This window comes from Lissotriton helveticus, chromosome 10, assembly GCF_964261635.1.
Source record: "Lissotriton helveticus chromosome 10, aLisHel1.1, whole genome shotgun sequence".
NCBI lineage: Eukaryota > Metazoa > Chordata > Amphibia > Caudata > Salamandridae > Lissotriton > Lissotriton helveticus.
Window position 1 is genome coordinate 249958575 of NC_136071.1, and position 72089 is coordinate 250030663.

Genomic DNA, 72089 nt, shown 5'->3' on the forward strand with positions numbered 1-72089 from the left:
GGTCTGAAGCATTTGGGCTCAGATGCAAGCCTTTGCCAATGAAAAATGCCACCCACCACCTTTTAAAATAAATAAATCAGTTTCATAGACATGGAAGAGCTGGTTCAAAGTTCCGTGCAATGCAAATTCATATCATTTCAAAAGATTAAATACAAATAGTAAAGACCTGTTTTGACACATTCACAAAGCTGGGATTTCACATTTGTCAATTAATTAATTGGTGAAATATTTTAAAAAGGATTATTGCTCATAAAATGATTTCAAGAGAAATAGAAAATATATTCTGCTTATACAAACATCAAAAAGAAATACCCTCCAATACAAACTACAAAGAGTCACAGATCAGTCTTAATTGTCATAGAGGTGCTATAGTAAATTATTTGTATTTAAAAGATATTTATCACAACTGTGTTTATATTGTCATAATGATAAAAGAAGGATCTTCCATGGCATTAGATAAAACAGGGTAAAATTCCCCGATGCAAAAAACAAATAATGTGAACTAACCCTTGTGTGAAATGAACATGTAACAGATGTGAATGCCAAATGGAAGGGCAAGCTACAATTGGGGTAAAAATATGATGCAGAATTCCATCAGTAATGTAACCCAAGTGGGAACCCTCAGTATATATCTTTCACAGGAGAATATAGGTAATCAGTGTTCCACATAAAATGTCAATGTAGCCCACATTGCATATATAGTGAAGAGGACTTCTGACCAGATTTCCCCTTAATACCACTCATGGAGGTAAAATGAAGTCACTACTGTATTTGGGTAAGTGCATAGATGTACAAAAGCATTCGTTAGTGATTTCCTAATTGTGAGAAATTGCGAATCGCATTTAGGACATTGCTCATCGGAATGTACAATAGTAGTGGTGGGTAAAATAGCTAATCATTATTTTGTCGGTATGCTATTCAGGTAATTGTATTCTGTGATTTCCTAAATTGTGAATCCAGTTGAAATTAATGACTGTTGCATTTTGGCAGTGCCTAATGATATCATAACCAGGAAGTGGTGTTCAGTAGGAAAGAGTAGTGTGTGAATTCTGGAGATTGGGGACAGTATCCAAATAATATCTACTTGTATGTTTGCCATCCACCCAAAAACACATAAACATTTTACAAAAGGACCCAGAAACACAAAATGTAATTTTCTGAAAAAGAGCTGGAAATATTAACAGAGGAGTGTGTGGGTCACCAAGGCATAATCTTTTGAAAATCATGCCTCATAGTGCCAAAAGCCAGAAAACAGAACAGATCGGGGCCGATTACGATGCAGCCCGTAAAGGCTTCGACCGTTGGACGGAGCTTTCCAGGCGGCATCGTAATCGGCTTCTCGGTTTACTTTCCGACCGCCAAATTACCATGCTGGCGGTCAGAAACTAAACCGGCCGGTCATTTCGGCTGGCTTCTGACAGGCTCAAGGAGCTGTTGGTCAGTTGGAACAGGCCTTTTTGCCCTTGCGATTACAATGCATGGTTTCCGGCATAGTTTCCATGCTGGCCTGTCTGAAATGGAAACCATGTCTGAAAGCGTGTTTGGGGTTCCCAGCAAGGCCCCCTTGGGTGTGCGACCTCCAGTTGGGGGCCCAGAGGGCACCTATTGTGCCCCCTGTTGATCCCCACACCCCGTGGCAGGCACCTTGAAGTGCCTGCCACTGGGTGCAGGGATGAACAGTGCCTCCCATTTCTCAATGGGAGCATGTATCATGGCTGGTTTACGGCCGTAATGCATGCTCCCATAGGAAAATGTAGGAATGCGACCGAACTGTGTTCAGTCGCCTCCTAATTAGGAAAGGGACCACCGACCAGAGGTCGGTTGGTCCCAGGACCAATACAGTGTTGATTGGAATCAAGTCCGCCCGACATCGTAATTTTCCCCATGGAATGCAGTGCAAGAGAAAATCAACTCTGATGGATCCATCCATTGAAAAAATCTGAAAAAGTTGGTGCGATCTAACATCAAGAACAAAAGAGAAGGTTGCTACAAGCTGTCTAAGTGAGCCTGGAGCTACTGGAAGAGGCCCTAACCCCCATCAACTGCCATTGAGGAGAGGGTAGAACCTACTCTGGAACCAGAATCAGTAGTTGGATTCAGTACAATTGATACATACAGCATTCCTGGAACCTCTCAAGATAAGTGTAATATAGCATTGTTACTTTTATAAATGTATGTAGTTAGGCTTTGTGAAAACATGTATCAATTTTAAAAACATTAACACTTCTTGTGTATATATAAATATAGAAAGTAATCAGTATATTTGTGAAACTTAAGAATGCAGTGCATCATGGTAGATGTAGTGAAAACACATTAGCTTGAGGTTAAGGAAAAAAGAATTGTTGGTCCAAATATACTAACTTTGGTCCAAACATTAACTATTAATATCTTTTCTAAGAGATATCCATGCTCATAGACATAATGTGCCAGAAACCTAGGGACATGAGAAATCTCACATGCACCTTAATAAACCAAGTGATCTTAACATCCAGGACACAGCACCTCAAGCTGAATCTATAAGTCCCAGAGTCTCATAGCATACGCAGTCAGTAGAAGATGTTTGTGGAACGAAGCACCAAGCGTATTATCCAGGATGCTGTATTGAGGCCAAGACACCTGCGGGGAAGATGTGTAGCTCACACTCGCCCCGTTGCACACACACAATCCCCACAAAATGTGGGCAATGCTGATACTGATAAAAATGTTGAACTCTTTGGAGGCATCAATGCTTAACGTTCAGCTCCTCCAACAAAACTAAATCAAGATGGTCAGTTGAAAACTGACAAACATAGTGAAAAGCATTAGATTTGGGTTTTTAAAAACTTCCTAATTAATTTACTGAAAACCAGATCACCATGAATGAAAAACATCATAGTTATATAGGTGCAATGCAGAATCTATGCCTTGAGGTAAATCAGGATAATATGAGTCAAAAGCATAGGGAATGTCAACACTCTGTACGTATTGATGGCTTAAGTAGGTCAATTAATCGCCTTGCGCACGCCACACCCACATTGTCATGCCGTACTGTCAGCCTACAAGTTGAAATGGGCCACTACAGCGGCGATGTAGCTTGAAGCGTTAATCAAATTACAAATGCTTTAAAAACATTGCAAACCACACAAATTACATGTGGCACTCAACTAGTAGGTGCTGAAAATGAGGATCAGTCCAGTGTCAGCAGCATTTCTGCTACAGATAGTATGCCTCTTCTTGAAACTGGCATTGCAGTGCTGTTGGGGGGAATGCAGGAGCTTCAACATCGTCTCGTAGCAAGCGCGAAACATATAGAGAATGTTGTTGTCATTTGTTAGTTTTTATGCCTGTAGATTAAATCCACGTTTCTCCTTCTGTTTTACATATGTGACTTGCAGTAATGTTGCATTGTGTTGCTTACATTCATTACTATGCTTTATAATAAAGGTAGATTATGGTTTACCAACTACAAAGCATATTTATTATTATGCAAAAATGATTTTATAAAATTTCAACTTCCCCTCAGCCGTCTGCTGCTCTTGAGTCATCATGTTGTAGTGGTGGTAACTGCTTTTCTTCATCTTCATCAGGCACTGACTCAGACACCCTAAATTTCAATCCTTTCTGAGTTGCTATATTATGTAGAATTGCACGTTGTAACAATGTTACAACAGATTTCTGGAGCATAATGTAGGACACCAACACTCTTATGGAGACATCTAAATCTTGTTCCCCTCTGTGAAACATTGTAACACCACTCGCTCTGTGTAAAAGGGTTCAGATAAGGAGTCATTATCCATGGGTGCAGGGTGTAAGCACTATCACCTCAACATAAATGTAAATATTAGCACACCAAACACAAAGGTTATGAAGGAAAATATAAAAAGTTAATTAAACACAATTTACCCAATAAATAGCCATCTTCATAATCTCCTCTTTGCAGCCTTGTGTAAATACCCCTTTGTCTAAACATAAATGAATCATGGGTGTTCCCTGGATAGTGTGCTGCTATATTCGTAATGATATTTTTAGCCTCACACACCACTCGTATACTTAATGAATGGCTATTTTTCCGGTTAATGAATAAATACTCAATGGCAGATGGTGGGCAAATTGACACGTGTACCATCTATGTTCCAAATCACATGTGGAAAATTGGTAATACTATAAAAATGCAATACTTGTGCATTGTGAGGAAAGTAAATGTGAGCATTTAGTCGCATTAACACAGCATCTAGAAATGCTCAAAATCATTGAGATTGAAAGCTCTGTGACACCCCACCAGCTGCAGCTATAACACCCTGGTAACTACCTGAAGCTAAGAGGTACAAAGAATATAAAAACTACACATGGCTGGGGATAGAATTGCCATGCAGTGTATTACTTTCAAGCTGTGGTTTTAAATCAGCTATGAGCTCCATAATTTCAGTGCTACTTAGGTTGTACTTCATATAGATTTCTTTTGTGTAGGGGAAGTGTTGGACATCAGAGGGGTTACATTTACAACAGTCTGTGCTACAGTAAGGAAAGCACTGGACCGCAGAAGGGTACGATTTACTATTCACACTCCAGTCTGTGCAGCAGTATGGAAAGTGTTGGACTTCAGAGGGGTTACATTTACTATTCCCACTCCAGTCTGTGCAACATTAGGGAAAGCCTTAGACTTCGGACGGGTAACATTTATGTTTCCCACTCCAATCTGTGCAACAGTAGGGAACGTACTTCACTTCAAACACATTACATATTAGAATAACCCTACTACTTTAGACCCAATATAAAACTCCTAATATGGACATTATTAATTAACCCCCCAAAAATCTATATATGAAATATACAAATCAATTAAATAATTGAAAAGATTATTTAAACTGTATTAATTACTTATCAATTAAAATGTCTATTTATTTATTTATTGCTTAATTAACTTCCCACCCTACACCCCCACAAGTCTAGCAGCCCACACTTAAAATGTAAATAAAATAAATAAGTATAACACAATTTACATAATTGATAATCAACTAACTATTTAACGATTAATAATTATTTGTTAATTCATTATTAATTAAGTAACGTCCCACCCTACACCCCTACAAACCTAGCAATCCACACCAAAATATGACTAAAATAAACCAATACTACATAATGTACATTATTAATTGTCAGTTAAATATTTAATGATACATAATTGATAACTAATTATTACTTAACGTCTCACCTTATATATCCCTACAAACCCAACAGCCCACACCTAAAATATAACTGAAATATACATTTATTGCACAATTTACATAATAAATACTCAATTCAATAATGAGTAATACATTAATAATTAATTGTTAAATAATTGTTACTTAATTAACTTCCCACCCTATTCCCCTACAAACCCAGCAGTCTGCACCTAATATATAACTATAAATATAATTATTACACAACTTACATGATTAATAATCAGTTAAATAAGTAATAATACATTAATAATTAATTGTTAATTCATTATTACTTAATTAACTTCCCAACCTATACCCCTACACACTTAACAACCCCCTAGAACACTATAAATTACTATTAGCAGTTAAATAAAACATTATAAATCACTTAAAATGTCACACTATATTTAGAAATATGATTAACAGTTATACAATCAGTAACACATAAAATTAATATATGTACTAAAACACATAAAAGATAATTTAAAAAACGAAATTTTTACTACTATATTGTTGAAAACGATATTAACAACAACGATATTCTTAATAACATTACTTACCTGAAAAAAAATCGAAATTCTTGACAACAGTATTTCTGCATCATGATATTTTTGCATCAAGATATTGTTTTTTAGATATTTCTGTATCTTGATATTTCCAAATCGATATTTTGCATAAATACCGTGTAGTAGAGTGCAAATTTGAGTGTTGTCTATACTTATCCAGCTTCTCTCCAACTGTCAATTCTGGAGAACCTCAGGTTGATTGACACTGTGATTCTCTGGTGCCTGTTTTTTCTTTTGTCAGTAACCCCTCTTAGACTCCTTTGGGCTGTGTGAAGATTTCTTTGACGCCTGTCACCCTGTCCCTTTTGTTTTGCTGTGGGCGCTCAGAGACAGAAGGAGAGAAAAAACATGTGGGACCTTAGATCCACACCCTATGTTTAACATGCTGGGCTCCACAGCACTGAGATACTTACTGGTATCCGAGACCTATTGGCATCTCACAGGGCCTATTCGGGCCCTAGTATATGCAGTCCAAATGTTACTTTCAGAAATTGCTAGTAAAGGATTCTGCATAAAAAAAATGCAAAATACATTGCAACATTCACACTAAAAATTGGATGACCCAGGTAAAATCTGGTAGCATCTGGTAAAAGTAGCAGAGTGAGTGTTTCTTGTAATGTCACAATTTACGGAGAATTGTTTCTCTCCAATTGGTGCGCTATAAAACAGATGTAAACAGAGTTGGATTGGCCCATAGGGCAATCGGGCAATGGCTGCTGGGCTGGTTTGAAAGATCAGTGTGTGGGTCGGTTTCTCAGCAGTTTGTGGGATGGTTTTATGGCCAGGTGGGCCAGTTTTACTGCTGATTTCCCTAATATTATGATCACAAGCATGGTCTGCAGCAAACACAATAAACATGCAGTCTCCCATACATTCAAAAATACTCATAGAGCTTTTCTTTAATGGTCAAAACTGGGCTAATTTGCAAACATTGGTTGTTTTTTAGCTATCTGGTTCACTAATTTTGGTGCCCGCGCCTATCTTTTCTCCCAGTCCGACCCTGGATGTAAAGCCTGCTCATTATCTACTGCTCTTGGAAAATAATCTGTGGCAACCCGGTATTCCTGGAACCTGGGTATACACCAGTGGCGGCCCTCACGCATCGGGGGTGGGGTTGGGCGAGAGGTTTAAAAATGTTTTTACCTGATTGACGCGTCGCTCCTCATCCGTCATCTCTTCAGGCCAGATCAGGGAAACAGGAAGCACCCGGCTCCCAGTACCCCCATAGCCAATCACAATGCTGCAATGCAGCATTGTGATTGGTCTGAGCGTCGTAGTTCAGTGCTCAGCCAGGGACTGGGGGTCTCAGCATGTTCTCCACCCAGGCCTATAATACAGCCTGGGTGGAGAACATGCAAAGTGTGCATGAATGTTTGGCATCCCTAGACGGCCATCCAAGCATTCATTCGCACTTGGAGTGGGGAAACCACTCTTCCCCTGCCCTGCTCTAAAAGCAGAGCAGCTCAGCCATGCCCGCAGAGCTGCCACAGCAGGGAAACATAAAATGATAATAAAAATGAGTTATTAGCATTATATGTTTCCTTTATTTACACTGCTAAAAAGTAGAGGGCGACGCTCCTCTGCCTTAGCAGGGGAGCCGCCACTGGTCAAAAAAACACAGTTGAATCCTTGGGGGAAGCTTTAAAGCCTATGCTTCCTGGCTTCGTAAAAAGTGTATACATACACCTATTATTTTATTCATATTTTATATGACCACACAAGGGGGATGAAAGGGGAAGAAAAAGACAGAAACACCACAACAAAGGGCACAAGCATGAACTCGCAAGAGTGAGATAAAGGGGCAGGGAGAGTATCTGGTGGTGGATTAAAGAAGTATGAGGTGGAATCAAGACTACGCAGTCCAACATTCAATATTGCCAGTCTCGGGCTTTAGTGCAAAGCTTTGGGCATCACCACTTAATCCTTTAAAAAGTAAGCACTGGACCCACTCATACAGGGAACTGTAAAAACAAAAGAACTCCACAAAAGCCAATCACCTAAAGACCAGCCCTGCTCCTGTCAACTCCTCACACAATCTCTTCCATCCACCCATTCTCTTTCTTGCCTTCTCTCCATTCTCACTTCTCACTCTCTGATTGCTTTTTCACTACCTTTCCTGCTCACTCCCTATCTTTCTGTCCATCTTGGAGCCTCTCATGCCAGCTGCAATTAACCTCCGGAAGCTGAGGAAAGGGCCTCAAAGGGCTCCAGCCTACTAGGGGAACACCAATAGAATGAAAGGACTTCCAGCCCTTTCTATTAGTGGTGAATCCATGGGGCTAGAGTTAAGCATAGAGTCAACAGTGGCTCTCAAATTCAGAACCATTTATTACTGTGCAAGGTGGTAAAAGATAGCTGATCAGGTTTTTCAACTATTTAGGACACCAGTCAGCAAAAAATATGACAGTGACCATGTGTTAAATTCACATTTCCAGTGCTCACCTTAAGTGATCTGGATCAGCCTCTATCTCTCTTTTGCAGGTTATTTTTCATCCTGGCCTTCTCTACCATGCTCTTTATTTGCACCTTTCTCTATCTTACTTTGGGTCAAAACATGAATGTGAAAAGTTTGTCCTGAACCCCATTTTCTGCCAGTAGCGGCTGCTTTTATTGCGAAGTGGTGAGGCGGGGGGAGGAGGAACACTAACAAAAAAAGACAGAATTATGAATATATAAAATAGCACTTGCCTGTTCCGACGGCTGCTGCCTTACTCCCAATCTTCGCCTACCGTCCAGGAACTTCTACACACTGCACATGCTCCCAGGTGCCAATCCCAGCACTGCTCTCATGCTGACAATACTATTCCCAGCATGAGAGGAGAGCTGGGATTGGTCTGAGCGCCCTGGTTTGGCAATCAGATATGGACTGGGAGCCTGTGTTGCTTCTACACCTGGCTGTACAACACAGCTCTGGTTGGAGAAAGGCTAAGTGCGCATGACGGTTTGGCCAGCCCCAGACAGCCAGCCAAACAGGTATGTGCACTTAGCAGCGCCCACCACTCCCCCCTCCTCCGTGGAGCTGCTGCTTCACTATGGATGGCCCTGCACCTCCCTCGGCTCGGCTGGCGGCCTGCAGGACGAAAGATAAAATGATAACATTGTTTTATTATCATTTTATTTTTGTCCTTTGCCAGCTTTCAGCAGGGGGGGCAATGCTCCTCCGACATAACGGAGAGTCCACCCCTGCTATCTGCACGCAATGGCCACCAGTTGCACAAATTAAGCATTGCCTCATTCTTGTGCCTGTTTACACTTTTCCATCTTGATATTTACTCCATGATCAGGTAAAGAGCCTAGTAAAGGAAAAATAAACACATTTCATTTTAACATGTAGGAATATTATTAAGTGGAAACATATTCAATCTTTTCTGTATATGTTCAGCATATTAATCCATGAAAAAAGCCACAGTCTGTCGATTCCCTGAGTAGCATTGTGTCTCTTTTCCCCACTGTGGTGACCAAGATCATGTCCAGGTCTTGCCACTTTGGAGACAATCTCGGTGGAGGCAGATCGGCCAAGACATCTGGCTGATTGACCAACACACCGCTGAAGGAAAACAAGGAAGATGTTAGTCCACTTTCCAAGATGCCTGATTAGTCACCATCTTAGCCAAGAAGGTAATCCTTGGAATGTTTTGGTCCAAAAGAAAGATATTGGTTTGTGATTTGTACTCCTGGTTTGTGGCCATTTCCGACCATCATAGAGCCCAGAACGGTTCACTCCTGTTACATGCCTTAAGACGATGTGATGAGAGAAAGAAAAAGGGTGTCTGTACCACAGAGACCAGAAGTAGGCGCGAATTGTACAACAATTTAACTTGACATTCCATTTTTGATAGATTTATGGATATTGTAGGACATAAGCAGATTTGTATGTATGCATGTGGATGTACAAAGCGCAAACCTAGAGACAGAGGAATGGAGCACTATATAGAAACGATAGGATGATACTCATGTGTTGAGATAGGAAGAGAGAGGGCCGGTTTCTGGTGTAAGGGCGCAGTCACAATAAGAGAGGTTGGTGAGTGGCTAGAAGTATGATCGGGTGGGGCGGGTAGGAAAGTGGGTAGAAGTTACTAGGACAGTTGGGTAAATTAGGTAATCTGATGATTAGATGCAGCTTGAAGAACAGCATCCCTTTATATTTTCTGAAGAAGATGTAGGAATGGGGACTTAAGGACTGGTTTTCTTTGGCGGACACAGTACGATCCATCCCATCAAGGAGCTTGAGAACATTACCCCCGTCACCCTGATGGGGGCCACATCCTTTACAATGCAACTTTTACAACACACTACCATTACGACGCAACTTTTACAACGCAAGTTATTACAACGAATTGCGCTGGAGGGCGCTCTAGGATAGGGAATAGTTTAATTACTATCTGTAGGAAGGTAGAGCCCTGACTATGGTTGCCCCCAACTTTTTGCCTGGTGTTTTGCTGGTTTTCTGACTTAGTTGACCTGAGGCCCTGCCAACTTCTCACACTATCCAACACCCTCCCTACTATCCACGCGGACTGGAGCTGGAATAGTAAATTAAACTATTCACTATCCTGCGCCGCCCAACGCAAGTCGTTGTAACGACTTGCGTTGTAAAACCTGCGTCGTAATGGCATGCGTTGTAAAAGCATGCTTTGTAGTGACATACATCCCCCTGATGGACCACCAACCACCATATTTAGAGATGACCGCCAGTCCTGTGGGTATCTCTTTACGCTGAATGGAAATGCTACCCCTCTTCACTGAGGAGAAGGCCTCATGGACCTTTGCTAAGCTGAGGACGTCACACCCACAGGAGCTTTGACTTCCTCAGATCAGCTTGGGCAGCCAGGATCCTGCGCATTTTGCGCATGTCTGGCTCCTGGCTGCCTGAACTGAAAGTTAACAGAGTCTGTCCTGCTGACCTTTGTGCAGCCTGACAAACACTGTGAGAGGCAGAAGATGAAGGGGCGTGGCCCCTCAGCCCCAATGGACCAGCCGCCCCTGGAGATGGCGTTCCAAACCCTTAAGATATAGCAGGAAAGGGCTTGGCATTTGTTTTTTCTACTTCCTGCATTCTTGAACTATAGTCTGGAGATGCTTTTGGTGTGTGTGGTGTGGGTTGCACCGCATGTCTTGATGATGGCTGCTGGTAGTGTTATAGATGCCCTCCATAGGTTTATCCATGGTTTTCTATCAACTGGTCTGTTTAGCTGACACGTATCAAATGAGATGGAATCAAATGAGGTGGAATCAAATGGATGGTGGAGTCAAATGAGGTGGAATCAAATGGAAGGTGGAATCAAATGCGGTGCAATCAAATGAGGTGGAATCAAATGGAAGGTGGAATCAAATGTGGTGCAATCAAATGAGGTGGAATCAAATGGAAGGTGAAATCAAATGAGGTGGAATCAAATGAGGTGGAATCAAATGGAAGGTGGAATCAAATGCGGTGCAATCAAATGAGGTGGAATCAAATGGAAGGTGGAATCAAATGTGGTGCAATCAAATGAGGTGGAATCAAATGGAAGGTGAAATCAAATGAGGTGGAATCAAATGAGGTGGAATCAAATGGAAGGTGGAATCAAATGCGGTGCAATCAAATGAGGTGGAATCAAATGGAAGGTGGAATCAAATGAGGTGGAAGAAAATAAGGTGGAATCAAATGGAAGGTGGAATCAAATGAGGTGGAATCATGCATCCACATCATGTGACGGGATGCACAAAGGTTACTGTGTGTACATGATGGCTGGCCTCCGATCAAAGGTTTATGTTATTCAGCGTGTTTTGGGATAATCCTTTTTTTTTTTTTTTAAAGTAACCTTTTATGGTTTAGCCTTATGCTCTGTTTCTTATCTCTTGCATACTCCCGAATCTATTTGGATAGTAAACATTTGCGGAAAGAATTAGTAACTTTATATTACATCAAAATATTGACAACTGTGTCCAAGGAAATGTGCTCGTATTTATTAATTAGAGACATCTGTTCGGAGGTTTACAGAGTCGTTGTGCTCTGTTTATTACTGCCTGTTTGTAGTCCTAGCAACAGCTGGCCTTGCCAAGTGACTGCGAAGTGTCACTGGACTCCTATTTAATGACCAGTGTGTGATATGTCAACCAAAATTATATAAGAAGTTAATGAAAGGCCTTGCGGAGAGGACGGACACTAATGGGTGAATAAATTATAAAAGGCCCTTATTATCTGAAGAGTGTATTAAATGTTTAAATTAGAGCTCAACAAAAGTAAATTTACTATGAAATATCATTGATATGTTTGATGGACGAAAGAAGTGTTGTGATGCATTGCGTCAGTCTGTCGTGGTATGCAGGGGCGTTGCTTCAGGGGGTGGGCGTGTTTGGGGTATTACAGCCCCCTAGTAAATGTCCTTTCTGATAAATAGTCAGGGCACAAGTCCTAAAAAAAGAAGTGGGGGGACTCTGACGTCACGACAGGAAGTGACGTCACGAAAGGTGGCTTGCACCATCAGACTCATTGTCTCCCCTCGCGCACCCCTTAGATGCGATTGCATCAGAGAAGCCAGCGCGTGAGCAGCATTCTGAATGGGCTCCGATCTCGCCCCAGAGAGGCTAAAGAGAGAATGTGTAGCTCCATTTGCTCCAGTTATCGAGCTGCTGTTAAAATTAGCGGGGAGACGTCGTCCACCCGCGTGGTACCCCGACTCGAGCCCTGTATAGATGAGTACAGGTGTTTTCAGTTGTTATGCTGAGATGTCTTTCGGATTTCCCCCGGACGTTTGACATACACACAGACAAAAAAACACACACTCACTCCACCGGTGTATTGAAAATCCTCACAAACAGTGACGGCCGGCACGGATCAGAGGTAAGGGAGGCGGGAGAGGGGGAGGACGCAGGAGGGCGGGGACGCGGTGGAAGAGGCTATAAAAAAATAAAATGAAAATGTACTTTCTCGCCGCTTCCTTCCCGCGTCTCTCCTCAGTAGTCCTTCCTCGCTCGGCCACAGAAAGCACACCGGTCTCCCAGTCAGCCCAACACAATGCTGTCTTAGCAGCATTGTGATTGTCTGATCACCATGTTTCGGCGCTCAGACGCTGACTGGAGGCCTGGACATGTTCTCCATGTAGGCTGTAATGCAGCCTGCATGGAGAACAGGCAAAGTGCACAAGACTGTTTTGGGTGGCCCAGGAGTGCTGTTCAAGCAGTCATTGCGCACTTTAGGAGGGTGCTACTACTCCTCCCCTGCCCCCACCCCCTCACGGAAAGCTGTGGGTGGAAGTAGGATAAATTAAAATGATAATAACAAGAGCAGTAGGGCGATGCTCCTCCGCCTCAGCAGAGGAGCCACCACTGCATACAAATGTTGGTTAGTACAAAATATTGTGTTTTCTTTCTTAGTACTTCTGCCAATCTGTATTCTTCTCCCTTTCCACTGCCCCTGAGGCCCCTCTAATGAACGCTGCTTGGCATATAATACATTTTAAATGATATGCCAGCCTGAATTTGAAGCGCACATCCCCTAATCTTACTGACCAAGCCACACCCCTGGTGGTCTGCCTCTAAACAATAAACTCTGACATTAGAAAACGATATTGGGGTCCTCATTACAAAGCTGAGCATTAGTGATTATCAGGTGGTTGACATAGCTTCCTGAGGGAGGGAGCTACAAAGTGCATAAGCAGTGGCCCGAGGCTTACACTGAGGAAGGGCAGTCACAGTCACCGCTCGTGGACAGTTGAGTTGCTCTGGTATTATTTTAATAAGGGAGCGCCCACACAAAAGAGGTCATGCCCACGACTTCCAACGTTGGCTGCAATATGCAGAATCATTATTACACAGTTGGTTGTTAGAGCCCATACACCACCCAGGGTTATACAAGGCGCTTTCTTGGTGTAGTGCACACAAATTTTGGGACAGAGATGGGATCAGGGGACCCAATATATCCGAGGAGGGGTCACAGAGGCCATCTCCACACTGGAATGCCACATGGCATTTGGGTTGCAATGGAGCTTTGGGTCCTGGTGCCATTAAAGTAAATTGTGCACAAACCCTCTTCCACTAAAGTCGACCCCCCTCCCCCTGGCTCCATTGGCTGAGCCGTAAAATGTAACCAAAACCTGGGACCATAGGGCCCAAACACACCAGAACCCCGCTGCCCCTGCTGCTCTGTTGATAGCTACGCCCCTCACCTTTCTGCCGAAAAGAGACTTTTTTCTTTGCAGTCCAGTCTATGCAGAGCCAAAATGGCGAATAGGAAACTCATCAGCTTAACCAGTTTTCTCAGTAATAGGGACAGAGAGAGACTGCTGCATGTAAACCCTCCCCAGTACACCACAGATACTGTTACTGCTAGGATAATGTGTGCACGGAGCTGCTGGGGCATTTACTCTTCCTAGATGTAGAGAGCCACCCGGGCTCTTCTCTAAAATGTAACCACTTTTCACACATGCATACACCCCTCGGGGCGGGCTCGTCCCGAGTGGATAAATATACAGCGGAAGATCGCTCAGGGTCTTCCGGCCACGAAAGTTAAAGCACTGACGTTGTGTCTTCATTTCAGCGCAGCAGCGGCCTAGTTCCACATATACCCGCCACGCTACATTGGCGACGAGGCCGGTCGCACCCCACGCATGCTTTGCCACCTGCCCGGATGGCTGCTGGGAGCTCGCGGAGCCCACCCACGTCGTTCTGCTCCATCTGAAGCCTACAGCCGCTTAGTGACATGCAGCGAGCACGCGGAGCCCACCCGCACTGCTCTGCACCGGCCGATGTCTGGAGCTCCCTGGTGCCTGTTTGGGCCCTCGTGGCGTCTGTGGCCCACATCGCCTGCCCCGCTACAGGAGCCGCTGTGCCTGTGCCCGCCCACGCTTCTCCCTGTCCAACGGGAGGGCGTTCAGCTGGCGGTGCTCACTGCGCCTGCATCTACCGTTGTGAGTGCCCGCTGCGCAAGTGCTGTCCCGCTATGTGCCTCACGGTGGCTAGGGCACCCCCCCTTCCGCTCTCTGCGCTGAGCACGCCTGCAAGGAGTTTGGTGCTCACACCTTCTGCCTCCCTGGTGCCACGTTCCAGTGTCTGGGCCCGTCTGCCAGGCCCCGGGTCCCTCACTAGCCCGACCAGCTGCGAGGCCCCCTGACTGTGCTGCTCCGCCAACTGCCTACTCAGCACCTTAAAAAAAAGAGACATTTAGAAGGAATACAGAAAAGAGGTGAGAGGAGCAGGAATAAACCCCTGGCATCTGAAGGACAGTGGCGAGAATAGATGGCACACTGGGATAAGTAACAAAACTGTGCAAGACTGACAGAGGCCTGGTGCACACACTTTTCCCCTCCTGCCAGCCAGCGCCAAAGAGCAAAACACTACCTGCACGCCGTCACAGCCACAGAACAGTCCGGTGCACATGGCCATGCATTAATACGCACGCCCGACCACAGTTCTCCAGCACCCAAGCCACACCCTGGCACCTGCGCACAGACGCACGGCCACGATGAGCAACCCACCGATGGCTGGTGCGGCCAGCCAACAAGCCGGCGGAAGCATTCCAGATAGGGGTGCCAATGCACCACCCCCAGGGCACAACCACACGGTGGTTGCACCTCTACCTCCCTTTAGTGAAGCCTCAGACCCTGCTGCAGCTGCACCAAGACGAAAAGCGTGGGTTTGACGGCTCAATCACTACTTCAAAGGGACAAAAGAAATGGATGGCACCGTGAAACGGTCACTCCTCATCTACTACGGAGGCTCAGAAATCTCTGACCTCTTCGAGACGCTCCCCAACACGGGCAATGATGAAGACTACGAGGCAGCGGTCGCCGTGCTCAACAGGCACTTTGACCCCCAACTCAACCCTGACTTCGAGAAGTTCAAGTTCCGGAGGGCGTCGCAGATGGACTCGGAGTCTGTCGACATGTTTTACGGGAGGCTGCGCCGGCTGGCCAGTACGTCTACATTCACAGACCACTGGGAGGAGATACAGGACCAAATCATCTTGGGATTCCGCTCCAAACTCCTGCGGAAGCTGATCCTGCGTCAGCCTGGAATCTCGCTGGACGAGATCCTGGTCCTGGCCCGCTCCCACTAGCTGTCAGATGTCCGAGTGGAGGAGATGGAGGTTGCCTTATACACGCCAGTTGCTGTCTCACATGCGCCCAGGCACCCGCCGATCACGAAGAGAGGGTTGAAGCAATCCAAAGACGCCCCAACACAGCTCGTCAAGCACCAAGGCCACCACCGGGAGGGCCGTGTGGGTACTGTGGAGAAGACCACCCAGCGACAGATGTCTGCGGGGCAAAGGTGAAGACATGCTCTCGCTGCAGCAGGCTTAATCACTATGCCAAAGTGTGCCGCGGCGGACGGTTCAGACAGACTCCGTCAAAGCCAAGGGGCATGTTGCAGCGTGCTTGCCAGATCTCCCTCAATGATCCACCGTCGACATCGGAGGCTCAGCAGCAGGAATGGTATCCGGTATTTGAAGACGATAACGATGAGGTGTTTGTGGTGTCATACGTCAGCAGGACGGACCACCTCCAATGTGCTCCGTCTCCGTGGGAAGCATGGCAATACAGGCCCTTATCGACACCGGCGCCTCTGTTAACGTGATGGACTCCGAGCAATATGACTGCCTGTCACAACGGCCCCCACTTGCACCCTCTAGGGCCCGGATCTACATCTACGGAGGGACTGATCCACTTCCTCTCCGAGAAGTCATCCAGGCCAAAGTCGCCAGCGGAAAATACATCACAGACACCAAATTCCACATCTCCGAGGGAAGAAAAGGGACACTTCTCAGCTGCCACACAGCGGAAGACCTGGGACTCGTTTTTCTTGCCAACCAGGTCCATGATTCACACGCCGCAGCCATTCTGAAGGAGTTCGCGGCTCTATTCACAGAACTAGGGAAACTCAGGGGCAAGAAATTGATACTCCACATTGACCCCTCTGTGAGACCAATCGCCCTCAGGCACCGGAGAGTGCCGTTCAATCTTCACCCACAGGTGGAAGAAGAGCTGAGAAAACGTAAAGATCTCGACGTGATCGAGAAGGTCTCAGGCCCACCCCCTGGGTGTCGCCGCTGGTCGTGGCTCCCAAACCCAAGCAGCCCGGAGCCATCCGGCTCTGTGTGGACATGAAGCTACCGAACACCGCTGTTAAAAGAGAATGCCACATTACCCCCACGATGGATGATATAGTGGCTGACCTAAACGGGGCAAATGGTTCTACACACTTGATTTGAACGTCGGGTATCATCAGCTGGAACTTGAACCAGAGAGCAGGTATATCACCACCTTCTCGACGCATGTTGGCCTCCAAAGGTACAAGAGGCTCAACTTTGGGGTGTCGTCGGCAGCCGAAGTCTTCCAAAATGCCATCAGAGAGACGCTGTCAGGGCTGCAGGGCGTGATTAACCTCAGTGATGACATTTTGGTATTCTCAGACACGTTAGAGGACCATCACAATCATCTACGGGCCACCCTGAAGAGACTAGAAGACTTCGGATTGACCCTTCAAAAGTCCAAGTGCTTGCTTTACCAAGAATCAGTCGACTTCTTTAGATATACCTTCACCCGGGAGGGACTGCTAGTAGATCCCAAGAAGGCCGCGGCTATCCGAGCAGCCACCACACCGAAGCACCTCACAGAAGTAAGGAGTTTTCTCGGCATGGCCAACTACTGTGGGCCCTTCATTCCAAACCTTGCTGCCATGTCAGAGCCGCTCCGGGCCCACACATGCAATGATCACAAGTGGGAGTGGACTGGGGTCTCCCACAAGGCATTCAATGATATCAAGGCAGGATTGCTTGATAAGACAGTAATGGCCTACTTCCAATCTGGGGTGGCGCACTGAACTGATCGTCGACGCCAGCCCAGTGGGTCTGGGACCGGTCCTCCTTCAAGAACACAGCCCTGAGGTCTGGAGGCAAGTAGCCTATGCCAGCAAGGCCCTTACCGACATGGACACAAAGATACGCCCAAATTGAGAGGGAAGCCCTGGCCATCAAAAGGGCGTGTCAACACTTTCACCTCTACCTATGTGGCCAAGAATTCCTGGTTGTGACCGACCACAAGCCTCTACTCCCGCTCTTCGCAGGCTCATACAGACTGGCGCCCTCGAAAATCGAGCGATGGGCAGTACAGCTGCAGTCTTACAACTTCAAGATCATGTTCCGTCCCGAAGCCCACAACCCAGCTGACTACTTATCAACCCACCCAGAGTGCACGTCACCTCCAGACCCGTCAACGGACACATGCAATGCTGAAGCATTCATGAGGATGGTGTCGCACGGCGCATGCCCCACAGCCATGACACTCGAGGAGATCAGCTGTGCCACTAAAGAAGATGAGACACTGTCACGGGTGAAGGTAGCACTGGAAAACAACGGATGGGCACACTTTATGGATGGGACCCGCCCTCTCCGAACGGAGATCAGCCACACCTGACAACAGCTTTGGCAAGTACACCAAAAACTTAGTGTGGGGGATCAGGGAGTTATTGTGAAAGGACACCTGATTGTAAATCCAGAAAGGCTCTGGAAGCAGATTCTCACACTGGCACATGTCGGCCCCCATGGGATGGCCAAGACGAAAGCAAGGCTGCGAAACAAGGTCTGGTTGCCCGCAATGGACTCCATGGTGGAAGAGATGGTGAGACAGTGCCATGCCTGCACAATCACAGAAGGAGATCCAGCGCCAGTGATTACTGAAGAACCGATTGAGTCCCCCCTGGGCAAAAGTCAGCCTGGACTTCGGGAGCTTCCCCAATGGACGTCACATGCTAGTCATGGTTGACTCGTTTTCGAAATTCACTATTGTGGAGGTGGTGGCGTCCACCGTGTTCACTCACGTGAAGCGAGTTCTAGACAAGACATTTGCGATGATGGGGCTGCCCAAGGAGGTCAAGTCAAACAATGGCCCACAGTTCCAGGGCCAGGAATTCTAGGAGTACCTTGAGAGCAAAGCGATTCGTCATCGGAAGATCACAACGCTGTGGCCTCAAGCCAATGGGGAGGAAGAACGGCTGATGCGGACACTGAACCAAGTGCTGCGCATCTCTGTGGATCAAGGTGAGGATGTTGAGACAGCTCTGGACCAATTCCTTGGGGCCTATCGCCAGACGCCCCACAGCGCCACCAAATATGCCCCGTCTCATCTGCTGTTCAAGCGGCCCTGCGAGACAGCGTCCCGTCAGACCCGACGTGGGAGCCCTTAGAGCGAGACAACGAAGCGGTTCAGGCCAGAAGGGAGATGACAAAACGAAGGCCAGCGAAGCCCGTTGGGCACAAGAGCCCCAGCTAAAGGTGGGAGACCGAGTGGTGATCAAAGACCGACACCCCGGTTGGAAGTTCCGGATGCCCAACGAGCCGGAGGTGTGGACCGTTGTAGGCATTCAAGGGACCATGGTCACTGCTCGGAGAGGACAGCACTCCGTCACGGGAAATGTGTCTAGCTTCAAGAAGACGGGCCAGAAAGAGTCTGGCCAAGAAGAACTCGATCATCCAGAGACCACTCCAAGTCTCTCCCCACCTGCCTCGCCAGGTATATTGAGTCCGTCGCCGGGGGAGCCCAGAAGTGTGAGTGAAGTTAGCGTCCCCGTGGCTGGGTCGGCCTGTTCTGGCGAAGCGCTTGAGCCATGGTCACTGAATGTTTCGTCCAGCGCAGTGGTCAGTTCCAGCTCCGGGAGCCAGAGGTATGGTCTCCGGCCGAACCCTACGCCAAGTCAAAGACAGAAAGACTTTGTATATACGTCTCTATGAACTGGTGACCCTATGGTCTATTACTAAAAGAAAGGAGGGATGTAGAGAGCCACCCGGGCTCTCATCTAAAATGTAACAGCTTTTCACGCATGCACCCTCGGGCGGGCTGGTCCCGAGGGGATAAATATACGGCGGAAGATCGCTCAGGTTTTATGACCACGAAAGTAAAAGCACTGGTGTTGTGTCTTCATTTCAGCGCAGCAGCAGCCTAGTTCCACGTGGCCCCGCCGCGCTATGCCAGCATTTTATGAATTTTAATTATAAAAAAGGAGGTTTAATACAAAGCCTTTTAATTACCGTCGAAAGTCTTGAAAAGTACTGACCCAGCCCGAAAATCTTATATTTCAGATGCAAATCTGATAATACGTGCCAGACAGTAACCTTGGGAAGGCTAGCGTCTCTCCTTCGAATTCACAACTCCAAGAAAAATGTCGAAAGCCCTGAATCCAAACTGCCCGCCCTTGCGTGTGTTATTCCTTTAAAAAGCTCACCTTTCGACATTGTAAGGAGTTCATTAGTACTGTACTGACTTTATTTGAAATGCTTTGACTAGTTTTGCTTGAACACTTTCAATGGCTGTACCCTGGCTTTAAAATGTACATGCCACTGCACTACTCTCCTAAAACTAATAAACTTGGCAAGGCCAATAAGTCTGATTTTTTCAAAAAAATTGACGTGCCTCTTCATTGATTGGCAGGTGAGTGGATGAAATTGGGAAAGATTCAATGAATAGGTGAGTGAGTATATAGATGATTGAAAGGGTGATTGAGGGAGTAAATAGACTGGCAAATCACGTATGCACTTACTCAACCGTTCATCCATCACTGCAACAATCAATCCATGCACTGACCTCGTTCTTCCATTTAGCATCCATGTCCCTAATCACACGCTCATTGAACCATATACTCACTGATCTAGCCTTTCCTCCAGCTGTTGATCCTTTCTCATATTCACTCACTCATCCACACAGCCATGTATGCAATCTTCCCAAACCATAAAGAACAATTCGACATAGTAAAAAACAGACCTTGGGTATTGTTAATGCTTGTTTAATATTTTACTATTGGGTGTTTTGAAACATTGTTAGTACTTTTCAGTACAGCAAGTAAAATTACACTTATATCCAAGAAAAATAAGATTCGTATTTACTTGCTCATTTACTTATTCATTTGCTTGTTTTGAAAGTAGGAATTGCACTACTGTTTGATTTTAATCAGATTGTTTGTTTTTATAGGGGTTAAAATTGAAAGGGCCTCCAGGTTTGAAAATACAAATGAGATACTTGTATTAAAATTCAAAGAAATAGCGGAAGCGAAATGGCATAACATTCATTTATGGAGCACATTAATAACATATCACACTGTCACCTTACCAGTTAATGGGGTACTGATATTTTGACAGTGTTGAAGTGCATGATAGTACATCACCTCTGCACTGATGAGTCAAGTGCCTACCCCCCTGCATCTGATATCTGCTCTTGAGGCATTCTCCCATAGTACCTGCATCGGGCTCGGACGGGTGAAGCTGCTCATGATGTGTTCTCCAGCACCTGCTTAGTCTCTCTGGTCCCACACTTGCCCCAACATTTTCTACCACAACCTCATGCTCACATATGATCCCACATTGTTGCCTCTAAAACTGAGATGCGGGCTACTCCATAAGCATCGGCGCCTCATACTTGCTCCCACAGTTGCCTCCTCTTTCCTGGGGAGAAGTGTCAGCTCATGATGCTCCTCTCATGAGCACTGCTGCTGCCTCAGGTCTGCGGTAGCTCTGTGGCCATTGCCTCTGCACTAAGAAGGTGTAAGGAATATGAACATGGTCATGGAAGTCAAAGTTTCAGAGGCCAAGGTGATCAGGGAGTAGAGGTAAATGCGGACTGTGCTTGATCACCCAAGACTCTCAATCGCTGCGTGAGTCTAGTGCAGGCCAGATGGCACTCGGTCCTGAGGGGACCACAAATGCTGTATGGCCATAGACACTGGGGAGGCTTATTTACAAGTCTGGTGTGTCGCTCTTTCTATGGAAAAAAGTGACGCACTGGCGGTGCAAAGCGGCTTGTAAATAAGCCCCTGCGTTTCTACATTGATTGGAAGGGCTACATTCTAGATGAACAATTCTGGCAACATGCATCATGTGCTTTTGGTGGTAGGTCAGTAGCTCACCCTCTATAGACTAAATTCAACTCAGCTGAGGGTTAGCCCTTCCAGGGTATTTTCTGCACAATCCCCAGAATATTATTTGGCTAATGTGAGCTTGTTGCCATAGCAAAGCAAGTTGTGGTTATATCCATTGCTCAGGGGAGTAACGCAGGCCCCCGCGGTGCGGGGGGGCCCTCACCCTCCAGGGGGCCCCGTCAGCACCGCACTTCTGCTGGGGAGCTCTAGATTGAGTCTCAAAGGGGCCCCTTCACGTACCCTGCAGGGGGGCCCCCTCAAGGTTTGTTACGCCACTGCCATTGCTCATGACAGAAGCAATGGCATGCTCCAAAATTGTGTCATTGCCTACCTTGCCTTTACACAAGATGATGTGTCCAAACCTCATCATCGTATTTGTACGATTGTACCTCTGTTATCATGTATCTTGACTCTCAGCTCTTATTGGTGGTTTTTGCTTTTGAAAATTACATACCAAGGAATCCTACCAAGATAACAATTTTTCACCTATGCACTTACAGTAATTGATAATGAGGATTCTGAATGTTGTGATGGCTACAGATGACTGTATTGGATGCATCGGGAATAATTGAAGCAGATCCAAGGTAAAAATAATCCACAGTGAAGTTTTTTTTTGTTTTTAGGCTCAGTCGAAGAGCCAATCCTCCAAGATCCCCCTCCAACTCTGCTGTCCTGCAACTGACTGGCCAAACTGGCAACCATTAGTCAGCACACAGGAGAATATAACTTGGAACGGCGCCCAGTAGATGCACATATACAAATGGTGCAAGGCATAGAATACATGGTACCCCCATACAACAAAGCACGGCTGCAAGAGCGTACAACATCCTATTAGAACTTCCAAGCTACAACAATGGCCTTACAGCGACCGATGATTCTTTAAGTCTTGTGGAAAGTTCACTTTGTCATCCTTAAATGTGCTGACGCTTAAAGGTCTCTGTTGTAGTTGGAGGCCATGATCTTCACACAGGAGACTGTAGCCACTCAGAAGGGAGGGAAGGGCCTGATGTACAAAGATTACATTCACAATCAATGGTCAAAAGTTGTTTGTTTTTGCAAATTGACCTTTGTACAAATAGGTTTAGTTCACAAAATACCTATTCGCAGGGGATCACACAACAACCTTCCTAAAAAATATTAATTAGGCAGGTCACCATTTGCGACCTCCCCCAATGATTGTCTACACACACAGAAATGTTGCACTGCAAGGTACCACAGACCACCATCCCTGTTATTGCTCCCAAAAATAGAAAAAAATATTTTTTAAACTGCTGTGTTTCTTAATGTAATGTTTATTAATGTAACCCTTTGAGATGGTGGAGGAAATTGCCCCCGCCAGCCTGTGTGACCTCCATCCACCATATTTAGAGCTGTCCATCAGTTCTGTGGACAACTTTAAACATTGGTAGGAACCAACAGCAAGGCAGTTCCTATCAGTGTTGTAAAAGTTTGACGGATGTGTCAATCAAACAGGCTGACTGTCCAATAAACTTTGACAAAAATGTACTTGTTCCTAAAACAAACTCCCAAACCAAGAGTTTGCTTCTGGAAAAAGTTGAACTCATGACCCCCCACACCATGGGAGTTTTCCCCCATGGTGTCGGGTCATTCTTTTTTCTTACTGTCACGCTCTGCCAGGTTTTACCTGGCGATGATGGACAGCACGAAAATCCATCTCAACACACATCCTAAGTAGGGCGGGTAGTCGGATGGCAAACTTTTGACGTCCCTTACACCATCAGACTGTTGGAGGAGTATAGCGTCCATGGAGCTGGAGTAGGCTCCCCTGTTGACATACTTTCAGTCCACCTTCCTCTAAATGAGGAGTGTGGACCGCCAGCATGGTACAGAGGGTACTTTGTCACTATTGCAATGGAGTACCCTCTCTTCCAAACTTCAAATCAGCCCCATTGCTTCTCTAGGATCTTCCTTCTGTGTCTTTGGCTCTCTGATACCGAAGATTAAGGCCTGATGTTGGTGTCGTAGGTGTTTCTAAACATCAGTCATGACTTCCTTCAGCCCTTCCTCTGTTGCCCCAACTCTCTAAGAGAGTTACCTAAAGTCCATCAGCAAGAATAGTAGGTCCATGTTCATGGTGTCTGCCTTATTTTCCAGCGCAGTATTGTGAACCACTAACGTAACTTCTTTGAGGGTGGTATCATCTTCATTGTGCATGTGGATTGAGTTCCATTTGTTCTTTTAGTGATGTCTTGATTTGCCTTTGCACTAACTGGGTGAATGTGCACTTGTCCAAACAATTAATGGGTGCATTGTGACTCCCTCTCCTTCAAAGTCAAAACAGAGGAGCCACCCTATTGCTAAGAATAGCCACAGGGTAATTGAGACAGAAAATACAACCAAGTCCCTCAAAGGATATGTGGATCAAATGTTGTAAACTAGCTACATATATCCTCAATGTACATAATGTATGGGCCCTCTTAACAGAAACCTGCTAATGATTCTAAAACCCCATTCCAGTTGTTATTATACCATAAAACAATAATACAATAAAACAATAATACCACCATAGTATTATTATCTGGGTTGTCACAGTGATAATAAACAAAACAGTAATGTCAACACAATATTCTCAAAAGGCCGTAAACAGTTTTTATTATACAAAATTCAGTACATATTAAAAATCATATCATCAAAACATCATACAACAAATGTCATCAATTAGAAGGTTAAAATCAGAATATTACATAAAAAGCCGACGCAGCGTTTTGGTGAAATTCGGATTGGTCACCTACTTCGGGACATAGTTTTCTGCAAATTTTATATACAAAAGTGCATCAGATTAACTTTCTATTACTTCCGAACATAATTAGGAATAATACATTTCATAGATACAAATCATAATTAGATTATACATGTGTATCCATTACTACATTACTGAACCCCTGTTCTCGAAATCACTGCATGGCATTAGTCAAAAATGAATCTGTCTAAAAACACCTTTTGGTGGGTATAGAGAGCACAAACTCAAACTATGGCTTAGTAAAATTAGATAGAAACAACAAAGATCCAACATATTTGCATTGTGACCTTCCTATAAATAAAAAAAATTCTCAAAGGTAGTGGATCCCCTGTTTGATTCAGAAGGGAAAATACCTTTTCTATATAAAAGCCAAGGGCTGTTCTGGAATGAGACAAATTATATAAGAAAACCAACAATTATGTCGGTGAACGCTCTCTAAAAAACTGGTAATTGCTCCATCCTTATAGTGTAGCATACCTTTTGATATGGCCAAATCCTTTTGTTTCTTGCGTACGTAGGAGCCACCGATATATAATGTCTCTAATGGCAGCCGCCCTTTAACAATATGAATGAATACAGGGAAACCATAGGACCAATCTCCTAAGACTTTAGAAAAATGTCATATGGTTTTCAACTTGAAAGGATTTTACCTTTCTTATCCGAGTATGGTGAGCCGTAATTGGACTCCACCTACAGTATTAGTGCACTTTGTTTATTTCACCCCACTGGTGCTAAAACATAAATCAATATATTATATGTTATTGCTCTTATTCATTTATTATGCATTATCTATCAAGTTACACAGGTTTAATGCTTATTCAAATAAGTTACCTGATTATATTGCCAATCTTTATAATGGAACTTTAATAATTGGTGGTTTCTGTACTGATCAAAAATTAGAAATCCACAATTAGTGCATGATATGTGTACATTCTAAATATATTCTTAAACTTACAAAATGGTTGTATCAGAGCTATTGTTTCTATCTAACGATTTATTCCTGCCCTTATCAAACCTATTGAGAACTAGAAATACGAGGCATGACTCGCAGTAGCAGAGAACCCTGTGTGCTAAACTTAATTGTGTTAGGGCTGTTAAGTTTCTCTACCAAGTTTCTACAATCCTTACTAATTTCTAGGGACTAAAACTACATCTCTATGAAACTAGTCTCGCATTGTCTTAGTACCCCATGGTCCCATAATAAACATCTCTCTTCATCCCCAATGTTAGCCAATTGCCCCTGAACACAACTACTTCTTTTAGTATTACTTGTGTTGCAAAGAGAACTAGTTCTTTTTAGTTACGTTCCCATGCCCAGTTTGCTCCGCTAACCCAAAAAAACATTAATCAATCCCAGATGAAGCGAGAGTATTTAGTTCCTCATGGCTTACTTGTTAAAAAAAGTCCGGCCTCCCTGCTCCCACGTCGCTGTCTTCCGGGTCAGGATACGTAATACGTCTTTCACCCAATGCGGTTTAAATATCCTGTAGGAGGTCATGTGATTAAATTAACTCCCGGGCACCACAAGTGGATTACTTGAAAACGCAGCGGCCATCTTTTATTATTATAATTTTGCTGTGTGTGAGGCCTTTCTTTCAATCACTCAAAGGTTCCTTTATAACATTCGACTACTGGTAAACATCCCAGAGTTTAACAAGACAAGATTTAAAGAATAAATGAATACTATCAAAATTTACGTCCCAAATGTAACAATTTCTTGAAATCAATCTCTCTTCTTCAAGTGAGGGATATAGAAAATTGTGCATTCCCCATAATTATCACGCAACAGGGTAAACAAGGAATAATCATATACCGTGAGCTTGTATTACACCCGATTAGAGTGCTCACGAGAATTCATAAGCTGATCGGTGGCCATCTTGCGTTAGAGAGTTTGATTATCGTTTCTAAAATCCGACCCCATAACTAAAAAGACCTCCCTCGATAGCAGTCTTTTTGAGTCAAAGTAGTCTTTAAAGTAATATCAGATAAATATGGAAGAGAATTTCTTTTATAATTATTGCTAATAAGGAATGAAAATAGAATGTTTTTGATGACTGCAATCTTGTAGTGTGCAATCTAAGTGAAGGATTTACTAGAGACCTAAACTAACAAAATACTGTGGAAATAGCCACAACTGGATTCGTATTATCGCTAAAGTACACAGACATTGAACCCTCATACTGGATTGCACCAGGGACATGTCCTATCGCTAAAGTGTATCTACATGGAATCCTATTTAATGAGTTTCATTATAGTTGATCTGCTAATAAGGGAACTTGTACACAAAGGAGCTATAGGGGTAGTGGGCAGGTCATCCCCCTCTCAAAGTCTTGTACACAACAAACCGACCTGCTCACTCGGTGAGCTTCATCCACAGATCCGTACCACGTTTCTGAACTTCCCGTGGAACAGCGGTTGCAAACTGTACCGTTTGTATTTACCAGATCTGGGCCACCACTTTAAAAAGAAAAGTTTTGTATTTAGTTGCGTTGTTTCCAAAGTCTGTGTTATCCAAGTTCTCCCTCCCCACTTGTGATAATAAAGTATCAAGGAACTACATAAAGAGAAAGAGGAAAAATAGGAAAAATGTGTGGAAATGGAAGGAGGTGCCTCACGGACGTAACACCATGGGGGTAAGTAGGAAGGTACTCGCCTACTACCTCAGGTTCTCATCATCAGCAACCTCCAACCTAAATAAAAATGTGTGGTGCACAGTGACATAGCGTGAACTCTCTTACACACGGGTACAGGTATGCCCGCCATGGGCTCTATCCGGGATTCATAGAACAAGAATTGGAATGGTGCAGGGTGGAACAATAACCCACGCCCTAATGAAGTTGCCGTGAGTTTATCCCTGGTCAATGAAACATGTTGGCTTTTTAAGAGGGCAGACACACAGCCTTGAATAAAGTAGTGAAGCTAGTGTGTCGTAGCCCGGTTTTAATAGTGGGGTTACACTTGTAATTTTTTACACCCGAGCACCGCGTTCACCTTTACATTTCTTTCCTTTGTATTGGTTTTTGCGCACCACACATTTTTATTTAGGTGGTAGGTTGCTGATGATGAGAACCTGAGGTAGTAGGTGAGTAAATTCCTACTAACCCCCATGGTGCTACTTCCGTGAGGCACCTCCTTCGGTTTCCACACATTGTTCCTATTTTTCCTCTTTCTTTTTATGTAGTTCCTTGACACTTTATTATCACAAGTGGGGAGGGAAAACTTGGATAACACAGACTTTGGAAACAACGCAACTAAATACAAAACTTTTCTTTTTAAAGTGGTGACCCAGATCTGGTAAATACAGACGGTACAGTTTGCAACCGCTGTTCCACGGGAAGTTCAGAAACTTGGTACGGATCTGTGGATGAAGATCACAGAGTGAGCAGGTCGGTTTGTTGTGTACAAGACTGCTAATAAGGGACCTCATTGAATGAGTTTCTCCCAGTCTTCTTTGTTGTTCAGGCCTAATCTAAATGTCTGAAATTTAGACATATAAAAAATTGTTCATGTTTTTTACGTTTTATTGTTATATCTCCTCCTCGTGCATTCACTTGGATTATCTCTATCACGCACCACTTCAGGTGATCAATGTATGCCCCTTTTCTAGCCAGTGTTCTACTAAGGGGGCATTTCTTTTACTTGTTTGGATAGCAGACTTATGTTTGTTTATCCGGATCCGAATTTCACTGGAAGTTTCTCCTATGTAACCCAGGTTACATGGGCATTGGATCAAATAAATCAAATTCTTTGACGAGCAGTTTGCCATATTTCTGAATTTGTGGGTTACATTATTGTGTGCAACACTAGTTCCCTTAAGAATATTATTGCAGTTGTTGCAGGTGCCGCAAGGGAATGTGCCTAAAGATAGAGGAGCATTAGTTATGCTCAACTGTTTTTATTCGTATCATTCTAGTATGTATGCACTAAGCAGTTTCTGATTGTTCTATTTCTGCGGAATGAAAACATGGGTTTCCCCAGTTTCATTTTACCCTGTCTGTTAAGTAAATGCCAATTTCTGTTGATAATATTTTTCACCTTATTGCTGATGTTACTATAATTCGTGACAAAAATCAGCAAATGTTGATTTGCCTCTTTGTTTTCAAAGAAAGACTCTCGATTATAATATTTGGCTCGTTTGTATGCCTGTTTTATAATCCTCCTAGGGTATCCCCTATCTGCTAGTTTCCTAGACAGTCTATCAGCATGTAAGTTGTAGTCCTTGATGTTACTGCAATTGCGTCTAATTCTTAGGAATTGCCAGAAGGGTATATTATCTTTTTTAGCAGCTGGGGTGATTGCTTTTATAGTGCAAGATAGTATTTCTGTCTGTGGGCTTGGTATACAATTCCACTTGCAGTTGTTCTGTTGCGCTTTTGATTTTAATGTCTAAAAAGTCTCAACTGTGTTGATTTGTGGAGATTGTGAACCGAATGTTCTCATCTCGCTAGTTAAGCCAGTCAATGAATTCCATAAGTGTCTCTTTGGTTCCTGTCCAGATGAAAAAAATGTCATCGATATAGCGAGACGATGCTGATATGTTTTCATAAAACGGTTGTCCTGGGTTAAAAATGTGTTTGTCCTCGAATCTGCTAACATACAAACAGGCCAGGCTGGGAGCACAAGTCGCTCCCATACTGGTCCCTTTAGTTTGTTTAAAGAAATCTGTTTTGAATAGGAAGATATTGTTCTTCATAATGATCTCGACACACTCTATGATGAAAGTTACATGTGTGGTCAGTTCTGCCTCACTATCGCATAAGAGATCTTTTATCATTTGAATTGTGGTGTCTTGAGGGATATTTGAATACCGACCTTCCACGTCTGGGGTCACCAGTCAATGTGTCTCGGTGTTAAACAGAAGATTGTCAATTTTACTTATCATTACAGTTGTGTCCTTTATATATGCCTGTTGTTGAACCACTAATGGTTGCAGAAAAATATCCACATATTTGCTGAGTGGCTCAGTGAGGGAGTTGATACTTGACACAATGGGTCTCATTGGGGGATTGTTTATATTTTTGTGTATTTTTGGTAACTCATATATTGCGGGTATGACTGGATGTAAATTATGCAAATACCTAAATTCGTCTTCACACATAATATCATCCTCTTTAGCTAATGATAAAAGATTGAATATTTTATGGGTTAAGACATTCCACTCATTCCTGCTTGATCTCTGGTAATGTTGTGTGTCACTAAGAAGAGACATCATTCTTTCATTGTAATCTGTGGTCTCAAAGATAACAATACTGCTGCCCTAATCGGCAGGTTTTATAGTTATATTTTGGGACTGTTCAAGAGTTGACAGTGCTGTTCGTTGATGTAATGTTAGATTTTTGTCCATCCAAATCTGTTTATCCAGAAGACCCTATATGTTTTTTTCCACTATTCTCTCAAATATCTCAATGTCTTTGTGGACTAATTGCAATGAAGGTGTCCACATTGATTTTTTGGCTTAAGGCCAGATCTGTTTAAAGTAGGTATTTTATCTTTTCCTTCAAAAAAACAATTCAAAAGTATTTTTCTAAAGACGTTTTGAACACCTCTCTCCAGGATATACCTATCTACAGGGGAGGTGAGGGCGTATTCTAACCCTTTTTCCAAGACACACACCTCCTCCTCAGCTAGTTTCCTGTGTAAAAGATTGATAATGAGTGCCTTGTCCCTCAGTCCCAGTGTTTCTGGCTCCTTGTATGTGAGCGGGTATGTGTTGGATTGAGGGAGAAGAAAACCCTCCCCCTGCTTCTGCCCCTGTTCTGGCCTTGAGTGGACAGACGCTTGTCTAAAGAAGAGAAAGTATCCCTACTGCTTCTTTCAGCATATAGGGCATGTGTGGAGCTGTACTACTGTGCTACTGCATCCATTTCTCACAAATAATCGATGTAGAACTTACCCCTCTTTCGCAGTCTAGTCACTCTTCTTGTACCAGGTTCCCCTCACATCACTCGATGTCCCTTGTGAGAGTCATCTGGAGACTTTAAGTTCTCACTCTAAGGAAACCATTGCTCCACTCACAATTACCACAACCAATCATCGTAGTCTGGCCCTCTTTCCACTCCACGCTTACGTCAAGTTCCTTTTGCATCTGTTCACCATCCGCACCTGTCTTTCTCAGATTATCAAGTAGCCCAGGCAGTTCTCTCCATATTGACCATCACATTTTCTCAGGTGAAGAAAAAAACAGAAGTAGGGGACACCTATTTCTGCTCACTGGCACCAAACCTCCCCTTGTCTGAAACTTCATTTATGAACCTGATCCACCTCTATTGGTACCCTCCATTTTTATAAATTGAGTGCATATCCTCTTTAGACCTCTACAAATGTCAGATTGCGTTGAGAGAGTTCATCTGAACATGCACTAGCCCGGATGGCAATAGGACTGGAGTTCAAGATTAGTTTGAAGGAAAACCAGTACAGGGCTGAGCTGGTGACACTGATGAATTAAAAAGTGGATAATAGAACAGGGTGATCCACGGTGTTAAAGGTGACCCTGCCAGTAGTGGGGTTTCTAAAAAAGAAAGAAAGTAGCATCACACCAAATTTAAAGCATATGGGGTAGTTGCCAGATTTGAGTGAATGATTAAAAGAACACACACACAAATTGATATCCTCAATTTCAAAACCCTGTACTGATGACACTGTAGCTTGATTTGCTAAGGGTCTGATAGTGTTGGCCTCATATCCTGAAATGGCAAAGTCCAGAGCAATGGGAAGCACAGATCAGCAGCCAGAGTAAAAGGCCTTAACAGATGTTAGTACGGTCAAGGAGGTTAGAATTTAGGAGAAGGGCAGTGAGCCCTCCCTTAGTTAGTGAGTGGGGCAACAGCAAGGTCCATGATCTGAAGGTGGCACTAGTGGGTCAACATAGGGACTGGAACGGTGCAGAAAGTAAAGTGCATACTAAAGGTCGGACAATCACAGTGGTGCAAAGAACATAAGGGAACCAAGAGTCCATATGTAACATTCCTAGCAATTAGACCCCCTGATACAAATCTCCTGTGTGGCAAAAAACTTGAGACCCCTAGCCAATAATTAAAATACAACGCACCTTGAACATCCCTCCTCCCAACCAGAGTGTTTGCTGTTTATGATAAAACAACCACAACTGGTGGTAGAGGTTACTGTGCACCCCTCCAGTTAGTGGTACCGGCAGTGCGAGTGTAGGCCACTGACACTGGCAGTGGGTGACTTACAGCAACCTCCCACTGAAATATTGTGCCCTTATATTTTTACCAATTAAGCACTGGGATGTGCTAGTAGATCAGGTTAGTCCACAGAGAATGTAATGTAATAGACTAAGTGCTAGGGTAGCAGGCTTGGGTAGATCCTCCTATGTGAGGAGTGGAGGCAAAGGGTTGAGATTGGGTAGCAGAGGGTGAGTCTAATGGGGAAGGATGATGAGGGGTTGGGTACTGCAAAGGCTAGTGCAAAGGAGGGAGGGTAATAACTGCTTATGACAATTCGGATAGTCGACAAATCACGTTTAATGTTTCAGGGTATAGAAACATTAAGCACCGTCAAAAAGATGCCATTTAGAGTACAGCACATCCTGTGTCTGCATCTTAGTCGCCCACTTGCTGTCTGGGTGCTACTGACAGGCTTCTGCTTTGCTGAAACCACAGCATCACATTTACCCTTTCAATGTTTTTGAGATATGAATTTTAAATGTCCGGCATGATGGAGGCTCTAATGCCTGACACTGGTTCTGCGCTGTGCACTGTAAGCAGTCACCTGGAGGGGAACAGAGTTATAAAAGAGGGCTACCAGCTTGTACGGTGGTAGGCCAGGACCACTTCCCCAGGCCGAGACCTTCTTGCTCTCATTTATTTTAATGGGTGAAGGAAAGCTGATGCTGTACATGCAAGAAGCAATGTGGCCCAAACAAACACTACTCCCTGGTAGCTTATCCAACCAACTAGAATTACTTTAAATTGGTGATGGCCTTGTTCTGTGTATGCATGTCTGTGTCTAATATGTCTTCTAATGACCTTCCACAGTTATTTGACTCTTTGACTGTATTTAAGAGCTCATTTCCTTCCTCTTCTTCCGTTAGAGGGATCCATGGTAGACCACCATTGGACCCACCGCTGGCAGAGGCAGCACTGAATGAAATGCAGAATCCTGCCTGCTACCAGATTGTGGCTTTTGTATGCATTCAGGACCTTATTTATGAAGCTCTGCGTCACATTTACGCCACCGTTGTGTCACTCTTTGTTACGCTGTGGCAGCGTAAATAATGCACCACGTTGCACCATATTTACATAGTGACCCATCTAGGCAGATGCGTGACTCCATAAACCCCTGCACTACATTATACCTGCGTCAGGTATAATGTATGCAGGGCGGGCGTTCCCCCACATCAGAGCCTCGTAGAAGTGGCGCAGGGAAATCTATAAGATTTCAGTGCGCCACTTCTAAGACGCCATTGCGTCAAAACCTTACATCTGCCTCAAGGAAGGCGTAAGGGTGATGCAGGCCCTTTCACATGGGGCTTGCCCCTTGTAAAGGACACATTGCTGGAGTTGCATCTGTTTTCAGACACACCCCACCAATGCATCACTTTTGTGCCTACAGAAACGTCAGTAATACTGACGTATCTGTGACTCCTAGTGAACGATGCGCAGTACTTTAAATACGCTGCATCCATGGCGCACTGAGAAGCATTGCATCACTGTTTTGTCGCAAAAATGTGACACTTCTCATAAATAAGGCCCTCAAGGTCTGCCACATTTAGGCCAGTTCTTCAGGTGTTTGTTTTTACTGCTGTGTATCCGCTGTGACAGGTATGGGGACCTCAACAGAGAAAAAATTATTAAATTCCTTACAAAAGTCTGTATTTGAAGACCGTTGTGATTTTGTTTTTCAAAAACAACCCCCAACTTTTGGGGAATCTCTGTGGTAAACACTATCAGCTCTTGTAAAAATCACCAGTATGTTCTCTGCAATGAACTGAGTGCTGGGCACTTTGTTGGCTGAAAGGTGTGTAAATACACACGACTAAACTGTAAAAGTACTTTCAATCAAACAATCAGGGTTTTATATAGCACGCTACTGGAGACCTCTTCTGAAAACTTGGAAATATTTGTTACAGCGAAGAACATATATTCCTTTTAAAAGTTCAGTATGGATACCCCACATCCATAATGTGAGAAATCTTGAAAGTCATGCTTCTGGACATACCACAAACAGTGACATGAAATGTTACTAATAATTATACCTGTTAGCTGTAGTTGACCAAGATGGCCCACAAATTGCATCCGAGCTCCTGATGATCAAACCCAGATGCACCTTTTGGGTTTTGCGCGGGCTGAGCATTTATTTGACTGACTTGTTATTAACGAGAGCGACCTTGTCTTACTAGAGAGTAAAATCTTTCTGAGGGACATAATCCACATGGCATCTAGTCTGCGTTGCCTAAAAGAGTAGCTACGGGTGGGGTTGGACGTGGTCCTGGACATTATTATAGAAGATGTATTATTTAATTTAAAGCTGATGATTCCCTGCTCGTTTGCAGGGCTCAATAAAACATATCTTAAAGCGTCAGCTAGTGCACATTGCATCATGTGCAATTGTGGCCTCACATGCTGAAATCTCAGATGGGACATATTATCGATTTCACCACCTGTGATTTCTGGTGGAAGAATCCCCAAATTCCTCAGGAAATCCATAATTGCCTGCCACATGTCCCCTTTTCGCTCTTTATTTTGCCCTTGGAGTATATCTGGGATAGGACAAGGACAATCCAAGGACAATCCAGTGACCACTCACAAGCATGCAGTGTCAGACTGACCCACCTGGTGGAGTGACGTCCTTTGTTTTCCCAGCCATTCCTCGGTCCCTGAGTGACAAGGAAAGCAGGGTGCACCCCTAAAGTGAAGATAGTTAGGCGTAACAGCTCCCTGGTGGGTGGGGTCATCAATTTTATCTCATAACCAGACATGTCTCCTGCACATCATGCTAGAGGACTGGGTAACACTACAGTACTGATGGGTGTGCAGCACGCACAGCCACGAGTGTGGCTGCAGTGCAGATTTTTGCTAATACTCTGTAAAATAATGGAATATAACATGTGGGTACCCCTCAGAACATACAGAGCCTCATTTATGAGACTGTGCGTCACTTTTACCCCGCCAGTGCGTCACTTTCCGTGACGCACCAGTGGCGTAAAAAATGCGCCTTGTTGCGCCATATGTACAAAGTGACGCATCTAGATACATGCGTCACTTTGTAAACCCCTGCGCCACATTATACCTGCGGCAGGTATAATGTATGCAAGGGGGGCGTTTTGATGCAAGAAAGGGTCATGGAAGTGACGCAGTGAAATCTATAAGATTTCACTGCGCCATTTCTTGGCCACTAATGCGTCAAAATCTTACGCTGGCTTCATGGCAGGCGTAAGACTGACGCAGCCACAAACGAATGGGACTTGCCCATGTGAAAGTACACATTGCTGGAGTTGCGTCCCTTTTGTGACACACTCCAGCAATGCGTCACTTTTGTACCTACAGATACGTCAGAAATACTGACGTATCTGTAACTCCTTGCGACATGATGCATCATATTATAAATATGACGCATCAATCATGTCGCAAGGAGTGCGCACCGAGAAGTGACGCATCGCTGCGCGATGCGTCATTTCTCATAAATGAGGCCCACACACCTTAACACAGCACTCTGTTTCAGAAATATGGCCCTTTATGCTTTACGTTGTTTATTTGTAGTGATCTAAATAGTTTTGGGTTGCTACATATATATTGTTTTCTAAGCTATCTGAGGCCCCCAAATGCCTCTTTGACAAGTTTACTAATCCCATAGCGTGCGTCACTGTTGTGACACACTCCAGCAATGCTTAACTTTTGCGTCTACAGATACGTCAAAAATACTGACGTATCTGTAACTCCTTGCGACATGATGCATCATATTATAAATATGACGCATCAATCATGTCACAAGGAGTGCGCACCGAGAAGTGACGCATCGCGCAGCGATGCGTCATTTCTCATAAATGAGGACCACACACTTTAACGGAGCACTCTGTATCAGAAATATGGCCCTTTATGCTTTACGTTGTTTATTTGTAGTGATCTAAATAGTTTTGGGTTGCTACATATATATTGTTTCCTAAACTATCTGAGGCCCCAAATGCCTCTTTGACAAGTTTACTAATCCCATAGCGTGCGTCACTTTTGTGACACACTCCAGCAATGCGTCACTTTTGCGTCTACAGATACGTCAGAAATACTGACGTATCTGTAACTCCTTGCGACATGATGCATCATATTATAAATATGATGCATCAATCATGTCGCAAGGAGTGCGCACCAAGAAGTGACGCATCGCTGCGCGATGCGTCATTTCTCATAAATGAGGCCCACACACTTTAACGCAGCACTCTGTATCAGAAATATGGCCCTTTATGCTTTACGTTGTTTATTTGTAGTGATCTAAATAGTTTTGGGTTGCTACATATATATTGTTTCCTAAACTATCTGAGGCCCCAAATGCCTCTTTGACAAGTTTACCAATCCCATAGCGTGTGCCTCAGAGCGAGGCAAGAGCTAGCAGTGAAGCAAAGCCTCAAAGTGAAACAAAAGTGTTGTTTTCAATCAATAAAAATCTTCCGATCGTGTGCAGCTTACTTGTTCTATCCCGACTGACTCCTGGGATCTAAAAAGCACACGTCATCCTTGAAATAAACAGGTTAAATAAACTCTTTTCTTTTAACTTGATTGTCTGACTTCCCTTCACTTCATTATGCTGCTTTACTTAATTAACTGTGCTGTGTTGCTAACCTTCATATTGCAATAACTGAAGTTTATTCACTGATTCGGATTTAATGCTGTGGCTCGGATTTATATAAGCCATTTTTAGTTTCACGAAGTTTCTATTTCTTTAATATAGAGATGTCCCCTCTGACGTTGTTTGTTAAAAAACGGATGTCTTTTATGGTCAGCCGGGAGACAAAGCACAAGCAATGCACCAAAAATGTATGATTTTATTAAATACGAAAGCTTACCCTAGAGCAAAGTAAAATGGGCAGAAAACAAGCCTCGCACAGAAATGCTCCTCTGAAGGCGGCTGGAGTTCAATAACTATTGAAGTTTTATTGCTCTGAATGCCAGCATATGAGCTGCCAGCCTGGGAATAAGAAGCAAAGAATTCTGAGAAAGACATCATTAAAGTCCTGTGGAATCCCCCACTGCACTTGATGAATAGTCCACTGACAGGACACAGCACAGAGCCATATTAGTTAATTTGTTATGGTGCAGAATAAAAGGAAAATACATTAAAAAGTCATTATAATCTGTCTTCCCACCTCCAGAAGATGTTTTCTTGTGAATATTCATCCAGTTTGCAAAACTGTTTATAGCTTTGCTCTGAATGTCATTAGATAGACCTTAATTAAATGGAGGAGATTCTCTCCCAGATTATAATTGCTTATCTTTTGGCAAAAGCAAGTGAGGAATGTGATAGATGTGAACATCTTGTTCCAATCTTCCAATGCCAAAGTCAAAAGCACCGGTTGAAAAGTTCTCAGTCAATCCTTATTTATTGGCCCACTTTTCCCTCGGTAGAATATTCATAAATGTTTAATTAGTAGAGGGGACCAAAAAAGGGAGTCTTACTTTCAAAGTCCTGTTATGCAACTCCGTGGATGAAACCACTCCGCATATGCAAAGGAAACTTCAGTCATTATAATATCAAGAAAACCTTTGAAGAAGACCTCATTTGTGAGATTTTGGGAGCCCTAGTGGCTTTCGCTCAAAAGGGTAATTTTATTGTACAACACATATAAAGAGGAACCAAATACACTTGAAGATGAAAGGTGTTAAATAACAGGTTCTGAAGATCCCACCAAATCATGTTTCCTTGTTCAGGTCATTGTGCTGAGATTTGCACACATCACCAGGTTATTTGGGTTGGTGCAAATCCATTTTTGGAAGAATTTGATGATGCTCAAAACAATTCTTCTGCAGTGCATTGGAAATATTTCTTCACAACAGAGATGCAGTATCAACTAATGTTCTCATTGACTCAGAGCTATACATATACATTGGGGTGTACAAAGACACAATGTCTGCCTAGTTAACAAGCATTAGAAATGCAATCGGGCTCGGATTTATTTGAGTTTGAGCTAATGGCATTGTAAATGCCAATGTCTTTTTGCCATGTGTTATGGAGTGTGTGCATGTGGTGTGTAGTGGAAGTATCTTGGTTGAATTGTAATTTTACCAATGGTGGCATGCTGTGCTTTATATGAATATGTTTAAAAGTAAAGTGTACCATACTGCGATTGCTTGGTGGAAAAGTGCACTGCCGGCTGGAGGTGTGTGTGCCTGGTGGAAGGGTGCACTGACGGCTGGTGGGTGTGTGCTTGGTAAAAGCGTGCACAGATGGATGATGGTTGTTGGTGTTTGTGCATGGTGAAAGCATTCATTGACGGCTGGGGGTGTGTTGTTGTGTGTGTTGTTTTCTGTGTGCTGGTGAGTGTGTGGTGGTGAGTCTGTGGGGGTGAGCCTGGGGAGTGAGTGTGGTGGTGAGTGTGTTGTGTTGAGTGGTGACAAGTGTATGGTGTTGAGAGACTGAGGTGTGTGGTTTGTGTGTGCGTTATGTGTGTGTGGTGTATGTGTGTGTGGTGTTTTCTGCACACTCACACACTGCCCCTACACATTCACACACTGCTCACCCGCACACTCCCAATGTCACCCTGCATAGTCACACACTGTTTACCCTGCACACTCATTCTGCACACTCACACAATGTGCACCCTGACACACTGTCTCTGCAGTCACTCTGCACTCACTGTCACTCTGCACTCACTGTCACTCTGCACTCACTGCCACTCTGCACTCACTGTCACTATGCACTCTACAGTCACTCTGCACTCACTGTCACTCTGCACTCACTGTCACTCTGCACTCACTGCCACTCTGCACTCACTGTCACTCTGCACTCACTGTCACTCTGCACTCACTGTCACTCTGCACTCACTGTCACTCTGCACTCACTCTGCACTCACTGTCACTCTGCACTCACTCTGCACTCACTGTCACTCTGCACTCACTGTCACTCTGCACTCACTGCCACTCTGCACTCACTGTCACTATGCACTCTACAGTCACTCTGCACTCACTGTCACTCTGCACTCACTGTCACTCTGCACTCACTGCCACTCTGCACTCACTGTCACTCTGCACTCACTGTCACTCTGCACTCACTGTCACTCTGCACTCACTGTCACTCTGCACTCACTCTGCACTCACTGTCACTCTGCACTCACTCTGCACTCACTGTCACTCTGCACTCACTGTCACTCTGCACTCATGCTACAGTCACTCTGCACTCACTGTCACTCTGCACTCACTGTCACTCTGCACTCACTGTCACTCTGCACTCACTGTCACTCTGCACTCACTGTCACTCTGCACTCACTGTCACTCTGCACTCACTGTCACTCTTCACTCACTGTCACTCTGCACTCACTGTCACTCTGCACTCACTCTGCACTCACTCTGCACTCACTCTGCACTCACTGTCAGTCTGCACTCACTCTACAGTCACTCTGCACTCACTGTCAGTCTGCACTCACTGTCAGTCTGCACTCACTGTCACTCTGCACTCACTGTCACTCTGCACTCACTGTCACTCTGCACTCACTGCCACTCTGCACTCACTGCCACTCTGCACTCACTGCCACTCTGCACTCACTGTCACTCTGCACTCACTGTCACTCTGCACTCACTCTGCACTCACTTTGCACTCACTCTACAGTCACTCTGCACTCACTGTCAGTCTGCACTCACTCTGCACTCACTCTACAGTCACTCTGCACTCACTGTCAGTCTGCACTCACTGTCACTCTGCACTCACTGTCACTCTGCACTCACTGCCACTCTGCACTCACTGCCACTCTGCACTCACTGCCACTCTGCACTCACTGCCACTCTGCACTCACTGCCACTCTGCACTCACTCTGCACTCACTCTGCACTCACTCTGCACTCACTGTCACTCTGCACTCACTGTCACTCTGCACTCAGTCTGCACTCACTGTCACTCTGCACTCAGTCTGCACTCGCTGTCACTCTGCACTCAGTCTGCACTCACTGCCACTCTGCACTCTCAAACTGCACTCTAAAAATGCACTCTCAATCTGCACTCTCAATCTGCACTCTCAATCTGCACTCTGCACTCTCAAACTGCACTCTCAAACTGCAATCTGCACTCTGCACTCTGATTCTGCACTCTGATTCTGCACTCTCAAACTGCACTCTCAAACTGCACTCTCAATCTGCACTCTCATACTGCACTCTCATACTGCACTCTCAAACTGCACTCTCAAACTGCACTCTCAAACTGCACTCTCAAACTGCACTCTCAATCTGCACTCTCAATCTGCACTCTCAACTCTCAAACTGCACTCTCAACTCTCAAACTGCACTCTCACACTGCACTCTCACACTGCACTCCCACACTGCACTCCCACACTGCACTCTCAAACTGCACTCTCAAACTGCACTCTCAAACTGCACTCTCAGTCTGCACTCTCAAACTGCACTCTCAAACTGCACTCTCAAACTGCACTTTCAACTCTCAATCTCCACTCTGCACTCTCAAACTGCACTCTGCACTCTCAAACACCACTCTCAAACTGCACTCTCAAACTGCACTCTCAAACTGCACTCTCAAACTGCACTCTCAACTCTCAAACTGCACTCTGCACTCTCAAACTGCACTCTCAACTCTCAAACTGCACTCTCACACTGCACTCTCACACTGCACTCCCACACTGCACTCCCACACTGCACTCTCAATCTGCACTCTCAAACTGCACTCTCAAACTGCACTCTCAAACTGCACTCTCAACTCTCAATCTCCACTCTGCACTCTCAAACTGCACTCTGCACTCTCAAACACCACTCTCAAACTGCACTCTCAAACTGCACTCTCAAACTGCACTCTCAAACTGCACTCTCAAACTGCACTCTCAACTCTCAAACTGCACTCTGCACTCTCAAACTGCACTCTGCACTCTCAAACACCAATCTCAAACTGCACTCTCAAACTGCACTCTCAAACTGCACTCTCAAACTGCACTCTCAACTCTCAAACTGCACTCACAACTCTCATGCTGCACTCTGTAACTGCACTCTCAACTCTGAAACTGCACTCTCAACTCTGAAACTGCACTCTCAACTCTCAAACTGCACTCTCAACTCTCAAACTGCACTCTCAACTCTCAAACTGCACTCTCAACTCTTAAACTGCACTCTCAACTCTCAATGTGCACTCTCAACGTGCGCTCTCAACTCTCAATCTGCAATCTGCACTCTCAATCTGCACTCTCAAACTGCACTCTCAATCTGCACTCTGCACTCTCAAACTGCACTCAAACTGCACTCTCAAACTGCTCTCAAACTGCACTCTCAAACTGCACTCTCAAACTGCACTCTCAAACTGCACTCTGATTCTGCACTCTCAAACTGCACTCTGCACTCTCAATCTGCACTCTCAACTCTCAAACTGCAGTCTCAACTCTCAAACTGCATTTACAAGTTGTGAAATGAATTCTTTGGCAGACTGTTCTAAAAACGACATAATCAAAGTATGTGTTCCGAGTTGCTAGACTTGGGGAGTTCTACAAACTTTCCTACCAATGTTCTTTACTTTATAAAAAATAAAAACAATAAAACTTAGCACACTTCCTCTTTTGCCATCGCGCAAACGCTGCAACTAGCAGCATACCTAGATTCCATTCGGGGTTTCTCCCAGAGCTCGGAAGAATAGAATTTAAGTCAAGAACGGAAATCTACTTCTGCTGCTCCGCCTTTCAGCACGACGGTCAATATACAGTCCCCAATGTTGATAGGGCGCGAGCATCTGTATCAGCCCCACGCAGCCCTCGTGACACGCTTTGCCAGGTGCGTCTTACAAGCGCAGCTGTGGGCAGTCAATTTTCTCGCAAACACCAATCCCATTAGGAAAAACAATACCAATAAAAACCCCAAACGAAGGTCCGTAACTGCAAGCAAACAGTTACCTCACCTTTCGTTGTGTCAACAACTGACGGGCTCCTTGAATCATTCCTTTAAAACTCTGCTTGCTGTCTGAAGGAAGTAACAAGGCGCATTATTCAGAGAGAACAAAACTGTTGGAAATTCGTGTGTGGAAAAAAGTTGACGCAGGCGGTATGGGAAAATACAAACAATACAGCAGCCTGTCAGACTATGCTGAAGTTCAACACCACTGCAGGACTCTGCCCAGAAAGCAAACCGTTCTAAAAGGCGCTGCCTGCCAGCTTGCTATTCATTACCTCAGCTCCGAAAACAAAAGCTGCTGCAAAGAAACACATTATAAACTCGAGAGAACAATTCCATTCACACCGGCCACGGACCATTCCAGAAAAAAAATGAAACTGAGATTAAAAGAACAGCCCATGACAGAACGTCAGACTCTTGTTCTTGAACTAATGAAGCCCTTTCCCGGCCTGGCATGGAGCAGCTGCGCGCTGAGCGCTGCTGAATGGTGAACGCGCCCGGCCATCTGGATTCACTTACGGAGGCACCCTGACAGCTCCTAATTATAATTAATGTACTTCTTTGCGCGCACACGAACGAAAAATGCCCAACATGGCGGACGAAAACTACATTTAGCCTATCACTTCAAGGCTATTAAAACGACACCACAACGAAGACGAATCACTGGCCAGATGACATAACACACTAAGGAATGTGTGGAATTTGTCTCGCCAAAGCCCTAGGAGATACTTTTTTTTTTTCTTTAACATTAGGATCTCGAAACTCCTCCCACTTACGTGGGCGGAGGCCGAGCCCTAAAAAGGTAGCTCTGTAATATATCCCCGTCTGACAACTCTGATTAGGAGTCACCAAACTCATCAGAAAACCAAAATTGATAAACAGAAACAGCAAGGGGGTATATCTGGATGTGAATTGTGCCAGTTGCAAATCCAAGATCTAAATCATGTCCTATTTGTATGTTCAAAGCTGCAAAGTGCCAGGCGAGTGTTTTTAAAATCAGTATTTATCAGATTTAATATTCACTCTGCTCAGGACGCACGCTCTCTGGTCTTGTCCCCCCCCCCGAATGAAATGGTTTGTTTTAAGATATACCAATTTTTGAGAAATTTTTTGTCTATGTATTAGAATTTTGTCTAACAGTAGTACTCTGGTTTCGATGTAATCCCAATTGGTTGGCTATTTAATTGTTTCATGTATTTGTAGCATCATTTGCACATCTCTTAGTATGTTTGATATAAGAATTTTTATTGGTCGGTTATGCATTATTTGCACACTTCTCACTATGTTTGATATAATTTTATAGTAATGTATAAGGAAGGAATTTTGTATTGTATGCAATGTTTGTCTTTTTAAATTGTTGGTGTGTTTTTGTGGACCTCCGTAGGAGTTCCAAAACAAAATAAATAAATAAATTGGAAATAAATTGGATGAGTTCATGGGCCTGCCTCTGCTACACCTTGGGCCCCTGCAGGAGAGCCTCATCTAACATACCAATCTTTGGGAAAACCTACAATGCATATCTGTTCAAGAAAACCTCTGGACCCACATTTACTAATATTTAATTCAAGGCAATGCAGCAAGACAACGTGTCGCACTGTGTCAAATGGAGAGAGCAGGAATGGACCATATTTACTAAGATATGGCGCATTCCTGCTCTCTCCCTGATATCTAGTTCAATGTGGTGAAATAATGTTACTAGGTTGCATGCAGTGTGATTTATTAGCGTCTGTAGACTGCAATGCAGTCGGACAGTGAATTTAGGAAGCACTGACAGTTTGTGAATTAAAGCCCCAAGGATGTAATCCAATTTCATTTGTTAGTGTCTATATGATGTGGGAATGTCTGGATGGTTAGTTCCCTAGAAAGAAGAGTAGTATGGTGGGATAATACTCCTTGGGTGCGTTCACAGGAATTAACGGCCCTCTGGTGTAGAGGATTAAGTTCACCAGGACGTAGTGCAGAATAGTGGGAAAATGACCCCAGAAATTCAGTTTGTTAATTCAATGGACCTAGGATACAATCAATCTCACGAGGAGGGACAAGGGCTTGGGAGGTCAAGCACACAGGCACTAATCAATAGTACAAAACACAGGAGTATGCTGTTCCTAGGGGTGGGGGGATTGGAAAGAAGGGGGGGAGAGATGGGTGTGAAGTCCAGTCGCTAGATATAAAGTGCATAGTCGCACTGGGAGTGCTCCTTTAAGGAGCAAGGGCCCGCACACACCCCAAAGGGTGTCATGCTTCATCATAGGACAGCTCCTCATTGGGCCAGCGCTGCAATGCATAACAGGTTCCTCAGGGGTGCGCTTTGCCAGAGTTCTTTTCTGGTTGTCGTCGTGTAGCTAGGTGTTATGAGGGAACTCGTGTGTCGTGAGTAGAAGTGAAAGAAAGTGTTTTGTGATTTAAAAATAGCTAGAAGGAACTCCAAGGGTAATTTTATTCTCTGGGTACCTGGGCTATGGGCTAAAAATGACTAATGTGGCCTGAATGGGGGGAGATTGTACCCGCTTCGGTCTAGATAAGTGTGTGTGGTGTGTGAATGGTTGACATGTTTCTTGCCCTATAGTGTCCAAACGGATCTTGGCAATTCTTCAGGACCTAAGAGACATCTACTACTCAAGGGGAAGATTATTCATGGGTAGTGTACAAAAGCAACTTCCCCTGTAGTCTTAATTCAAAGGTAATCCCCAAAGTGTGAAAGTGTGAGAGGTTAAAATGAGTCTACCTTATTGTGGATATACACCTCATTTGAGAAATGTGACTGCCCCAAACTGTGGAAAGCCAGGGTAATCGCTAATTGAGCAAAAGAGGAAACATGACTCCAGATCCTCTCTGTGCGGGACCTACCCACACCTGGCTCGCACGGGACCTAGGATACAATGTCATTGTTTAGTTTCACAAGAATAAAGTGTAGATTTCTAGTTTAGCTCCACTGAAAGATATGCTGTCTGTAGGGTTAGATACTTTATTCAGGAAATGAATGGGATGGATTAAATTTCCTGAAGCTATACCCAGAGCAGTACATTAGTGTCCCTTGGAAGCAGTGCAACATTGGTTGCTCATAGGCCACAGAGCAGTGTTTTGGGTTTATGATGCCAGGATGCAATGCACTGTGGTAGGTTAGTGGGGCAAAGGTCCTGCTTAGACACAATGATCTGTGCTGGGTCAATGTCCCTAAAGTGCAGTATAATGTAGTTTTATATCACCCCTAAGGTGCAACGTGGTGTTCTGGTATTCCTACAAATCAGTGCGGGAGTATCCATACTATGCAATGTTAGTGTCTCTAGAGAGCAACACTGTGGTTTAGTGTCACTAGAATGTAGACCAGTGTGGTTGGGTACTGTCACTATAATGCTCTGCAGTGTGGTGGGTTAGATGCACTACTAGATATTGAAGTAAGTTGAGTTTGGACACCAATATACAGTGCAGTGTGATATGACAGTATCCATAGTTTGCAGTATGATGGGTTAGTGTACCTAGGATGTAAAGCAATAGATCAGTCAGTGTCCGTAGGTGCAGTGCAGCATGGTGGGATTGCATCTCCAATATAGTGAGATGTGTTAAGTCAGTTCCCCAAACTTTAAGTATTATGTATTTGTGCAGAGTACTTTGTTAGATCTGACCTAAAGACGGCTTTAGCTGTCTTACAACCTCATGTTTTCCAAAAATGATCATAAGATAAATACATACATATATAAGAGCTCCCAAGCAACACTATTTCATCACTGGTCTCATTGACATGCCACTCAAATTATGCTCCCTCCAGATGGTGTAGATCAACAGACCAGCGTACCTTGCACATGTACACATACACCTAGAAAATATTTCCCCAATTAAGGAATAATTGTTAGACACTTGCATTTCCTGATGACTGATAGTCCCTATGTATAGTGGGTTCCATGAACTATTTTGATAACTCTCAAGACATTTATTGTAAACTACAATGTTCATTCCTCACTATACACCAGCTTTGGTATATTTATTTATCCAGCTGAAAACGAGCACACGTCATTATAGTAACTAGATAACTAGGTACTAACTGTAGTAGCTATATATAGCTGCACCTAACTATATGCAGATAGTTAGGTTGAAGCCACAGCCCCGCCGCCCACAGGATTGTAATTGACATTTCAACCACTTGACTTGAGAGATCAGTCTAGTAACTACAGGTGAAACTGTATCTCTTGTGAATTTACACCCGCCAAAACATAAACAGACAAAAATGAGCTATCTAATTGTAGTTGTTCTTACCAGTGAATAAAAGTGCCTAAAAAAAGTAGGGTGTGATCACAAACAAAAACAAATCTAGGAATTTATTGAAATCTGCAATTTTGACTCATTATTATGAACCAGCTTTGGCAAATTGTTAATCATAAGGAAAACAGGCACACATGATATAAATAGAAAAAGTGTGTTTGTAAATGTATAGATTAAACCTACATCTCCTCAGCTTGGTCCTGGCTCTTTGAAGCATTTGCTTCTGACTTGAGCTGGACCTCAATTAACAACAAGTGGAACTGCAGCTTCGTGAAAATATTTCAGTGCTTTGGCAGTTGACTTGTGAGGGACACCATAGGCCAGTTTTAACAAAATGTCACACAATGTTGCTTTGCTGTGCTGCATGACAGGGAGAGAACAGGAATGCTCCATGTCTATTAAGATATGAAGTATTTCCTGCTCTCTCTCTCTGTGCTAGTGCACTGATGCTGCTTAACGCCAAGGATTGTTTTTGTGCAAGAAAGGACTCTTTCCTGCACTAAAACAATCCTTAGATGCATTTTCTTCTTTCTACATGTGCTATAGAATGCAGCACACGTAGAAAGAGGAAATTACGAGGAGAAATGAAGATATTTCTCCCCGGTTCGCCTCTCTTGGGGAGGCGTTCCATTTTTACACAACCCCAGGTGTACAACACTTAATAAATGCGGGATTGCCTCAAAATCCATGGGTGGGTGCATGGAAACACCCATGCCTCACCCATGAAATACCTTCCCAATAATAACGCAAGGCATCAATTAGCCCCTCCTTTTGTCACTCTGGATTTTCTGGGCCCTGCAATGTGGTCTTGCGTGGCTTGGTAAATCTCACTTAAGCAATTGTATTGCCTTGCGTGACACAAGGGCAACACAAGAGCTTAGTAAATCTGGCCCGAAGTAAGGACTAGTGGAACTGCAGCATCATATAAGAATTTCAATGCTTTTGCATCATACTCAATATGGACACCTCAAAATGATTAGTGGAACTGTGGCTTCATGTACGAATTTCAAAGGTTACACATGTGACTAGAAAGAGACACTCGGTGACGACTTGTAGAATTGCAGCTGCATAAAATAATTTTAACACTTTTGCATTTGACTTTTGAGGGACACCTAGTGATGACTATTGGAACTGAAGCTTCATGCTTGACTTTAATTATTTTCCATTTGATTTGGGAGGGACACCTAGTAACGGCTTGGGGAACTGCATCCTAAGGAAGAATATTAAGGCATTTGCATTTGACTTGAGGAACACCTAGAAACGACTAGTGGAACTGTAACTTTGTGTAAGAATTTCAATGCTTTTGCATTTGACTTGTGAGGGACACTTGGGTGCAGATTTACCAAGGATTTGCATAGTCCTTGCTGACTCAAGTCGTCACAGGACAACACAAGTCCTTAACTGGAATTTACAAAGCCAAAAAAAGGATGAATTGTGCAGCAGTGCGTGTCTTTGTAAAATAAAAGTTATCCAACGCAATGCATGGTGGTGGTTTGTATTACTTTGCACCAGGAAGGCGCTCAGTCGGTGGAGTATGAGCGTTTTCACAACTCCACTCATGGAGTTTGGCACATTTCGCGATTTACAAACACTTGTTAACCTGGGAATGTGTTAAAATGGTGTGCTTCCAAGACCCAGGCATAACGAGGAGAATATATTTATTTCACCTTGTTCCTTTCTTTTCTGATGTGTGATGCATTCCGCATCACACATAGAAAAAGGAAAATGCCTCTCAGGATTGTTTTTAGGCAGGAAGGTGCCACCTCCTGCACAAAAGCAATCCTGCTGGTAAAGTAGGTACACTTGCAGCATGACGTACAGATGCCTATGCTGGTGCAAGGCTACACACAATGCACCAGCGCAAGGAGGAAGCAGAAATGCACCATATCTTAGTAGATATGTTGAATTTGTGCGCTCTCCTTTTTATGCAACAAAGCACAGCAAGTTCTCCTACTCTGTCGCTTTGCTTTGCCTGAAAGATTAGTAAATCTGAGCCCTAGTAACTACTAGTCAAACTGGAGTGTCATGTAAGAATGTTAAAGCTTTTGCATCTGACTCAATAGTGTCACCTAGTAATGACTAGTGGAATTGCAGCTTCATGTAATATTTCAATTATTTTGCATTTGTCTTGTGAGTGACACCCAGGAACAACTTGTGGAACAGCACCTTGACAAAAGAATATAAATGCTTTTGCATTTGACTTGTGAGGGACACTTAGTAAGGACTAGTAGAACTGGAGTTTCATGTAAAAACTTCAATGCTTTTCATTTGACTTGAGAGGGACACCTAGTAACAACTAGTGAAACTGCAGCTTTTTGTCAGAATATCAATGCTTTTGCATCTGACTCAATAGGAAATCCTAGTAATGACTAGTGGAACTGCAGCTTCATGTAAGAATATTTCAATATTTTGCATTTGACTTGTGAAGAACACCTAGTAATGACTTGTGGGATTGCACCTTCTCAAACTGTCTATGTAATCCAAGATGTTTGTCATCTTCTTTGGTATTGCTCTTCATCTACTGTTAGACCTGTGAGCCTTAGGCTGGTCTTCCCCCAAATGTTTTGTCTTTCTCCTCCCTATTTTTTAGATGTCATTTTTGTTGGCCTTAAAACTTTGCACTTTACCACTGCTAACCAGTGCTAAGGTGTGTGTGCTCACTCCTTAAAACATGGTAACATTAGTTAATCCCCAATTGGCATATGTAATTTATGTGTAAGTCCCTAGTAAGTGGTACTTCATGGACCCAGGGCCTGTAAATTAAATACTACTAGTGTGCCTGCAGTACTTGTTGTGCCACCTGCTTAAGTAGCCTTGTAAACCTGTCTCAGGCCTGTCATTGCAGCATGTGTGTGTAATTTTGCACTGCCATTTCAACCTGTCAAGATCAACCTTTTTCCTGGCCTAAACCTTCCTTTTTAATACATATAAGTCACCTCTAGGGTAGGCACTAAACAGCCCACAGGTCAGGGTGTAATGCATTTAAAAAGTAGGTCATACACTTTTCGGTTTTATATGTCCTGATAGTGAAAAAATCTTAAATCCGTTTTTCACTATTACAAGGCCCACCTCTCCCATAGGATAACATTGGGGTTACCTTATTATATTTAATAAGAATAGCCTTCAAATAGAAACAGGTAAACAGTTACTTTTTATGTCTTTGGAATTGTAATGGAAACTTCTCTTTATTGTAAAGTTGAATTTCAAATTAAAGTGTTGAAAATGCCACTTTTAGACTGTTGGTATTTTCCTGCCTTTGCCATTTACTGGTAGTTGATCTTTGTGTATTCATCCCAGACAGCCGCACACAATAGAGAGCTTAAGGGTGCCTGGGTGCGCCATCACTGGCAGGATGTAGGGGTGGATTTGGGCACAGCTCCACTTACACTTGAATAGGATTTGTCCTGCCTTCACACAAAGGAGTGCATACCCCCTGCATTTAGTCTGGAGCCAGGGCAGGGGAGACAGGAAACCTGAGCAGTTCACAGGGAATTCACTAGAAGTTTCTCCCACTTCAAAAAAGGCAGCAGGTACAAATACTGCTCCACAGACACCAACTCTTCAGTACACTTCTGGACCTGTGGAAGACTTTTCCAGGAAGACATACTGTTGTGCTGCTTACAGGACTGCCACTGTGCTGGACTGCTGCCCCGTTGCCCTGTTGTCTCCTTGTCTGGGTGAGAAAGCCTGGAGCTGCAACCTGTACCCAGAACTACCAGCGTGACCCCAAGGGCTAGTCTCTTGTAACCAGCATCTGGACTCTGCAACAGTGAGTCCTACACTGCCAAGTGTGGTACACCAGTCCCGGAGCCTTCGAAGTGAGCCAGCCCATCTGTGAACGAAGCAGAACCGACGCATTTCCTATACTGTGCAGTGTAACCCCGAGCAGAACTGACGTATCACCTCTGCTGCGTGGGCTTCCCAACACAAAGACTTTGCATCACCTTTATAGCCCTCAGCCTCATAGGAACTGTCACTGTGTGATGCATCCCCGACGCAGCCCCTTGTATTGCAAGCCCCTCGTCGATGGCATCCTTGATGATGACGCAGGACTACCCATCTTAAGTACGGTAGCTTTTTCAGTACCAGCTGGTGTGTAATGCAACCTTGGGGCAGTACTTCGCATCGCAAGCCCCCTTGTCGACGGTGTCCTTGCCTACGTTGCAGGATCTTGCTTTGCAGCTCCCCAGAACCTATGCTGCAAACACATCTCCAACCAGGACGCATCCTCGGACAGCGCAATTCTCCGAAACCAGGATTTAAAATACTCGTGTTTAGCGGGCCTGTGTCCCAGTAGCTTTCCCTCGTTCCATCACAGTTGACCTAAACTTGTGACCTTGTCCCGGTGCAGCACGACAAAATAGCCACAGTTGTCGCTTTGGTTTTGTTTGTTGCTATATTTTACTGAAATCGTTAACATTGCATATCTTAGGTTCTTCTGATTGGATTTGAGTCATTATGTTCTTGTTTTATTTAATAAAACTTGCTCTATCCTTCAAATTTGCTGTGGGATTATTCTTTTGTTGTATTTTCACTTTATTACTGTTTGAGTGCAGCATAAATGCTTGACACATTGACTTTAAGTTATACCTGACTGCTCTGTGCCAAGCTACCAGCTGGTTGAGCACAGGTTAATTTAGGGTTTGCTTGTGACTTCAGCCTGATAGGGATTGAGGTTGCTGCTTGAGTAGGGCTACACCCTCTCAAACAGTAACCCAATTTCTTGACAATGAAGAATTATTCCCCTTTAGAATTAGGGGCACCATACTCTTCCGCAAAAACAATAAGAGAGTAAACTCTGTAAATCTTTCCTAGCCAAAGCCTTGCTTGCACTATCGCTAGAAGACTCTGGCTCTCTCTCTTATTCTTTCTAATTCCACCAGGGCCGAACTGGTCATAGCAGGAACCAGGCGGAGGGGTGGAGGCCGGATTTGTACCTGTGGGGGGTGATTTTGTTACAGGGGGGCGGTTTTGCAGAAGTGCTGCAATATCGGAATCCTGTAAGAAAAGCGGGAGCATGCTTCTCACTAGCACCCCATTACCCCCCCCCCCCCGCCCCTTAGCTGCAGTTATTAACAAGAAAATCAAGGGGTTCATTTAGACATTGACAGGCTGAAGGCACTAAGGGTCAGATGTATCAACGGGTTTTGTCCATTCTGTGTCTATGGGGAAATGTGTTGATACATATGGCCCTAAAGCTTTACTGTGCGGGTGCTGTGTTCAATGTCCCTGCGTGGCAAAGTTTTTCATTTCTTAAAAATAAACTCCCAAGGGAGGAGTACAGTTTGAGAAAAACAAAAAATTAAATGTAGGCAGAGGACTCTTATATCTCTTTATTGATGGTCCAATGTCTGTCAGGTCGTAGGTCTAATTTTGTCTATGACCTAGTCAAGAGAGACTCTGGCAGTGAAAGGATGAATTCCCTCCAGCTCAAAATAGAATTGGGGAACTGCAAGTGTGGTGGAAAGGGTACTCAGTCACATCAGTGCAGAGTACCCTTTTCACCAAACTCTAAATAAGGCTCCAACGTCCTTCAGTATTAGGACAGTCATTATGCACCCGCTCTTCAAGTAACACAAGTAGGCATCAAAGGTTGAAAGCATTTCCTAGTATATAGTACTAATAAGGAATTTATTTTTCCATGAGAATGAAAAAGAAATGTGGGATTTTGAAAAGGATCTTTAAGTATGCAGATATCATACAGGAAGTTTTGGGTCAGGAGATACTCAGACAAGATATCGCCTGTGCTAATTTCCTTGTAGGAGAGCTTGACTCGCCCTTCTCCCCTTCCTCATTTAAACTCCACACCTAGGCACTGATGTAGGTAATTTCATTTTACCACTTCTTAAATACCGAATTTTACCAATTCAGTATTTAAGAAGTGGTAAAATGGAGGGGGTGATGTAGATAACACAGAATCGGTAAATACCGAATTGTTAAGATTCGGTATTTACCGATTCTGTAAATACCGATTCGGTAATGCCCATTGATTCCTTTGGGCATTGAAGCCCATAGGAATCAATGGGCATTACCGAATCGGTATTTACCGATTCGGTAAATACCGATTTCAGCAAGGGTGCAGGGGGTGTCACTTTGACACCCTTTAGCACCCCCCAAAAAACAGGCATGTGCGCCATGTGGCACACAGACATGCCCTAAGGGCATGTCTGTCTGTCACATGGCATAGGTGTGCATGCACAGATGTGCATGCACACCTGAATTCGGTATTTTACCACACAATAGGATTGTGTGGTAAAATACCGAATTCTGAAGGCCTGTAGCACTGTAAACAGTGCTACCTACATCTTGGTTTTACCGAATCGGTAAAATTACCGATTCGGTATTTTACAGATTCAGTAAATTTACAGATTCGGTAAATTTACCGAATCTGTAAAAAGATGCCCCTACATCCCAAAAACCCATTTACCGGCCGGTAAATGGCCTCCTACATCTGGCCCCTAGTGGCTTGTGCATATAAAAACAATCCAATAAAACTGTTTTCATGGTCATGCCCTTTACTCCCCCTTTCACTATAAGCATCCTGAAGCATAGAATTTTCTTTCTGTAAATTATATACAAGGGATGCTATTAAAAAATGGATACTAACAAAGAAAAATGAAGACTCCTTTTGTAGTAGGCCAGTTTTATTAATCATAGTTGTCCTAAAAAATGAAGGCACTAAAAGCTGAAAGCATTTTCTAGTAGTTAATACTGTTAAGGACACATTTTATCTCATCTACCTTCATAAAGCATGCAAAATAAATGCTTAGGATCCTGCAGAGGATTCTGGGAATGCAGATATTGCAGATAGAAAAGAGCCTGCAGACGCTCTTTGGTATGAAAGCAATTTTGATGCAATGTATTCTCCCACAAAAACAAAGCTGAAAGCTTTGCCTAGTAGATAATAGTATTAAGGAATGCACTTTTCCCATGAACCTAAAAAAACACGGTTTGCTAGTGGGCAAAGCATTGTGGGTATTGTACAAAGGATTACAGATCCACATAAATGCTACCAAAATTGAGACTGTTTCAGTATTAAGGGAGTATGAACACAGTTTCTAGTACTTAATACTATCATGAAATGTGTGCTTCCTGTGGGAATAAAAAAGAAGTGTTCGGAAGTTTGGCAATAGAATCTTAAAATGCAAATACTGGGGCAGATTTACAAGCCCCTTGATATTTGCTAATGTGATATAAAACAAAAAAGAATATTTAAATAAAAGCGATTAATAAGCTTAAAATGGTTTGATGGTATGTCTACACATTTTTTAGAGGATTAAGTTTCAAACAGAAAGCAGTATTGGCATTTCTCTTTGGTTGTTTATGTAATTGTGCTCAGCCTTACTGCTCAGAGCCACACCCTTTATTGTTATTTTTATTTTTATTTTTTTAAATATGTTTTATTGTAAAACAAAGAAAATTTTCTGGCACACACATAACACATGGTACAGATACCTTAATGCTTGTAATAAAACATATAATAAATCAAAATTACTAACAAGAAGAACCATATATTAATACAGAAAAAAAGTCAATAAAGATGGAATTAATACATCAGTCTACGTTCGCAATTGATCTTTCTTTCCAGTGATGTATCGGTTCCCAAATTTTCCTCCCCCACCTTTTTTTCCTTTTACCTTTTTTCTCGAATATACCCTTTTCAAGGTTAAACGTCCCCAGTAATAAGGCAATCCACTGTTGCAAGCACGGGGGGAGGGGATCGAGCCAAACTCTAGCAATCAGCAACCTGTAGACCGCCATCGCTACAAATAAAAATTCGCTATGAGCGCCTTCACAATCCCTAACTCCTAACATAATTACAGTTGGTGTTAGGGTTACGTTTAAAGCAAGTGTACGGGCCATAAAATCCTCAATATCCTTTAATAAGGATCTTAATTTGGGACAAAGCGCAAATATGTGGATGCTATCTGCAGCCATAGCGTTACATCGCCAACAGCTGATTCCTGAAGTTGCCCCCCACTGTGCTATACGGTCAGGCGTGTGATATAATTGGTATAGTGTTTTAAAATGTTGTGATTGTAGTGGGGCAGAATAGAATGTTGAGCAGCCTAACTCCAAGGACGTCTGAAAGACCTCCCCTGATATCCCTAATTTCCCAGCCCATTTAATACCAAATCTATCGATGTCATCCTTCTTTGAACCAGCCAGCTGGGCATAGAAATATCGAATGGAGCACACCCCGCTTTGCTCAATTGTCTCCATAATATTGCTTATGCCAAAACCACCTGGCCCTCCTTTTTTCTTAAGAAAAAAACTCCTAATCTGCAGGTACTTGAAAAAACTATACCTTGCTATATTAAATTTATCTAGCAAATCTGAAAATAAAAGAATATTTCCATCGGGATCTAACAAATTTCCAAATTTCTTAATACCTTTTCTATCCCAGTCCGCCATAATAGCATCCGAAAAAACTTCAGGGGGTAAGGACTTATTTCTGTACAATCTGATATATCTATTATATCTCCCTAGACCACAATTTTTTGCAACAGCAGACCATACATTATGAGCAGCGGCGATTGTCTTGAAGCGAGTTCGTTTGAAATAAGATGAATCAATACATTTTAAGAAAACATTTGCTGTATCTTCGCCCAATACAATTGCATAAATCATAGTTGAAACAGCTTTTACTTTCGGGTTCCCTTCATTTGCGCCAATTAAGCCTTGAATGTATTGCAGAACTGATGCCCAATAATAAAACCTGAAATCAGGAACCCCCAGCCTCCCCTCTCCCTTGGTAAAGTCATAAACTTATATGCCCGTCTCGTCTTCCCATAGGACCAAATGAATTTATTTAAAATCGACTCCAGTTTATTAAACCAAGTTGACTCAAACAATAACGGTATTGTACGAAAAAGATAAAGAAATTTAGGGAGTATAATCATTTTGATGATGTTAGTACGGCCCACTAACGACAATCTGAGGTTATTTATCCTTAGCAAGTCCGAGTTAACTTTTGTCAATAAAGGCGAAATATTACGCTCAACTACTGTCCCTAAATCAGGTGAAATTTCAACACCTAGATATACTGCTGAGGAAGTCACTCGAGGATCGTTACATTGAGATGCTGGGTTTTTGATAATCTGTGTTTTAGCTCTATTAAGCTTATAACCAGAAATGTTACCAAAGTCTTGGGCCTCCTGTTCTATTACTCCTATTGCCATTCCAGGATCAGAGGTAATTATCGCCACATCGTCTGCGTAGGCCAACACTTTCACTACTAACTCGTTTACACACAATGGGGAGATGCTGGGGTTGAGTTCGAGTCTACGTAAATATGGATCCATATATAATGCAAATAAAAGAGGGGAGCTAGGACAGCCTTGCCTAGTTCCTCTTTTAATCTGCACCGCCGCTGATAACTCCCGATTAATTTTAATTCTAGCAGTAGGATCTCTATAGAGAACCTGGATTGCTTTTATAAAATTATCCCCAAACCCAAAAGTTCTCATTAGCTCCCATAGATATTCCCAAGCTACCCTGTCGAAAGCTTTTTCGGCATCTAGGAATAGAGCCGCGACAGGGCCGCCTGTAACCTCCATAGCATCAAAACAGGTAATCACAGTCCTGATATGTTCAGTAGTCCCTTTCCCCGGGATAAAACCATGTTGGACTGGGGTAACTAACTTTTCTATTACAACGGACATCCTTGTGGCCAAGATTTTCGAGTATAGCTTTACATCGGCGTTCATTAAGGCAATAGGTCTATATGACCCAGGAATTGTAGCGGGCTTCCCTTTTTTCAAAATAACAATAACCTCCGTCTCACCCCAAGAATTAGGGATTGAGATACCTCTCTGGGCTTGAATAAGTATATCCAGAAGTTCTACACTAAAGTCTGATATAAAAGTCTTATAAAATTCAATTGGTATCAAATCTGGTCCTGCAGCCTTCGATGAAGGGAGATCTGCTAAAGCTAACGTCATTTCTTCTAGAGTTATGTTGGCATCAAGTATAGTTTTTTCCTCTGACTCTAATTTTTTAAGTTGAATATTTTCTAGAAAATTCCTGATATTCTCAACTTCTGGCTCTGTCTCCCTATCGTATAATTCCGAATAAAACTTCCAAAATTCTTTTCTTATTCCCTCAGGGTTGGAGATTAACTTGCCTGAACTGTCAACTATATTTTTAATGTCCCCTGCGTTAGCTTTCTGCCTAGCTCTGACAGCGAGAATATGACCAATCCGTTCACTAAACTCGCACGCCTGTTCCTTCTTCGTTAAGTAACTAGCTACTGTCTTCTTAGTAATACTGTCCGCTATTTCTGCCTTTAAAATCATAATCTCCAACAATTGATGATCTAAAGGGAGCCCCCCCAAAATTAACCTACTTAGTTCCGACTCGGCATTCAGAAGGGAATTAACTTGTTGATCGAACGACTCTCTTTCCTTTTTTCGTTTATAAGTTGAGAAGCTTATTGTCTCTCCTCTAACACCTGCGTTAAATGCATCCCAAATAAAACCGCTGCTAGTGCTACCCCTGTTGTTCAACCAAAACTCCCTAATCCATTTTCCCATGTGCTTACGATAACACTCGTCTTGTAACAGAGCTCGCTCGAAAGTCCATTTATATATTTTCCTACCTACCCCAGATAAGCTCAGTGACAATAAAAATGGACTATGATCAGAAACTAACCGAGGGAGGTTTTTAATCTGTGTATTACCTAGCAAAACATTAGATATTAAAAAGTAGTCGAGTCTTACTGTTATATTATGGGGGGCAGAAAAATATGTATCCCCATCCAACTGCGGGTGCAGGTTAGCCCAGACGTCTGAGAGAGCATTATTCGAGGCCATATTCGCGATCGCTCTGTGCACCCTTTTCTTCCTCCCTGTATAAGAATGACCTGATTGTAACTCAATGTTCGCCGGTCGGCTGATGTTAAAATCACCACAACAAACAATCGGTTCTGCCCACGTTGGGAGTTCATCGTCTAGAAATTGAAAAATATCAGGGTCATCGCATGTTGAGCCATACACTGAAACCAAAGTGAACCTAACCCCTCTGAAGCTCATTTCTATAATCACCCATCTACCCCAAGTATCTTCTTTACTCCTATGTACAATACAGTCTGCGCCTTTTCCAAGAATCGCCACCCCTCGAGTTTTGGAGGCTTGTTTCGTATAAGCTAAAACTTTAAATCCAGTTTGTTCCAGCAGAAAACCCTTACCACCCTCCACATGAGTTTCCTGTAGACAGATCAAATCAGGAGACGTTGATTTACAGAATGCTGAGACTCGCAGCCTCTTTTGGAGATCGTTAAGACCACAAACATTAAATGACAAGATTCGACAAGACATCAAAAAACATCAAAGGTTAGCGCCAGCTTCGAATTCCATCTCTTAATCAAGCCCATGGCTTCCTTTGTCCTCCATTTAAACAAAACCTGAATCTGCTGTAAACTGTATTTCACGGTGTGTAGTGTGTGCCTTTTTCTCCCACCCCTCACCCCTCCCACCTCCCCGAGCCCTCCCCGAGTGCCCCTCCCCCCCTACAGGCAAATAGGTCACGCATGACCTATATGTGAACTCCGGGGACGCAGCAGCCGCCACACCTCCCCACTGCCAGCCGATATTGCAAACATATCAAACTGAATCCATTACATTTTCTCCTTATATCCCAGAGCTTCTATCATGTACGCTTTTGCCTTAATCTCAGAAAAGAAAATTTTAAACTGGCCCTTGGTCACAATTTTCAGTTGTGCAGGGTAAAGCAAATAGGCTTCGGATCCCAAAGCCTGGATATGCGGAATCAATTGCCTCAGCCTCCATCTACGTTCCACTGTGGCGTGGCAAAAGTCTGGTCTTGCAAAGAACGTAACGTTGTTGTAAGTACGTCTTGACTCTGGCTTCGCTTTGTCCAGTATCAGCTGTCTAAGGAGGAAATTCCCTACGAATATTAGCAGAGCCCTAGGATGCCCCTTCTGGCCCCCAACCTGAGCCTGACCCCTTTTAAGAAAAAAAGGGAAACGGTGGGCTCTTTGAATTTCTATTTCCCACTGCCAACTAGGTAACTCCGGGAAAGCCCCCTTTAACAAATTCACAACAAACAACCTGGGGTCCTCCCCTTCCAGTCCTTCCTCCACACCTAGCAACCTGATGTTATTTCGACGCTGCCTGTTCTCGAACTCTTCTAGCTTCCAGTTAACATCCTCTGCCACCTTTTGATGCTCTTCCTTGTATGATTTCAGGCCTCTCAGATCATCCTCCACTTTACTAGTCCTTTCCTCCACTTGTACCACTCTCTCAACCATCTCGTCTTGTCTTTGGCTTATACTTCTGAGTTTATTTTGAATCTTCCTAGATTCCTGTCTTGCCCTCCTACTCTCTCCTCTAGCCTCAGTCTGCATTAACTTCAGGGTGTTAAACAGAAGATCAAGCGTAACAGGAGGCTGGGAGGATTGAGCAGAGCCGTAATCCCCAGTCAAAGTTGCTGGACTGTCCTGCTCCATAAAAGAAAAGGTGGTGGTTGAATAGTCCCATGCTAATTTTTTAGTAGGATCGGTGGTACTGCTTGCAGTGGAAGGTTTCCTTTTGGACAGGCGTTTTTTTTGTGAGGTTTTCCTTGCCGGGGAGCTACTAAGTGAATCAATACCAGTGGACTCATCGGTACAAACATCTTCAGAGGGCAGAGATTGTGACTGTGTGTCTTCTTCCACAGAGTAAAATCTCTCTGCCGAGGCGGAACCATTGGCAATAACAATTTCTGCTGAGGTGGAGGAATCGCCACCTGATTTAAATCCCCCACTCTCTGCGTTTAGATCCATAGTTTATACCCATGTTAGGGGTTTATTGTACAGTAGGCTAGCTGCATCAATGCCAACCGTAGCAGCAATCTCCTCCCTCTCAGTTACATTTGACTCATGTAGCTGGGCCCCCCGCTCTGCATGCTCTAATACCAGCGCAGAAGAATTTACATCCGAAATATCCCCTGGAAGCTGGGTGTGCAAAGCACGGCAGTCACTCATCGCCGACAGATTTACCCCTTTGTCTAAGCTTATGCTTGTTTTTGACCGACTCCATTCCTGCGCCTCTAACCCGTGGTTCAGCCCGGCCACGGCACCGCCACTTGTCTTGCCCCCGATGATCATCACTCCCACAGCGCTGCTCTCTCCCAAGGCGGACGCAGGCACTGCAGTGGCCGGCTTACCTGCTGCTGCCAGACTTCCAGGTTGCCTAGCAACCCCGGGATTAAGCATGGAGCCTGCATCCGCGTCGAGAACGCCAGCGCCAGCTCCACCGGCTCCACCGGCTCCCTCAGCGCTGATTCCGGTGATCTTTGAAGCCGTGTCTGCTCCATCTCTTCTGCCCGCGCTGGAGTCCGCGGTAATACCAGGTTTGGCTGCGGGGGGTCCGCTGCTTACAGGAGTGTTTACGGGAGTGTTGGCGAAACTTTCCGTGACGGTAGGTTGACGCAATGCAGTCTCTCTAGTCTTTGACTTGACATCTTGGCCTGCATCTTTTACAGTCGCCGCGCCTTCTGCTCCGTCTCTTTTCGCCATTACTTTCTTAAGACTTGACGCATTTTTCTGAGCCGTGGCAGTAACCGGAGCTGGGCCAGTAATTTTCTGCTCTATCTTTGTTTTCTCTTTTTCCTTTACTGTAGTTTTCTGTCCTTTAGCTTTGTCTGCATCTGAAGTTTTCCCTCCTTTTCCATCTTTGAGCTCGAGTCCACGCTGTGGACGAGGCGGCATCCTGTGACAGAGTTCTACTACCAGAATGAGAACCTCTGAAATAGCTTTTTTAAGGTGAATAACTGTGCGTAGAATGATGTTCCCTCGTTGTAACCAGGAAGGGAATATCACCGAGTTACCAGACAGAGGAATACGGAAACCCTGTAATTCTTTATCTATTCAGCCATAGATAGTTGTCCGGCAGTGGAGAGGAGGAAAGTGCGACTCACTCACTGCACCCCACGGCGGCCATCTTGCCTCCGTCGCCCCTTTATTGTTATTTAAGAGTGATATTTACAAGCACACATAAAGCCACCCTGCTTGACTTTACCTGTGCTTGTAACTATTGCCCCTTTTCATGCAACACTTTTGTTTTAGGGGTGTGACATGCGTGTTGCTGTGGGTGTTTCCACCCAACACCAATAGGAGCCCTTTCCAGCACAAATATAAATCTCCCCACGGCGCAGACATCCTTGCTCCATGGTGCAAGGGTGCCTGCACCAGCATATAGCAGCAGTTTTTGCGCCAGCACAGGGGAAGCACAGAGATGCAACATATTGTTGAAAAAATGTTGCATCCCTGTGCTTTGAAACTAACGCAGTGGCACACTGTTTAGAGGATTGTTGGGCTGCAATTCTTTTCAAGGCTTTTCCCGCTTTTTCACTCAGATTTAGCAGTATTGCCGAGCTTAGGGGTTGATTTAGAGTTTGTTGGATGTATATGGCCCACCAAAAAGCATCTTTTTACCCATCCACAGCCATAACTCCGCCTGGCGTATTTAGAGTTAGCTCAACGTAATCATTACCGTTAAACCTCCACACATGAGGTGGTGGAAAAAATGTATAAATAGCCAAACCCTGGCCAAAATGACCCTATGAGCAAGATGCCCATGCTCCTAGAAGGCGTATCTGGCACTGCTAGATGAAAAGCAGCAGAATCCCAGACAAAATAAATGATAAATTGCAACATTTTTAGTTTTAAAAAAGCAGATCGTTTAAGCTCAATGCTAAGAAATGTAAGATTAGAAAAATAAAGTTAACAAATTCTAATGGTTTCTTGGCCACATGTTTCATTTTACGCACCCATATCAATCACTTACTGTTGTTATTTTCACAACTCTTCCAAGTTTAGTTTTTCCAAAGAGGTATCAGAAACATAAGTCAATAGCAAATATAATGGGACCCCCTCAAAATTAAGTACGGCCAGGGAACAGAGGGGAATGAAAAGGACACAACAACGAGAGCAATATTCCCTCAATGGCCACAATCTTACAATACCGGTATATATCCCATTCCTGATATAATGCAGGTGACAGATACACAATAGTCTTATTTATTTTCTTCAAAAAATATAACCATTTTTTATTTTTTTATTATTTTCAGTTTATCATTGCTTATTTATTTTTATCTATTTTCGTCATTACTTAGTTCATAAAAGACATTTTAACAAATATAAATTTCATAAACAGTTTCATGGTTCATACAAGAAAGAAAACATACAATAAAGTAAATACGACAATAACTGTATACACAAAAGCAATTCACCCAAATACTCATGCCCCTGGTAACTAACAGTCTATCACAGCAGTCACACACAATCATACCCTCACTACATTCATAGCCACAGCATCTGAAAAAAGAAAACTGAGTCTAGATTGGCAGAAACATCCTGCCATTTTGCAGGTCTCAGGACCCAATATGAGACCCCGCACTTGGTCGACGCGCGTTTCGGTGGCACAAGGCCACCTTCTTCAGGACCTCTTCCAGACAACCAAACCCAAATATCCAGGGGACCTAAAATATATATAATAAATACTGTCACCATATGCAATCCTGAAAAGGAAGAAGAAACAACAATGTATCTATCAATTAGTATCATTGTTAAGAATTCACACAACAACCCACCCAGTGACCAACCATCAATTGAGTCCTCAATTGGTATACATCCACCCCAACTTTATGAAGAAATACATCAGTATTGAAACAGATCCCAGAACCACAGTAATGGTGGCTGATGTTCCATATTATTAATAAACGCCAAACGATTTTTGCATAAGTGGAGGTACATCCCATATCTTTCTAAAGACCATATTTACTGCCAAGAGTCTCTCAAAAAGGACATATTCCAAATTCATGGTAAACATCCGTTTACTTACGATTACAACCAGTTTACTAATCCTAGCCCATTCAGAAATAATTCAAAAAAGTGATGAACCATGTATAATTGTAGATCAAGACGATTCAACTTTGGCTCCCTAGAAGATAAAAGGCCAAGCTATAAATACCCTGGTCTCCATACAATTTATACAGGTCAAAGTTGTGCTCCTAATTATAGGGCTTGTCTTACCCCAACATGAAGAGAAAATTTATTTTGTTTGCGCTGGGTTGATTTTTACTGAAGGAACGTTTCGAGGGTGTTCGCCGATTCAGTACGTAGTGTGTCCCTCAACTGGAAAGAGATATATCCGTATTACTGGGATAAAACGTATCCATATCTCTAGGAGTCTCTCTCGTCTGTGGCTTGACACTAAACAAAACCCACCTTTTTATTCAGTGAGACAGACGTGTCGTGTTCTTCCGTTCAATACTCCTTACTCTGTTTCTTTTCTGATTATTTTCAAGGTAATGCATTCCCATGAATTCAAATTACCTATGGTGTGACAAATCGGTATCTTAACATCTAAGATTTAAAGAAAATTGCACGTACGAATAGAGGCCTTACTACTTCATATACAAACAATACTGGCTAAGGATTATGTCTTCATATATACACAAACCGAGGGAGAGTACCCCACTCAGTCTAGATTCCTAAGGTACACGCCTTTCTGTATACATGTACGAACTATGTTTGCTAAAAGTAGCAGAATTGTTGATAACGTTGAAACCATCTGAAAAAACATATATGCGCATGTATCTCTACCCTGCAGGTCTCCCTAATCAATGACCCTCAGATAACGTTCCTCAAGATACTATGCATAAATGCGGAATATTAGTAAGTTCATAACACACATATCTATCTAGCAACGCATAGTGTATATCTGTTCATACTTGCTTCGATGTTACACGGATCGCGGGCCAATGTCCCCTCCAGCTATGTGGTATGATTTCAAGCGGCAAACGCCAAAAGTGGCCATGTTTTTAAATCCTAAGAGGACGCCGCTGCTCTCGCGATATCTAATTAATGCCGGAAGTGAGTCTCATTGAGGCAGAAAAAGAACTAAAAATAAAAGACGGACTACAGTCCCTACGGCTGCAATTAGAGAAGTAACAGTAACGGCAGAATTCAACGCCAAAAAACAGTACAAATATCACAATTTAGCTTATCCTTTGTAGAAGAGGACAGCCAAAAGATCTCACAAGTCATTGAAGAGTATTTACACTCTCAGATATTCATGTATTAAAATCTCCGTATAATACAAAATAAATTCTAAGATTATGTATGAGAGACAACGAAATTTAGACGGTACATGTCACATCTAGAAGAGGTATCAATGTCCACATTAACATCCAAATGATGGAAAGAAGCCTCTGCCACAAGGTACCTACGCTAACAAAAGGAACAGGTCCCATTATGTAGTTAGTCTATACCGGATAAAGGTTATGGCAGTATTAGACAATGCAACCACAACAATTACATAACCCAAAAGCTGGAACAACAGAATACAGCTATGTATAAGTAAGTAGCATCTATTTCGTGACATGCCAAGCTATTTCCTCATTTAGGCCACGTTTGAGGCAGTCAAGATGATAAAACCAAAAGGTTTCACGTTTTTTACGTGTGATCTCTATTGGTTGACCTAATTTGGATTGAACTTTCTCTAAGATTGACCATTTAAGTTCTTGCTCATTGTGATTCATATTCAAACAATGTTGAACCAAAGGTGCCATCAATTTTTTGGTTCTGATAGCGGACTTGTGTTCGCTGAATCTTATGCGAAATTCACGGCCTGTTTCTCCTATATAAGCCAGCCCACAAACACAGAATAAGATATATATGACATTACTACTGCGACAGTTAGTTAAGTGGCGTAGTCTAACTTCTTTGTCATTATATCTGATTACCTCAGATGTTATCGCTGCGTCACAGGCATGGCAAGAGACACATCTGTGATTACCCAAGATGACCGGTAAACCTGTAATGGAAAGCTGGCCATCTAGGAAAGATCTTCTAACCTGAAGAGTATGAACCAGCATATCTTTAAGATTCTTGTTTCTTCTGTAGGCTAGCAAGGGTAATGGCATGGGAGGGACACTATCGTCTGAATACAAGATTCTCCAGTTTTTATTTATGATGTTCCTGATTTTAAAGTTCAAGGTCGAGTGATTTATCACACATGTAATCCGATTCTAATTCGAACGCTTCAACCCTTGTAATAGCGCTTCTCTGTCGTAGTATTTCGCTCTTTTGTAAGAGTGCCGAACAAGTCGATGGGGATAGCCCCTCTTAAGGAGCCTGTCTTTTAACGCATTTCCATGTACATGAAAGGCAGCCATGTCCGTGCAGTTACGGCGAATACGTAAAAACTCCCCAAAGGGAATAGATTCCCTTTGGCAGTTAGGATGATACCTGTCAAATTGTAAAATTGTGTTCTTCGCCGTAGCTTTCCTGAAAAGACTCACTTTTAATTGTCCACTAGCACCCTCAATGCTGATGTCCAGAAAATCGACTTGAGAGTGGCTATAATTTACTGTGAACTTAAGATTTGTATCACTGGCATTGAGCCAAAGAACAAACGCCTGTAGCATGTCAACTGATCCACTCCAAATAAAGAAAATATCATCTATAAAGCGTTTCCAGATAGATATATTTTCAAAAAACGGGGCCATTTCATTATAGATGTTGTGCAGTTCCCATTCTCCCATAAACGCATTAGCCACACTGGGGGCACAAGATGCCCCCATTGATGTACCCTTAATTTGCTTGTACAAAGAGCCATTATATTCAAAGAAGTTGTTCATAAGAACGACCTCAAGACATTGTAGAATAAAGACATCTGGTCGATTGTCTGGAAATCTTTGTAGGAGGGCTGACACCGCCTGTAACGCTCGACACTGAGGAATGTTAGTGTATAACGCATCAATGTCGAGCGTCACAAGGATGTCTGTCTCTGGATTGAATGTAAGCCCCTCAATCTTATTAATGATATCACCAGTGTCACAAATATAAGAGGCATATCTGTGCGTGAGGGGACACAGAAAGATATCAACGTACTTAGATAAGGGTTCAGTGCAGGACCCAATAGTTGATATTATGGGCCGCATGGGGGGATTGGTTTCCGACTTATGGGTCTTGGGTAGACCATACAGAGCAGAGGTTATTGGACAGGATTTATTCAGGAAAATATATTCATCCTCACAGATGTAACCATCTGTGAATGCAGTTTGAGTCATTTCCTGAATATGAGTATTCAATCTTTCCAATTCTCTTCGTTGTGCTGGTCTATAATGATCTGTCACTGCTAACATCTCAGACATCTTTTGATCATAGGTGTTTTTATCGAATATGGCAATCCCGCCACCTTTATCACAAGGTTTGATAATTAGAGCAGGATCTGTCTTCATCCTATTGAGAGATGCGTTCTCCAATTTGGAGAGGTTAAATTGTGGTTTATGAGGGTTTACGATGATCCGTGCAATGTCCCGAAGGACACTTTGTTAAAAAATGCGGACATCGGCACCCACCATATCCAAAGTCGGAGTAAATGTAGATGGAGGTTTACATCTCGACAAGTTATTATCTTCATCATTCATAGGTCGATCTAAAAAGAATCTGTTCAGTCTGACCTTCCTAAAAAAGGCGAACAAATCCTCATGTAATTTAAATTTGTTCAGACAAACACTAGAGACAAATGATAAGCCCTTACTCAGCATCTGTATGTCTTCGGGTTTAAGTGTGACAGATGAAAGATTATAGATTGGTAAATTCTCCTCAGCAGTGACGACAGGCATCATCGATGTGCCATCTACCACCAGTACTGTTGGTTGCGGGTCCTGACATACTGTTGAGGAGGTTGAGGGCTCATTTGTGGTTGAGCTCCATGGTCCTGCCACCGGACATTCCTTCCCCGGTATTGGCCTCAGGTAAAAAACCCCGTCCATGAAATGGTCGTTGGGTGGATCTGCCTCTAAAAGGTCTAGAGTTATATTGGCCATTGCCTACATCTTGGTAATTGTCACCATCAGAACCAGATGAACCTGAGTCTGAGAAATTGGTATATCTCCTCCGTGGGTAACTATTAAAGTTTGGGTTATAATTACCTTGAGCTCCCTCTTGGTAGTAATTGGGATTAAGATAGGGATAAATCTTCTCTTTAGTGAACCATCTCACATCTTCACGTAATTTCTCAAAAATTTTTATTTGTAAGGTAGGTGTCGAAGTCTTTCATTTCCGATTGAATTTTCTCAAGACTGTTTTTAGCTTCATCCACAGCCGTGGATGCATTAAGTTTTGCTTCTAAATCATTAATTTCCTGCAGGAGGGCAGATGCTATTTCCTTAGCTGTTTCAATTATAAGCATCATCCAGTCCCTGGAGCAGCGGTTGGAAATGAGTGACCACCGCTCCAGGAACCTTCTGATCTCTACAAATAATGCAGGTGCATTGCGGACTCTCAATCCTGAGGGGATTACACCTACCTTAAGGTACTCAAACATGTAAAATGCATGAGACTCAATGCGTTTGAGTTTTTTCCGCATATTGAGTAGATTTAGCCATTCACTATTATCCATTTGGTGAGTGGGAAGAGATCCCATATCTCCCGTAACTCTACCCATCGAGGAATTGAAGTCATCATCGGAAAACCCGAAAGTTTGAAAACTGTCCATGTCTGAGTTATGTTAGGGCCAACTATATGTGCACTGTACAATTAATACTCACGAATCTGGAATATGTCCATACAAAAAATCTAGAAAAGCAAGAATAAGAAAAGAGAAAAAATTATTAAAAACCTCCTAGATAGACAACCCAAGAAAGAAACACAATGTGATGGTCACGTGGAAGCAGTATGTGTCAAATCCAACAAAGTACTCAATCCAAAAGAAAAACCCAAAAGTGACTAAAATTTACAAAAGAAATCCCACGGTTGAAAAACCGCGAAAGCCAATAGCAAATATAATGGGACCCCCTCAAAACTAGGTACGGCCAGGGAACAGAGGGGAATGAAAAGGACACAACAACGAGAGCAATATTCCCTCAATGGCCACAATCTTACAATAACGGTATATATCCCATTCCTGATATAATGCAGGTGACAGATACACAATAGTCTTATTTATTTTCTTTAAAAAATATAAAAAAATTAATTTTTTTATTATTTTCAGTTTACCATTGCTTATTTATTTTTATCTTTTTTCGTCATTACTTAGTTCATAAAAGACATTTTAACAAATATAAATTTCATAAACAGTTTCATGGTTCATACAAGAAAGAAAACATACAATAAAGTAAATACGACAATAACTGTATACACAAAAGCAATTCACCCAAATACTCATACCCCTGGTAACTAACAGTATATCACAGCAGTCACACACAAGCATACCCTCACTACATTCATAGTAAGCATGGGCGGATTTTGCGGGTTCGCAATCCGCGAATTTGCGGATTTGCGGATTGCGAAAATCCGCAAATTCTGCGAATTCTCGCGGATTTGCGTATTTTTTGGGGGGGGGTGTGTTCGCACGGGTTTCTGCAAGTTCGCGAGGGTTTTGTACAATTTCGCAAATTGCGAACTTACTTGTCGGGTCGCCAGTTTTGCGAACTTGTTGTTTCTACGTGCCCAGCCTGTTTGCAAGGCTTTCTTCATCACTGCCACCCTCTGTCACCACTGGCACTCTCTTTGGTCACCCATGCAACCCTCTGGCTCACCCATGTTACCCTCTGTGTCATCACAGCACCCTCTGTACATTATTGGGGCAAAGCAAAGCACTGCCATCCTCTGTCAACACTGGCACTCTGGTTCACCCATGCCACCCTCTGGCTGGCACACCCATGCCACCCTCGGTGTCATCACAACACCCTCTGATTGACCAGTGAGTGTACATTATTGAGGCAAAGCAAAGCACACCTGCTAAGTGCTTTAAGTTTTGCAAACAACAACACCTGCCCTGCCCCAACTGACATTAATGAAGTCTGGCACCTGCTTGTCTGCTCCCTTTCCTTTTTGTTGCAATGTAAAAAAAATTTAACAGGATGCAATGGCATACTTGTAACTATTCTGTGACTGTCAGAGCAGGGTCACACAATAGTTGCAAGTAGGCAACCGGATTCTGGAGGGCCCCTTCAGGAAGCACTACAGGTAAATGGTTACAAATGATGAGCTCGAACTTTTGCACCTGCTCGTTGGTTTTGCTTTTGCAAAACTCGTTTTTCGGTAATTTTGCCCTATTCGCGAGGCGCGGCGTCGTGCGAAATCGACCGTGGAAGCCGCGAACTCGTGCGAGTTACCCCAAGGTTGAGTATGGGCGCTGCCATTTTGTTTGCGTGACGTATTTCCGTTTCCGCCCGCTATGTGTAATCTCGCGCGATGAGCGCCTTGCGAATACAAGTTTGCACGAGTTCGCGAGAGAAATCGCGTGCGAACTTACTTACACGCACGTGTTCGGGCGGCCATCTTGTTTTTCATTCATTCCTATGTGTCTGGGCATGGTGTTTCTATCCTCTGTATATCTCTGCCATCCTTTGCTTGTTTTATTTTTTTTTTTGATCTATTAAACTTTTTTTTTATCCCTCTTGTTTTCTAGGTCTATATTTTTGTGTTTTAGTCTACTTTTGTTTACTTTTCAACTACTTTTTTAAACTTTTATTTCCTTCTTTTCTACTCTTATTCTTTTTCATTTTGTCTCCTTACCTGCCCAGAACATGGTGAAGACAGCAGTCAAGCTGCCCAAGACGGGCGCCGCAGCCCGTGCCCGGCTCCCGTGTGGCCGCTTGAGGGCGGAAATGGTGGTGCCCCGGGAGATCTTCAGTCCTGAGGAGGTGGGCTCACTGGTTTATTATGTGCAGCGCCGTCTCCCCAGGACCATCGCGGCAGGCGGCAGGATCGCTGCCGGTTACAACAACAGCCAGGAGCGACGGAAGCGGTGGGGCAGGTGTGCCGGGCCCTTTTTAACATCACGGGGGTCCAGCGCACCTATAATCAGGTGACCCACCGCTGGACCGATATCCTGGACCGGGAGCACGACCTGCTCGACCTGCTGGGAGTGGAGGTCCCCGGGCTTGGTGAGTAGTAGTAGCAATTTTTTCATCACTCGTCACTACTCTGTTTTTTCTCCTGCTCTGTGTGTTATATAATATTGCAAATGTTTGCTTTAACTTTTTTACAAAGAGCAATAATGCTGCTGATTACATTGATAGGAGAGGTAAATTAATATTTCAAAATCTTCTGTGCATTTCAGGTGCACTGCTCTCCTTCTCTGTGGCGGTGCCACTGCTTATTTGTTTTCTATTTTGTGTTAATTTATTTGGGCTGAGTAATGTATGAGTGTACTTTACAGAACTGCGTAATGCTAGACACAAAGGGGCAGATTTACAAGCCCCTTGCGCCACGTTTACGCTGCCTTACCTGACGCACAGCGACGTAAACGTGGCGCATCCCTGCGAGTCATGTACGTGATGCATCTAGGGAGATGCGCCACGTTAAGACCTGGGCCTGCGCCACAATGGGAGCGTTCCCACGCAGGGGGAGGGGGGGAGGGGGTGGCGGTCAGGCAGATGTGTGCCTCGCAAAAGTGCCTGCGTGAAATCTACAAGATTTAACGCAGGCACTTCCGCAACGCTGCTACGTCAATTCTTTATGCCTGCTTGCTTGAAGCAGGCGTAAGGACTGATGCGGTATGTTGAGTATTGGGCAGCCCTGAGCATTGCTATAGTTGCATATACATATATAGCCTGCGACGCGACTCTAGAGATGCACCCCTCTTTCGTCACGAGATGCGTCACGCATCTGCCTACCCTACCAACGATGGCGCATCTCCAGAAATGCTGCGTCAAGCCGTAAGTCTGCTTCATGCAGGCGCAGGGTTTCAGTGACGCATCATTGTCCTAAATGACTGATTGAAATTTTATATATTCCCCATAGCCACTTTTAGCATGCGTTCCTGCGCAGGAACGCCCTCCCTTGCGCTGGAACGCTCCCTTATGGCGCAGGGCTTTAGAATGGGATGCATCTCCCATATGCGTCACGTTGTTAATATACGCCACACCATGGCGCCTCTCTTGTTGTGGCGCTGCGTCACAAAAGTGACGCGAGAACGGAGCAAAAGAGCTGCAAGGGGCTTGTAAATCTGCCCCTAGAGTAGAGGCTCAGGTGCAGTCCTTCCTTTGTAGCCCTCTTTTTGGCTGAAATAGTTGGTTCTTGTTCTTTCTAAATGTTTGATTTGGTTGACAAGGACATTGACACGCAGCAATCATCAATTTTTTCTGTTCTTTCTTTCATGTTGTACGTCAGGTCCGCCCAGGGGCAAGCGGACAGAAACAGTGGATGCAGTGGCTCCAAAGGAGGAGGAGGATGCAGGCCAGGGCGGCGAGTGCTCCTTTGCTGGCCCCAGTAAGTTTTCATTTAAATATAGAGGACCTATTGTTGTCCAAGCGTTCCTAATTTAATTTTTTCGAAACAGTGTTTAGATAGGAGCAAAATCAATAATACTACTGTTGCAGGGACAATTCTCCACAAACCAAACTATGGACACCAAAGACCAGAGTCATAATATTTCAGAGTGGTGTGTTTGGCACACTGTATAAACCTGGTAGTGTCAGCGGCATGGACTCCTCCTTGCAAAAATTACAAAACCTTTCGCTCAGTCACTCTAGTCTGGAGGACCAAAAACCACAGAGTCTATTCAAGTTTAAAAGCTTTATTAAAAGTAAAAGTAAACACATATATTAAAATAAAGTTAGCTGGAAAAGGAAAAGTGCTTGGTGCGGAGTTGATGAGTAATGGAAGTTGGAACACATTTCTTGTGGTCGAGCCGAGCTTTCACCTGGTTTAGTTGATGTTGCTCTTGTCCGTAGAAGTCCAGCGTCTGTCTGTTCAGAGAAAAATGGTGTGTGTTAAAATTAAGCAAGCATTCATCAATTGTGACAAAAAAAAGCAGCAAGACAACAGCCTTCCCTGGAAGGAGGGACATTTTTACTTTAGGCTAGAGTAGACAGTCAATTATTTTTTCTGTTGTTTTCAAATTTCTTCCTTCCTAAACCAAATACTAGTGAGTGGTGTAATCTAACAGTCTTAAATATATTTTTTAGGTGGAACATCTGGTGGCGGGGCCAGCTCGGACGTGATCGTGATCGACTCCGAGTCTGAGGAGTACTCTGTGGAGGATGCGGCGCCAGCGGAAATCAGACTGTGAGGAAGCAGGCAGTGGTGGTGGCGAGTACAGGTAAGCTGGATCATGGTACTATCTGACTCTTAGATAGCATATGATGTGTATCCAGTGCTGGCCCAGTGACAAATTACAATATGGTAATTACAGCAGGCTGGGACCGACAGACAGATAGAGGCAGAGAGAGAGGAAGACAGAAGGAGAGAGAGAGAGAGGGAGGGAGCCAGAGGGAGGGTGAGGAAGGGAGACAGAGAGAGAGAGACAGCGAGGTAGAGGGAGACACAGGGAGACAGAAAGAGGGAGACAGAGAGAGCGAGAGAGAGAGAGGGAAACAGACATATCGCCTGGGCCTGGTGCAGATGATACGGTTGCTGGTGTGGTTAACGGCTCAGAGGAAAAGTCACTCACTTCTGCCAGATCTCTTTCATATGAAAGAGGACCAAACCATAAGCGCCCCACCTTGCCCCTCCATGCAGACGCCCATGATACTGGCCTGAATAGATTTGTACTGCGCTGGCTAGTTGCTAGTTGTACTGTGACACAACTTCCTGCTGAATCATTTTGTGTTAATCATATTTTTAAAGAGCATTCGTTACAGATTATGTCTTTCTTTCTTCATATAGTTGGTAATACTAAAACTGCAAAACCGAGCAGGAGTATGCTGGCTGTACTGGCCCGGCAACGGAGGCTGGATGCCACTGTTGCGCAATATCGCCGGCTGGTGGAAATGGAGGGGGACGACACGCACTCAAGTGCATCAAATGATACATCTTCTGCATCCTCCTCCGTGACCCCACGTTCTGCCGGTAAGCGCAGTGCTCCAGCCAACCAGAGCCGTGCTGGAAGACGCCACCGCCGAGCAGCAAAGGCTGCACCTCCTCACAGTACTGTAAAGGCTCGCTTGCGCCGTGCACTCCGCAGAGTGTCCAACCTGGAGGCGGAGGTCAAGAAATGGGAGGAGTACAAAAAGGTGATGGAGGGCCTCCGCTTAGATCACGCCATGCTCCGGGAGGAGTACGATGCCCTGGCCCTAAGGCATGATGCCCTGGAGGCCAAAGTGAACAACCTGCATCCGTAGAGTGTCCCTTGCCCCTTTTTTAGAGACTTTTGGGGGGTGGGAATTGGGAGTTGGGTTTTTTGGGGACTTTTGATGGACTATTTATTTGGGGTTAGGGAGGGTCTTGCGGGAGATTATTTTGTTAGGGATATAAATATACTTTTTCAAACTTTATCTGAGCATACCTGTTTTTTTACTACTTTTGAGCCTGGTGGGTGGTGGTTTTGCAGTAAGTTCGTTTTACTGAACACTGTCATCGTGTTGGTTCACGTGTAATAGGCCAAATGTTTTCCGAAGTAAATGCCTGTCACAGAGTTTGTTAATTCAAGAGCCCT